At 42.1% G+C, this 72,089-nt stretch overlaps 1 protein-coding gene across 1 annotated transcript; it reads left to right on the top strand.

Moving 5' to 3' along the window:
- The first annotated feature begins 10,576 nt into the window (after nucleotides 1-10,576).
- zbtb37 (zinc finger and BTB domain containing 37) lies at nucleotides 10,577-54,427 on the top strand. Its single transcript, XM_062452502.1, has 4 exons — nucleotides 10,577-11,078; nucleotides 12,739-13,762; nucleotides 16,377-16,476; nucleotides 49,411-54,427. The coding sequence occupies exons 2-4, from the start codon at nucleotides 12,750-12,752 to the stop codon at nucleotides 49,927-49,929; spliced, it is 1,632 nt and encodes a 543-aa protein (XP_062308486.1). The 5' UTR covers nucleotides 10,577-11,078; nucleotides 12,739-12,749; the 3' UTR covers nucleotides 49,930-54,427.
- The last annotated feature ends 17,662 nt before the right edge of the window (nucleotides 54,428-72,089 follow it).

Raw genomic sequence — 72,089 nt, forward strand, 5'->3', positions numbered from 1 at the left:
ATACACTTCACTAAAGGAAGTGTGTAGGTTATGTACTACTACTGCTTGCTCTGCCCACACACTTTCCCCATCCATGCTGTTTCCCTCTATCCCAGCGCAGGTCATGCCATTAGAAGTAGCCCAAAAAACATACCATACACAGTCACACTGTTTTCAAAACTGAAACTGGTTAGAAGACCATGGCTATTAGAACTCTACCTGAATTGAGCTCTCTCTAGAGTCTCAGTCAAACAACTGTCAAGAGTCATGTAGAGAACTGGACCAAGGTATAGCTAATGTCCAGCTGTTAGCAAGTGTACCTTGTGATGGTACAGCAGCTTAACAATACTTTGTCATGGTCAGACTCTGATCCCATTAAACTACACAACATGCACAATCAGGGTGACCAACAGTATTATCTTAAGTAAAAAACTATAACATTACACACATTTAAGTGAACGAACACAACAACTGAAATCCCTTGCACAGCTGTTGTAACCAAACTATTTTCCACAGCTATTTGCGTTTTTGGTGTGCACTGCATGCTGGGTACCCAAGGGCGCTGACGCTACAATATTTATTATCTAGCTGTCTTCCGGCTGTGTAATATGACGAGATGCAAGCGATGCAAACATGAAAGCTTGTCTCGGGGGGTCATGCATGTGATCTCACTACAAGCTTTTGATTACAAGTGAGGACTGTTAGCAAAGTATTTCTATTCGTGTTTTGTTAGTGATTGAATGGTAATGTCAGCTAGCTAAAAACAATGTTAGTTAGCTTGGCTAAAATGGTTTTCATAGCAACAGATAAACAAATCAGATCAATCTAACTTTATTCAGAAGGGGGGGGGGGGGGTGGGAACATATAAACTAGAGGTGAAATGGTAGGCATTGTTCTGCCTTGAAGCTGCGTGCGCATCCTCATTGTTTGTAACCACCAACCCATCTATATGTAAAGATAACATCCAAGCTAGCAATTTCGCCAAATTTGACTGCAGATTTTTTACACCATATGTACTTCGTTATGGTTTTTGAGTCAAACAACTTGCTAAATGATTAAATGTCTGTTAAATGTCAAATCCAACTTTAAATGTATAAAAGAGAGAATTAAACCTAGAGGTTGAAAAGGCTACGTTTGTCTAAACTGACATGCACAAACTCAGAGCACTGAGTTTCAACATCCATGTACACATTTTGTCTCTATTTTTTACTCTACTCTTTAACGCATGACTATGTTTAACTTAATGTCAGCACCTCTCTGTCATCAATTGTCTCTGGAGTGGGGGATGGGGGCTTCTTATCCAACAAATTACATCCCTGAACTTTTAAAACATATCAATGGCCTACTACAATTGTAAACATCCTTTGGCCTTCCCATGCTGGGAAGAAAACTACAGTTTTTCTTTGATTAAACGTTGACCTTGAATAAACGCTGCACCAAAAATGAACATTGTGTAATAAATGGCACCTTCGATTAAACGCCTCCCCCAAAAAATCAGAAAACGGTTATTTAATTGGTTAAATTAAAACAGTATTTATTACACAAGTAATTTACAAGTGTAGCATACTATTATCCCATGAAACACTGGCAGGCACAAGTGTCTTTCTTGCTACAGATTTATTTGAAGCTTTTTCTCCAAATCCACCGTTAAAACTAAACTCACGCTGTAATGAGAAAATAAAGACCACATTAGCTTAATATGAACATGCAATGACATGCGCAGCATGTAAATAACATTCACCAAAGTCAAATACAGACACAAAACAACATACTTTGTTGGCTGCATGCTGTAGCCTACACAAGGGAATAGAGGTTTCCTTAGATTGCTAACAACCTCTATAACAACCTTAAACTTATCACTTAGAGTGAATGTGCATAAAGCTCCAGGACCTGACAACATCCCTGGCTGTGTTCTCAAGGCCTGTGCTCCTGAACTGGCAGAGGTGTTCATTGACATCTTTAACCTCTCCCTGTCGCAGTCTGTCGTCCCCAATAGGTTCAAGGGGGCCACCATCATCCCAGTCTCTAAGAAACCATCAGTGAGCTGTCTCAATGATTACCGCCCTGTTGTGATGAAATGCTTTGAGACGTTAGTCAAAGACCACATTACATCCTGCCTGTCACCTGCATTAGACCCACTCCAGTTTGCATATAGGCCGAACAGGTCTACAGATGATGTTGTAGCTTTGGCCTTGAACACTGCTCTCTTTCACTTGGATCAGAACAACATATACGTGCGGATGCTCTTCATCGACTTCAGCTCCGTTTTCAACACCATAGTACCATCAAGGCTCATCATAAAACTACAGGACCGGAACATCAGTCCTTCCATGTGCAGCTGGACAGGACACAGGCAGTACGGCTAGGTAACATCACCCCACCAGTCTAACACTCAGCACTTGTGCCCCACAGAGTTGTGTGTTAAGCCCACTGTTGTACTCTCTGTTCACCTATGGTGTGCAGCCACAAACAGCTCCAACACTATCATTATGTTTGCTGATGACACCACCATTATCGGCTGCATCAAGAATGGTGATGAGTCTGCCTACAGAGCAGAGGTGGCAACAATGACATCCTGGTGTCAGCATAACAGCCTGTTGCTTAATGTAGCAAAAACCAAGGAGTTGATAGTGGACTACAGGCGGCTGCAGGGAGAACATGCACCCATTCACATCGAGGGCACAGCTGTGGAGAGTCAAAAGTTTCAGATTTTTTGGTATCAACATCAGTGAGGATCTGAGCTGGACCACCATATTGGTGTGGTTACAAGGACAGCGAAACAGAGGCTCTTTTTTCAGCGGCGACTGTGGAAATTGGCATGGACTGCACTATACTGACCAATTTTTACCGGTGCACCATTGAGAGCATACTGACTGGTGGCATGACAACATGGTTTGGCAACAGCACTGCCCAGGACAGGAAGACACTACAAAGAGTGGTCAAATCTGCACAGCGTATTACAAGGACTGCATTACCATCCATTCAGGACCTTTACAGCCAGCGGTGCAGGAGAAAGGCCAAGTGGATCATTTCTGACCCTAGTCATCCCTGCCACAGTCTTTTCTCCCTCCTGCCTTCTGGAAGGCGATACAAGAGTATAAGGTCCTGTACCAGCAGATACAGGGATAGTTTTCTCACACATGCCATCAGGATGCTGAACTGTCCTTGAAATATCTTTTTGCACTACAATTCTTCTTATTTTTTCTACCCTTTTTCTCCATTCTTTAGTATTAAATTTTTTTATTCTGCAAGTTGAACGGACATTGAGCACAAAGAATTTCATTACTTATAAATGCTGTTTATGAGTATATGATAATAAACTTGAACTTGAAACTTTTATCAGAGCTTTAAATTGTCTGTGCTTCGCTTGCTGTTAGGTTGTCGACTCTCTCACTCATGAGCGTCCCAAAAGGCCTTCAAAATAAAGTCACGTAATAATTCTGAATACAATTATATAATTCTAAATTAAGACATTGCTTGAAAAAAAATTATACATTATTATAATGCAATTGCGACAATTGCATTCAGGCCTATAGATAGTTATACATATTGTATACAATATGGCGAGGTAGCTGACTTAACCATTCCTGAATGTGCTTTTCATCAACACCAAGTTTGCGTGCTATAGATCTGTTGCTGGTGGTGAGTGCTTTCTGCACAGGTTTCTGTTTGAAAGCTGTAAGAATGTTACGGCATGCTGCGTCAGATTTGTACACAAAGTAGAGACACGCGCGGCATACATTTTACACTGGGCTTTTGTTTGACTTCCTTGTCTATTCTGTGTTTGTCTATGGCTGCACTGCAGCTACAATTCACTGAATCTCTCTTACCAATTAAACGTTGCCCTTGAATGAACGCCACCCTTGAATAAACGCTGCACCACTAACTGCTCTATTAAAAGGGTTCACTATGAAGCAAACCATTCTAACAAAATAATAACAACATTTACAATGATTTCAACAAGAAGTCTCTCTGACTTGACAACTCTCTAAACAAGCAACTTTCCAAAGCAATCTCTGAAACAGCTGACCAGTGTGGTAATTTTATGTTGACAACTAAACCGCTGATTGGAAGTGCGCAGCTGATTGCCAATCACGAGATAGGGAGACTGATAGCCAACCGCCAACAAACGCTGACTAGACCATACCTGCATGCAGCGAATAGAAAGAAAGAAGGGAGAAAAGAAAAAACACACAACCACAACTATACAGACTGAATTAGGACATTTTAAACATGGGTCCGTAACAAAGACGTTGTTAAAAATGCTCATTCACATTCATTTTTCTCAATTAATCTTATCACTTAAACACACTGGTTTAGCATTTTTTTCCCACAAGGAAGTCTAACCTCAACAGTGGATCCTTGGTCCCTGGATCTCTTGCTGGAACATGGCATCTAAAAAACACATAGAAAAACCATCAAAAACTATGAAATGTAACATACCACACTACTGCTTAACAATTTCATAGTCTTACATTATCATAACTTCATACTCAACAGTTCTAGTATACAGACCTTTAAGAAAATATTGAAATGGTTAGGATTCTCAAAACACCAATCTCTGTACTTAAAAAAAATATTTAGACATCCATTATTTACCTTTATTCAATTTACACTGTCTACATTCAAATTTAAGTCTGTAAAATGTAAACATAGAGAAACGGACTCGACTATAAATACAAATTAAGACCAATTGAGAACAATTTATCTTGCAAATGGTTTTTACTTTAAATTCATGTTTCACCAAAAGAATCATCACAGTTTAACACAAATAACCAAACCTTACTGTTAAAATACTGCCAAGCCACTGACTCACATTAGAACATTAAAACAAATAAACATAGCCTAGAAGATGTACCTGTATGTCAATTACATAATCAAGAGCATGGAGTAGGAATGGATGGATGACAAAATACCCCGCCGAGCCCAATCCATTAAATATTTCCTACCCATAAGTTAATTTCCTGAAATGCAATAATTCACCAACATTTTGACAATTTCATGCTCCAAACTTTGTGGGAACAGTTTGGAGATGGCCCCTTCCTGTTCTAACATGACTGTGCAACAGTGCACAAAGCAAGGCCCATAAACACATGGATGAGCGAGATTGGTGTGGACGAACTTGAGTGGCCTGCACACAGTCCTGACCTCAACCCAATACAACACCTTTGGGATGAATTAGAGCAGGGACTGCGAGCCAAACCTTCTTGTTCCACATCAATGTTGGACCTCACAAATGCACTTCTGGAAGAATGGTAAAACATTTCCATAAACCTCTTAAACCTTGTGGAAAGCCTTCCTAGACGAGTTGAAACTATTATAGCTACAAAGGGTGGTCCGACATCATATCCTATGGTTTAAGAATGAGATGTCACTCACGTTCATGAGCGTGTAATGGCAACCGAGCGAATACTTTGGCAATTTAGTGTATAAAATTGATACAAATATAAAATGTTATCAAGAGATGGGAAATCGTGCAGCATAGTACAACATGCCGATTACAAACTTATTGTAGCTCTATAGGCTTTCAATGGAACTCCTAAACGATCAAACCATGAACCCAAACAAAGCTAGCAAGCAAAACAACCATGGTACCATTGCTACTTGTTTAATGCTAGGTAGCTCTATCTGTGCAGCAAACTAGGCTACCTAGCTACAGTTTGGAAAAGAATAACTTACGATGTGAAGACTGTCAGAAAAACTTGGAACGAACAAACAAAATTACATCAACAATGACATGTAGCTAAAGATAGAATAACCCAACCGTAGGTACGTACAGTACATAAATTTGAAACGCCGTCCACAAAAGCAAAAACTAGCCTTAAGGGTTATAGCTTGCTCGGCATTTGTTTGACCTCCTTGTCTATTTGTTTGTGTATGGCCGCACTGCAACTACAATTCACTGAATCTGTCTTACTAATTAAACGTTGCCTTCTAATAAACGCCGCACCACAAATGATCATTGTGTAATACACGCTGCAGTGTTTAATCGAAAGACACATTTGGAACTCACCGTACTAATTTAAATTACATCAACAATGACATGTAAAAATAGAACAACCCAACCGCATAGTTACGTACAGTATACAAATTTCAAATGCGTCTCACAGAAGCAAGTATAATGTTTAAGATTTTACGACTTGCTAGCCTGTAATACTGTCTGTACAAAGAGATATCCTTAGCTCAGCTAGCCTAGATAGATTAGCTGCTATCCTGTTTACAACAGTATAAAAGTCTTCAAGTTATCATACGAATACAAACACTAAAATACATGTTTTGTACTGCCATTGTAGGATCTTATTACTCACTGTCAAATGTAACAATGAAAATCTCTGAGGGCTGCAGGAGTTCTCCAACGATAAAATTAAATGGTCGTCTTCTTGTGCGTGTACCAAGCTCGCGCGTGTGTCAAGGGGCTCTGGCCCCTTGTGTGTGTGAGAATGTGGAGCACGCGCGCACAGGAGCAAAGGGAGAGTATTTGGGGAAACAGCCCTAGAAATTAGCCAAGCATGCATGTTTCAAATATTCACTAAAAATCGAGTTCATGTTACAGTCAACTTTTTCTCAGATTTGTGTACTCAACATTCTCAAGAGTCTTCATATGAACTAGTGATTGAATCAAAGTATCAGTTTTTGGCCGGCGGATGTGTAAAGCATTATTTTAGCATTAGCAATAAATTCAATTTGCTTTATATCAATAATTTTTAGAGGTATGAAGTTGCCTTTGCACATGGTAGCATGTTGTAGTGTCTTCCACGTGACATACCAAGTTTGGTGTTGATATCTCAAAGATTTGCTGACATTTGACCAAACGTCCCGTTTGGTTGCTTTGTTGCAGATTTTGATTGGCTCTACCGGACAAACGGTTTTGAAAATCAGAAATCCCTACGATAACTTTTGTGAGGCTCAGTCCGGAGATCATCTATGGCAATTTTGAAGAAAATTCGACCAAAAATGTAGGAGGAGTAGCGAAAAAACGCGTTTCCTTAATCTTTATTGTACAGAAAAATCCAATATGGCGGCCGTTATAGCTTCTAGAGGCTTTTTTGTTCCTCATGAGAAATAAGGCATATGTAATGAATTTCAGAATTTTGGGACTTATGGCCTGCAAATGGCATCAATTTGAAAATTGACATATTGGGGCGTGGCCTGTAGCGCCACCTATTGTCTCACATGGCCCATGTTTGGTATGGTAGTTACTAATGGTCTGCAGTTTCAACATGCCAAATTTCACAACTTTTTACGGTACTGGTCTAGGGGCTGCCATTGACTCCCATGGGTAAAAAATAATAATAATACCACCAATAACAATAGGGTTCTCCTACCGGAGGAACCCTAATTAAATTATGAAATGAAATCATACTCGACCGTAACCACATATCTTTAACAATGCATTGATTTGTCATGGCTCTGCTCCGAGTTTTGACTACTCTGACTGTGTGTGAGTTGGCTCGGCCCTCCCTCATGCAGGATTGACAGGAACAGAATGTGAGGATGATCGTGTGCGCCTTTAAGCCTACAAGTATTTTTTTGTTGTTCTTTGAATTAGTCAAGTATTTTAAATACAACTAGAGAGGGTACAATTTCTGGGGAAATTGTAGGGTGTGCTTGCTTGCGTCGGTTGCACAGGGGTCCGTTTTTGAATGACATTTTTACAACTGATATTTCTGTATATTTTATATAAAAATGCATACTTATTATTTATAAAGATTACATAGATTTAAAAGCTTTTTTTTTTGCTGCTCATTTACAACTGAAAATACGAGTTAAGTGTAGAATGAAATAGATGTCTTCTCATTTCCCCTGCAAGAGGCAACCTCATCGTTGAATCAAAACGAATACATTTGGCAGACCGGTGTAAAAATTGACCTAATCTCTATGACTTAAACGTCCTTTTAAGTTTTTCCCTTCTCGTGATATTTTAAGGAATTTAGTCTACTCATATTGCATTCATTCATGAATAAAGAACCCCCTTTGAAGATTATTCTACGACGTTACCGGCAGTAGAAGATGGAATCGCGATTCAAACAGTACCATCTGCTAACTGAAAATATGCCCCCAAAAACGTAAATAAGCTTGACATTTATTTAGTGGAAAATCGCTTTCATAAAAAGCTCAGTGGTAGCGATCATTGTCAGTAACAACGCCAAGTGCGATATAGCCCTGTGTGGAGAAGCTGCCCCGGTACTACGGTACAGTACTAGACTACTCCTGTGTTCGTTCGTCTTGGTAGCGATTGCGTTGGTTGAATTGGATTTAACGTTCCGTTGTACGGTTTAGGCTGAAATTAATTATTTTCATGAACAGATTGACAAAGTTTAGGCTGTGGCAATGAAGTTCAGGTTAGTAGTTAGATATACTTTTGATTTAAGTAAGGGGAGTGCCGAACATGTTCTGTCGCCGTTTGACTTCCTAAACAGCTGTGTAGTGTAGATGTTTTTGTAGTGTGTCTCGGGTAAGCTACAGCGTTGCAGTGAGCTACACTGGTTTGAAACCACAGGTAATGGTAATTTCACCAACAAATCGTTTACTAATGTCAGAATAAACCCTACAACAAAAATGTATATGTGAGGAATGTTTATTTTAACGATTGAAAACAGATAACGCTACATCATAGACCACTGTAGTATGTGTTGCCCGGGCAACACAGGCTAATGTCATGATGCTAATACTTCAGTGAAATAGTAGACTACTGTTTCCGAAAGTAGATGTACTTCCTTAATAATATCAGCTTATACTGTACATTACACATGACAATTGTGTGTCATATCACAGTAAAGTGAGTAAATAGTTATCACCCTGGCCTCTTTGCTTGTGGCGTTTCTGCAGCTGCCTTGCAGTAAAGCTATATTTAGCCTAGCTATCCCCCAAGTTAACAGATGCGAAACGAATGTTCTGCCAAAGGTAGTCACGCGTGTTTTCGTGACGTTAGTGACGTAGTGACGTTAGTAACGTCAGTGACTGTGGCTAGCAAATTAGCCACCGTTAGCTTCACTTTTCGCCACAAAAACTTAACTTCAGCCTAAACCATGCAACGGAACGTAAATTCCAATAGAAGCAACTCAATCGCTACCAAGACGAAACTTTTGACACCTACTTTGTCTATGTAGGCCAAATATTGACTGAGTTTTAGGGGGGCAAAAAGAATAATAATAATAATAATAATATATATGTGAGAGAACAAAGGTTGTGCCCTTGCCGAAGGCAAAGCACACCCAATAATATACATGTGAGAGGAACAAAGGTTGTGCCCTTGCCGAAGGCAAAGCACACCCAATGAATGAAAAAAAAGTATATTATCCGAAATATTTTTGACCAAGACTTTTTTTACGGATGCAAATCTTTTTCTGCAGATGCAAAACTTTTTCTGCGGATGCAAAATATTATTGACCCTAATTTGACTCCATATTGCCACTTCGCACATTGAATTTCCATTTGAAAAATGCATTCCCATTTGAATAAAGAGTCGAAAAAACCTTGGCCGGGTTTCCCAGGTTCGTTAAGAAGCGCTTAACGCTAAGAGCTTCTTAAGAGCGTTCTAAACGCTCTTAGAACGCTCCTGAGAAGCGCTTAGCGTTAAGCGCTTCTTAACGAATCTGGGAAACCCGGCCCTTGTCAATATTAAATGCTATGTAATAAGCGGTCATTCAAAATTGTATTCAAAATAATACAAACTGAATTTCGGATTGCATTGTCACTTTGCACATTGAATTGCCATTTGAAAAATGCATTTCCATTTGAATAGAGTTTAATAAACTTCCAAACATAACGTCCAGGTTTACCTTTTCCAACATAAACTCGAGTAGGCGTAAGTGAAACTGGCCACGAACACGTCCTTAAAATCATTTCCGGTTTTGTAAATTCACCTTCAGAATAAGAGCATAGCCTGAGACGTGCCAAGAAGTGTGAATTTTTGTGGCACAATTTAGTCCATGTTCTGATTTAACAAGCTATCAGGGTAAGTTAGTACAGTTAAGTACAACTTAGTTAAAATAAGTACAGTACTAATGATAAAAAAGTACTCATCAGTAAAAACAAAGGCTACTGTAAAACCCTATTTTGGATTCAAATGACCAGAACAAGCCGGGTGCCAAAAAGCGAATGCAATACCATCAAACTCCATTTGGGCCTTTCTGGCCTCAAACTGAAGAGCTAGGTGAGGCTTGTTTTACACATAGCCTCCATTAATGTGGAGTAAAAAGACATCCATCCACAACTGAAGAACTAAGTGTGACAAAAAGTCTTGAACCTCTTCTCAAAAGTTAAATCAAGGCTGCAATTTCATTTTAATCTTAATCTTAATATGTATATGTTGGCAGTATTGAACTGCAGTATTGACCTGACCATTTTACCTTCTTGGGAAGACTAGTTTGAACAACCTCACACACTCACAGTTGACCATGTTAGCTAGCCTATATTTAATTTAAATGGTCAGCTTTTTCTTTGGTTTCATATGATTCAATAAGGGCACTAACGAGTATTTGGGGGGACGTTCCATTTGATATTCAAACAATAAAAGTTGTTTGAATCGCTACCTTTATTTAGAAAAAATAAATTAAGCAATCAACCGGAAATGAGATTCCTTATTCAGGCTCGCTTCATCCAGCTCGCTTGACGTCTCATGAAAAAGGAAAATGAAAGCGGAGATGGAATTCACCGATTACAAACATTGGAAATAAGTTAACATACACACCGACACCACAAATGTAACACCATCGCAGCTATTTACTGACGACTCGCCATGAATTAGAAGCTGTAGACTACGCTATGATCTCATTCTCCATGCTTTCAATTGCATGCCATGTTGAACTAGCCACCTCCCTGTCGCAAGCAACGCCGGGGTCTATTCAACTAGGCTTCATCTCATCACCGTACTGCAGTACGTTGCAGTGACCGAGAGGAGAACCACGTTTCGGCTGCAGAATTTGAGTGCCATCGCGGAGCGGATAGCATCTGTTAACACAATAAATCGCTTTCTATTTACTATGGAATGTATACTATGATTGCCATGGTTATGGTTACTGACATTGATAGGCTAGCTAAACTAGCTGACTCAGTTTCAGTGCGTGTCTAGTGTATCGCAACTGCATTCCACTAAGGTAAGGAGAAAAGTTTTGAACTCTAAGTAAGCACAGTTGGTTAGATTTAGTTCAAAGTATATAATCAATTTTGTATATTGTGGTTATTGGTTTGTAGTCTATAATACGGTTCTGATCAGTTTGTTCAACCTTTAAGGAAAGGTTACAAATTCTGTTTTATCTAGCCTATGACTAGAGTTGTGGGGTGAACATTTTAATCATGGATGAGAAATTAAAGTTATGATAACTTAGAATAACCTCACAGTAATATCTAGTAGGCAACCCCCCCTTCTCTTAAGGGACAAGTGAACCCAAAACATGCCTGGAAATTTCCTTCCACAACCTAACAGGACCCCTCAGGGTCAAGCATCTAGGCCTAGGTGAGGAATGTCTCATCTGACCATATCATGTTTTTTCCCCATAGGCTATCCCTGTAACATTGCCTATGGGTTTTAGACCAATCTCTATATGAGAGTTGCTCTTCTGTTTTTCCTTACCATACTGCAAAAGCATTACGGTCATAAACCGGTTTCACTGATGTCACTATAGTCACTGTTCCTATTGAAACGCTAGCCAGTTGAGCAATGAGAAAGGTTTCTGCCCTCCATCTGTGCTCCTTTCCCCCCCTTTAATTTGAAACCAGTCTGTCACCCATCTGATAAACGACAGCATACCCTAGTCTTAAAAATGAAAAAAATAAAGAAAAAGATTTGTCACTTATGTTCCACGCTAAACTAAAAAGTTCTAAAGCTAAAAGTTCTGAAACGTTATTTCGGTCGATTATTCCTCCCCTTCACTAATACCAATTTGTATTGTATTTTATATAGTTGGAAAGCCTGATTAGTCACCTTTACAACAAGGTACAACTTTTAAGGATTGTGCATTTGTGGAATGAGCAACACAGCTAACCGTGTGGGTAGCGGCCCAAAGAAATGTGCCAAAATCCCCTGCAATATTCTTCTGTTGGTATTCACTCTCGTTTTGAGCTTCAAGTGGGATCAGCTTGGGCGTGCTGTACGTGCCAGAGTGACCAACGCAAACATGTTGGCTGACTTGCGACAAATCCTGGTTGAGGAATGGGATGCCATCCCACAGCAGTGTGTGACCAGGCTGGTGACCAGCATGAGGAGGTGCCAAGCTGTTGTGGCTGCGTATGGATCTTCCACACGCTACTGAGGTCCCTGACAGTGTAAAATGAATAAAGTGTAAAAATGGCCAATATGTGTTGTTTTTTTCTTATTACTGTGGGAGAGTGCAATCATCCAATCCACCAAGCAACTCAAAACGAGAGTGAATACCAACAGAAGAATATTGCTGGGGATTTTGGCACATTTTTTGGTCCGCTACCCACACGGTTAACTGTGTTGCTCATTCCACGAATGCACGATCCTTAAAAGTTGTACCTCGTTGTAAAGGTGACTAATCAGGCTTTCTAACTATATAAAATACAATACCAATTGGTATTAGTGAAGGGGAGGAATAATCGACCGAAATAACGTTTCAGAACTTTTTTTGAGGAGTTTATATTGCAAAACGGTCACAAGACCCAAGGTCAGTCCAAAACAACCAATTACATCTGCCTTTTTGTTCACTCACACAGTTTCCAGTTAGGCGCAAAATATTTTAAGTATAACGTTTGTAGTACAACATTTATTTTCCCCTTCTTTCTCCTATCTTTCAGGAACCAAGAGAATGGATCGAGCAGGCAGTATTCAACTGGACATCCCTGATTTCAGCAATTCGGTTTTATCCCATCTCAACCAGTTGCGTATGCAGGGACGCCTATGTGATATTGTGGTTAACGTGCAAGGCCAGAACTTCCGAGCTCACAAAGTTGTTCTGGCTGCGAGTTCACCTTACTTCAGAGACCACATGTCACTCAGTCAGATGAGCACTGTCTCCCTGTCAGTCATCCGCAACCCTACTGTGTTCGAACAGTTACTCTCCTTCTGCTACACTGGGAGGCTGTGCCTACAGCTTGCAGACATTATCAGCTACCTGACAGCTGCCAGCTTTCTCCAGATGCAGCACATCATTGACCACTGTACACAGATCCTGGAAGGCATACACCTGAAGATCAGCCTCTCAGATGTAGAAGAAGAGCTTGGTGTTGAAGCGGTGGCACAGTGCCACAAGGGTTCAAGTAAGACCCTGTTGTCTGTGAAAGGAGGAGGACTCGATGGGGGTATGTCAGGGGACTCCATCTCCCTGAGACCAAACCACACCAACCCTAGGGTCCTTGGCCAGCGCAGTGGTAGCTCTGAAGTCGGAATCGATATGTCTGAGGTTGGGAGCCCAGCAGGGGAGTCCATGAGCCCCCAGATGGTAGAGCATAGTGGGCTGGGTCCTGAGGGGCTGGCAGTTGAGGCAGTAACCAGCAGGCTGGGAAAGGAGCCTATACTACGCATTAACCGGGCAGGACAGTGGTACGTGGAAACAGGGATAGAGTCAGAGAGGGGGGGCAGTGGAGAGGAGGGGGAGGGAATGCATGTCCGGGTGGGAGTGGTGGATGGGCGGAGGATAAAGACAGAGAGGATGGAGGAGTGGATGGGGTCTGAACCACAGGAAGAAGGCAGTGGGGCAGAGGAGGCACCAGCTCTAATTGATACTTCAAGATGCAGCTCTATGGTACAAGAGGGGTTTGTCTCCAGAGCCATAGCTGCCAAGAGCTCTCTGCCTTCAAGTAGCTTCAGTGAGACGGAAAGGTTGGTGACAATATTAAAGCAGCAGGCACTACATGCACAATCCAGACTGAGGCTGAATCCCAATACACTGTCTTACCCCTACCCCTTAACCCTAGCCCTTAGTTTACCCCTAGCCCTTATGTCTCGAAACTGACGGGTAAGGGCTAAATAGACCTATGAAATGTCTCCAAAGCAAGTAGTGTTATGCACTGATATCAAACAAAATTAGTTTGAAATTCGCTGCTAATGGAGTTTAAAACTGTAGACATGCATAGAGTCCATTCAAGACTAATCAGAGAAATGCGGGACCGTTGTGCAAATCAGCAATGTAACGTTAGTGCAGCAAACTAGCGATTTAAAAAAAACGATTCAATCAAGAACATGGTTGCAAATACATATGTACAGGACTGTCATAATTTTTTAATCAATTATTTATGCCGAAAATATAACATTTATGGGACTCACTGGATGATCGGTCCGCCATTGTTGCAAGTAGTGCAGTATTCACATACCCCTAGGTTTCAAGTAAGCTCCCGAGCTTACTTGGTTTTAAGGGGTGTATACCTCTTCGTCTTAGCCCTACCCCTAGCTCAAAAAGAGTATTGGGACACCACTTACTCTCACGGGAACGCGCAAAACTAAGGGCTAGGGGTAAGGGGTAGGGGTAAGACAGAGTATTGGGATTCGGCCTGAGTCTGACTTCTTTGTTTGAAAAAGTTAAAGTAACCCAGGTTTGGCATAATAAATGTACTGTCTTGAATGATGATTGAACAGATATGCAGTATTTGTGTTTAAGATGGGTACAATTTAACTATGTAATCTGATCTACCCTTGTTGGACAAGAGGAATTTCTATGCTTTGCTCACTTCTGCCGTTTTTGTCAAACCAGCATATAATGTGTGGATAAAACAATGACTACGTAAACTTACATGCACAAAATATTCTGGTTTTTTTTGCCCTTATTCCAAAAACAGACAATATTCCTCCTCATTTGTTAACATGGCTAATAAAAAAGAATGTTCATGTTTACATGCAGCCTTGCATACTCCGATTAACTACTTGGTTTGTGTACAACGCACAGAGTTTGCAGTGTGTTGCAAACTACTGTAAACCCCACAGTTGAGGCGCATTGTCCGAACACACTGTATACCGTATTTTTCGGAATAAAACCGCGGCTTGTACCCCGATTTTACAGTTTTGTTGTGGTTGTACGGCTTATATTTCGAAACGGCTTATATTTCGAAGCGGCGTATAGCCCGGTTTTAGAACAAAAAGAGTGGCTTCCCCAGATCTCTAAAGACCGTGCAGCTAATTTAATGCTCTACACTGTAGTGATGGGCATTCTGGCTCTTTTTCGTGAGCCGGCTCGTATGGCTCAGCTCACTAAAAAGAGACGGCTCTTTTGGCTCCCGAACGGCTCTTTAAAAAATACATGTTTTAACAATGAATTTGACTATGATAGATGTGAAAACAATTTGAATTAAATTATGAAATGAAATCATACTCGACCGTAACCACATATCTTTAAAAATGCATTGATTTTTCATGGCTCTCCTCCAAGTTTTGACTACTCTCTGACTGTGTGTGAGTTGGCTCGGCCCTCCCTCATGCAGGATTGACAGGAACAGAATGTGAGGATGATCGTGTGCGCTTTTAAGCCTACAAGTATTTTTTTGTTGTTCTTTGAATTAGTCAATTATTTTAAATACAATTAAAATTCATTATTTCATAATCATTTAGTTTTTATAGGCTGTATTAATCTATTATAAATAGAGTCGGCTCTTCAGATATGCGAGCCAGCTCCCGACGTTCACCTTCAAGAGCCGGCTCTTAGAGCCGGATCGTTCGCGAACGACCCATCACTACTACACTGGAACAGGGGCTTATTCAGAGGAATTGAAAGAGGAATTATTTACTGTGTCGTCTCAGTTACAAAATCAGGGCTTGGAAATACAGTGACTTGCTAAAGTAGGCAAATGGCTAGTAGAACATAACATTTCATAATAATTTCAGTAAATCAAACAGCTGCAAGACCCAGTGAAATGTTATATACAGCTAGCAAACCAACGTTAGCTAGTATCGCTAACGACATTGGCTAATTCAACTTCGGTAGGCTATCCTCAGGATTTGCAAGAAACTTATACTAGGCTACATCTAAAATAATTTTGCAGACATAACAATGGATTTTGCCACGCATGGACATACTATCCACAACCGAAGTGTTACGGCATGCTGTAAAATCGCCTATAGCCTACTCGTGCATTGCTTGGTATCATTCTTCCCATATCAAGTGCGGCATATATTTCAGTGCGGGTTAAAATACGATTTACAAACACAAAGCTCCCATTCTGGTGGGGTGCGGGTTATAGAAAATGCGGCTTGTTTTCCGAAAAATACGGTACATGTCCAAAAAATGCTCATAAAACCCGAATAATATTGGCATATCCCACATGTCTTAGTCATAAAATGCTACATTCGGAAAATTACTTAGCTAATTCATAATATCCTAACTGAATATGCTGTTTACATGACCGTATCAAATTCAAAATATTGTCATATGCGGAATAATACTGGAATATTAGTGTGCATGTAAACATACTCAATGTAGTAGTTTAAGGATATCGTTCCCTACCAGGTTTAGCCCTACTGGTAGTGTGGTGGTCATGGCAGACAGACAGAGAGCCAAGAGTGAGTCTCCCAGCCGAGTGGACGACCAGCACCACTCCACCTTACAGGTAGCCACCATCTTCTTTTTGAAATACTTTCAGATGTTTGGAATTTACTTTAATGTGAAGGTAATGATTTGGTACACTATTGATCTATTTATCTACTGCCTGTGTGGCTGAGGCAGTAGGCCTATGTCACAGCCAGGGGCGGAGCTCAGTGGGGGCGGAGCTTCATCATGGGGCCCTCTGCTACCAAGTCATTTTAAAATTAAAACCGTAAAAAATAAAAAATAAATATCTGATGAATGCATATGTTATAATGTGTCACTCGTTCAGCCAAGTAAGCCTATATGTCAAATAAGACACAAAGACATTTGTTGACAAATTTGTATTGACGAACAAAGAAAACAGTTTGCCAGTCAAATAAAATATTTTCAACACCACGGACAGCAACAGCTGATTGACAGCGATGGTGCTGAACAGGCCAAGTGCGCTCAATCAGTGCCACAGTATTTCTTACAATTTTGTTGTCTGCTTAACGATCCTCCAGAACAAATAAATCTAACAAAACTATACACATATCCCTTATTAAATCTTCATCCTCCTCCTTCATGGTGGAAAATTTGCCAACCACTTTGTCCTTGTCAATAGGTATGTCCCGCTCCACACACAGGAAGGTGAGATTTGACAGTCTGGCATCATCCATGCACGAACGCAAGTAGGCTATGTCTTAATGAGACGTAGACGGCTGAAACTTCGTTCGGCACTGAATGTAGCGTTTTGTTGCCTGGCAATTGTTATTGTTGTGCTGGTTTACCATAGCCATGAGTTAAGTGACTGTTACGTAACTTACGTTTGATAAAAAGAGCTGGATTAACGGAATGTGGTAGCGCGAGATCAGAAGCCGTAGTTAGCTTCTTTCAGCTAATTATCTGCATTGTGTCACTAAGCGAGGGCCCCTTTCTCGTAACGTGACGCAAGATCGGCGGCGTTTGGGGGCCCCCTGACTGGCACGGGGCCCTGGGGCGGCCGCACCCACGCTATCTCCGCTACTGGTCACAGCGCTTACATAACCTTTTCATCATTTCATCACCTAAATTGCAAATGTCATGTAGCTATCATTTTCCAAAAGATTTTTGGCCACATTATGCGCTATGTTGTGCTGATGACTGATTTTAAATATAATTATATAATGGCAAACCAGAGACCTTATTAGAAAACCATTTATTTTCTTTCTTCACGGAATATCAGCAAGTAACTCTGGGACAATATGTAATACTTTGTTGGCTGAATGACAGTAAGTCATCAAGTGTCTGAAGTAGCGAATCTGCATCATACACCTATGATTGGTGTTTGCTGTAGGTATGGATCACGTAAGTGCTTGTTTCTGCTGACATTTCCGATTGAACTCTAAGGAAATCAGCAAGCAGGAAAGCGATCCCTACCTACCACAAATCTTGGTAGCAGTAATGATCTATAAAGTATTAGTATTCCATAGCTAAGTACTCCCCGTTTTAATAAAAGAGTTCACTGAATTCACATAGAGACAGTGTTTGTATCTTCTTGGAGGACAATGTTTGCTGTCTGCTTTGTTGGTCTAAAAATGGCAGTAATTGCAGTGTTTCCCACGGAATTAGATTCTATTTGTGGTGGTAAGCAGGGGCGGAGCCAGACGTTGTACACATTAGGGGCTTAGCCAAAACTAGGTGATTGAATGCAACTAAGTGATTGAATGCAAGAGACTGCAAGGGCTCAAAATGCTATAACTTGGAATGGGACTTTGCTGCATTATCGGCAAAATAGTGATGTTGTTAGATCAAATCTGATGAAAGCATATTTGGAATTGATTATCAAAGGACAACCTACAGACAGTCCAGTGAGCTTTGTGTTTAAACTTACATGTTAACTTTTATTTTTAACTGTTTACGTCAGGGTTGGTTTCTCCTTCCATGCATGCTTGTTTGTTTACCGTTCTTCTTGTTTAATGAGGCGGGTTTTTCCTGGATTTTTTTCTTGCTTCCGGGCTTCCCCTGGTAATAGTAAGTAAGTAAGACTTTATTTATATAGCACATTTCATACAAGAATTGTAGCTCAAGGTGCTTTACATAAAATCAATAAAAACAATAATACAAGTGATAAAAGTAATAATTAAAATAGCAAATTATAAAAACAATAATATAACTAATAAAAGTAGTAAAACCCTTCTGAGATAAAATTACTTAAATGCTTCGGTAAAAAGGTAGGTTTTAAGCTGTCTTTTAAAAATGTCTAGCGTATTTGCTTCCCTAATATTTATGGGTAATTTGTTCCATAGTTTTGGGGCGTAATTGACAAAGGCCGAATCACCAATCTTCTTATGACTGCTTCTGGTGACCTCTAATAGGCCTGCATTTGATGATCGCAGTGTTCTAGCTGGTGTGTAGTTTATAAGGGAGTTAGCAATGTAGCTAGCTCCTTGTCCGTATAGAGCTTTGTATGTGAGGAAAAGGACCTTAAAGTCAATTCTGAAGGTAACGGGGAGCCAGTGTAAAGTAGCTAGAACAGGACTAATGTGTTCTCTCCTTTTAGTTTTGGTTAATAATCTAGCTGCAGAATTTTGAATGAGCTGTAGTCTTTCAGTGTTTTTTTTGGGAAGACCAGTGAAAAGTGCGTTACAGTAGTCCAGCCGGCTGGATATAAAAGCATGAATTAACTTCTCTGCATCATTTTGGTTTATGAATGGTCGTACCTTTGCTATATTCCTCAGGTGAAAGAAAGCTGTTTTGGTCACTTTATTAATGTGAGAGTTGAAATTCAAATCTGAGTCCAGGATTACATCGAGACTCGTCACCTCTGGTTTAAGACAGGGGGTTAAGCCTCCTAGATTCTTAGTACTCTTTTGGATTTGGGGCCACATAGTAGGACTTCGGTTTTGTCTTCATTTAATTTAAGAAAGTTATCTTTCATCCATTTGTTTATTGCCAACAGGCAGTTGGTAATGGAATTGATGGCCGTTGCATCGTTGGGTTCAGTGGATATATATAGTTGTGTGTCATCCGCATAGCTATGGAAATCTATGTTATGTTCTCTGATTATGTCGCCGAGTGGTAACATATAAAGAGAAAAAAGTAATGGACCTAAGCAGCTTCCTTGAGCAACCCCGTAGCAGTTCTCATGTTTCTTGGACCTATGGTCACCTAAACTAACATAAAACTTCCTTCCTGTGATATATGATTTCATCCAGTTCAATACACTATCCGTGAACCCAATAAGCCTAATAATACTCGTGTTTCACGTCACAACACTGTAATTTGTGGATAATTCCCTTAGCTAAAGTCTGCAAAAATGCGGACTAACAAAACGGGTGCATAAACGGCTCCAAATGTCTGCAAAAGAGCCCTCGCGCACTTGACGATTTGACTGTGGGACAGCCCTAAGCCCTCACAGACTTAGTGAGAACGCGCCTCAAAGTCCGTGAGTCTGTGAGGGTGGATGCTGGGATTGGGCCTTACCGTTCATTAACTCCAGATTGATTCTCCGGCTGAGGGAAAAAGCTGTTCGTCCTGCGCATTGATTCAGAGCGTGCACGGAGAGAGGGGGCTATTCACAGAGGGGTCTGAGAGAGAGAGGGATAATGTGAGCAGGGCTGAGCAAGGGGCTGAGCAAATCAATGCGCTTTTTTGTATTTTTTTGCAGGGGTTCGGCCTACCAGCCGCTAAGTTTTTATTGAAGTCAATGCAGATTCAGAATCAGAAAGCGTTTTAATCGCCATGAAATTTTGCACAGACAAGGAATACTAACTAAAACTAAGGGGACAGGTATGTTGAATAAAATAAATATAAAGTATAAAATAGCTATAATGTACAATATAAAAAAATACAAATAGGGTGCTTAGTGCAAAATGACATGGGTGCAATAATGGCAATGGTTTAAAGTCTGTGGTTTAAGTCTGTGTGAACCCGTGTCCTTGTTGAAGAGGCCAGTGGCAGATGGAAAGAAACTGTTCTTGTGGCGTGAAGTTTTGGTCCTGATGGACCGCAGCCTTCTGCCGGAGGGGAGTGTCTGAAACAGAGTGTCCAGGGTGGGAGGAGTCGGCCACAATCTTCCTCGCTCATATAAGCTTCCCACCTGTAATCAGACTCGTCCCCACCAGAGATGAGCCCAATGAGGGTGGTGTGGAGTTTGACAGACGGATGACTGGAGGTGCAGCTGTTGGTGTACAGGGAGAAGAGCAGAGGAGAAAGGACGCAGCCCTGAGGAGATCCAGTGATGATGGACCAGGAGTCAGAGACTTGTGTTCCCAGCTTAACGCACTGCTTCCTGTCAGACAGGAAGTCTGTGATCCACCTGCAGGTGGAATCGGGCACATTCAGCTGGGAGAGCTTGTCCTGAAGCAGGGCGGGGATGATGGTGTTGAAGGCAGAGCTGAAGTCCACAAACAGGATCCTGGCGTAGGATGCTTGGGAGTCCAGGTGCTGTAGGGTGAAGTGGAGGGCCATGTTAACTGCGTCGTCCACAGACCTGTTGGCTCTGTAGGCAAACTGCAGGGGGTCCAGTAGAGGGTCTGTGATAGATTTGAGGTCGCTCGAAAGACTTCATAACTACAGAGGTCAGGGCGACGGGTCTGTAGTCATTATGTCCTGTTGGCCTTGGCTTTTTGGGCACAGGGATGATGGTGGAAGACTTGAGACAGGCTGGCACATGGCATGTCTCCAGGGAGGTGTTGAAGATGGTGGTGAACACCGGAGACAGCTGGTCAGTGCAGTGCTTGAGGGTGTCAGAGGAGACAGTGTCTGGCCCAGCTGCTTTGCATGGGTTCTGCCTCCTGAAAAGTCTGTTAACTTCACCCTCCTGAATGGAGAGTCTCACTGTGTTGATAGGGGGGGAGGGAAGGGATAGTTCAGGACAGTCAAATTGTCAAATCTACAGTAGAACTCATTCACGTCGTCGGCCAGGCGAGAGTGGTTAGTGGAGTGGGGGGCTCTGGGCTCTGTCTCTCTGAGTACAGTTGTTTAGCCTCTCTCACCGCCTTGCTAAACCTGTACTTTGACTCCTTGAATCTGTCTCTGTCCCCACTCCTAAACGCGGCCTCTTTGTCCAGTCTCAGTCTTCTGAGTTTAGCTGCAAACCAGGGTTTGTCGTTGTTGAAGCTCACCCTGGTGCGTGTTGGTATGCAGCAGTCCTTACAGAAGCTGATGTATGATGTCACAACCTCCGTGAGCTCATCCAGACCATTGGTAGCAGTCGGGAACATATCAGTCATGTCAGTACAGTCCAAGCACGCCCGCAGATCCTCCATAGCCTCGCTGGTCCACAGTTTCGATGTCCTCACAGCACTTACAGTGCTTTAGCTTCTGCCTGTATGCAGGAATCAGGTGGTCCATGGCGTGGTCCACCTGGTGGACCATGGAGTGTCCCAGTGCTGCTTGGGGACCGTATGGTAGGCTTTACTGATTGTAGAGTAGCAGTGATCAAAAAGTGTTCCCTTCTCTGGTTGGGCATTTAATGAATTGTCTATATTTGGGGAGTTCTTGGGTGAGATTGCCTTTGTTAAAGTCGCCTTGTACAATAACCAAGGAATCCGGATTAGCATGCTCCACACTCCTTTTCTTTTAATAACAGTCTGTATACATTGCATCCGGAAAGTATTCACAGCGCTTCACTTTTTCCAAAATGGATTAAATAAAACAAATTATGGATTAAACAAATGGATTAAATGGGAAAAAAGAAAATCCTCATAATTATACACACAATTACCCATAATGATAACATGAAAACCTTTTTTTTTTAATGAATAAATTAATTAATTAAAAAACGATCATGTACCAACGTAACGGCTGGGATGGGAATAAGCACCTCTAAATCTGAGGCCATGGTTATTGACCGGAAAAGGGTGGAGTGCAATCTCCGTGTCGGGGAGGAGATCTTGACCCAAGCGGAGGAGTTCAAGTATCTCGGGGTCTTGTTCACGAGTGAGGGAAGAATGGAGCGCGAGATCGACAGGCGGATCGGTGCGGCGTCCGCAGTGATGCGGGCTCTGCATCGGTCCGTCGTGGTGAAGAAGGAGCTGAGTCAAAAGGCGAAGCTCTCTATTTACCAGTCGATCTACGTTCTTACCCTCACCTATGGTCACGAACTGTGGGTAGTGACCGAAAGAACGAGATCGCGGATGCAAGCGGACAAAATGAGTTTTCTCCGCAGGGTGTCCGGGCTCTCCCTTAGAGATAGGGTGAGAAGCTCGGTCATCCGGGAGGGGCTCAGAGTAGAACCGCTGCTCCTCCGCGTTGAGAGGAGCCAGTTGAGGTGGCTCGGGCATCTGATCAAGATGCCTCCTGGACGCCTCCCTGGTGAGGTGTTCTGGGCGCCTCCGACTGGGAAGAGGCCCCGGGGAAGACCCAGGACACGCTGGAGGGACTGTCTCTCGGCTGGCCTGGGAACGCCTCGGGGTCCCCCAGGAAGAGCTGGTGGAAGTGGCCGGGGAGAGGGAAGTCTGGGCCTCCCTGCTTAGGTTGCTGCCCCCGCGACCCGACCCCCGGACAAGCGGCAGATGACGACGACGAGAACATTATTCTGAAATTGTTCCACAATTTGTAGATGCAGTTTTTTGGATATTGGTAAACCTCTGCCCATCTTTACACATCTGAGAGACTCACCCGATCTAAGATACTTTTTTTTAATCATGTTAATGACCTGTTTGCAATTAACCTAGTTAGTTGCAAAATGTTCCTCCAGCTTTTTTTTCCCATAACACTTACTTTTTCCAGACTATTATTGCCCCTGTCCCAAAATTGAGAGGTGTTTATGAGTTTTGAAAATCATTGCATTTTGTTTTTATTGTACACAGTGTCCAAACCTTTTTGGAATTGGGGTTTTAAATCTGGACCGTCCACATTTCATCCTGTCCTTGTTACAGCGAGCTGGCCTTTGTATTTGAAGACCTGTACACCTTTGTATGAAATCTTACGTTTTTTGACCATTTCAAGCATTGTAGAGCTTTCGTTCCTCAAAGCAATGATTGACAAGTTTCGAGAGACAGTTTATTTTTGTTAGCAATTTTTTACCTAAAATTGACCTTAAGACAAAACGTCTATTGCATACTGTGGTAACTCTGACACAGACAATGTTAAGTTTAATTTAACACTTGAAATGTCAAGACTGTTTTACCTACTAGAAGTGCGGTTATGGGTGAAATGACCCCTGAGTCTTCAGGGGTCATTTAGAGACAGGGATGTTGTTATTGACACATAATGGTCACTAGATGGTACTAGTAGGAAAGACATGGTCGGAAAATGAATGTGCCTTTGGCAAAACATGTAATGTTCTTCATTTATTCTCCGGTTGATGGTATTCTTATTCTTATTTATCTTCTCCTTGTGCCCCAACATCTCAAAAGGTCCCTGATCAGAAATGTTCTAATTTTGCACATTTATACTACAGGCCACTTGAGATCGAATCTCCATTCAGACAGTTGTTGCCAAGCATAAATTAATTTTGCTCTCTTGTTGTCCAACTCTTGACCTTCTACAATGTAAATTTTTATAATAGTTTGCCATTTTGAGGAGGAACACGCATCGCTGCTTGCAGCTATATTTCAGAAATGCTATTGTCAGCTATTTTATTGAGTTGGCATAATGTTAGGCAGGAATTAGAATAGGGGGACTTTGATTGTGAAGGAGGTAGTAATGTGTGAAGGAGGTAGTAATGACACAAAGTGTCCGGCCGACTCGAGGAGTCACGGAGCCCGGTAGTTTGTCTGTGTCTCTAATTATTTTAAATTACACTATTGTGAATCCAATGATCCTAACAGCCCCCGCCAATACTGTCATCTCCTTTTATTAGGCCTACCTTATCATATTCATAAATGGTTTAGACTACCATTTGCTAAATAGTTGCAAATTATCAAAGTCATATAATATGATTCCATTCGCTCATGTGTGAATATGCAAAATGCATTTATTTGTTATGTTTATCCGCTTTACAAAACATATTAGCGTTTTACAATTACAATTGTTGTTCCTGCTATGTCATGACAAGAATTGCCCTTACCAGTCAACACACAAACACCAATGTGAAGCTAAAGCACTTCATATAATTCACTTACATTTTTGTCATAATTTTGCACATAATTATAGACTAATTATAGACTATAAACTATAGCATATTTTGCAAGACATATCTTATTTAGGCTATAAAACCTTTGTCTGAATGACAGAGTTGTGCAAGGAAACCTTTGCAACATCTGCTGATATTGCAGGTGATTTACAGCCTTGAAAGGCAGGGGAAAGAATTGCTGAATGCGCAATTAAACCAAAACATCAATCAAATCAAAACTTGATTTGATTAAACAATACTTTTTTTCTAACTTAAAGCTGGGTTAGGCAAGTTTTGCGAAGCTAGCTGTTTTAGTGTCTGTTTGACATGATTCAAACCAAAATATCCCACCCCCCCCCTTCAAAGTGACTCCCACAAAACTACAGTAACGCACACTCTGTGCATTGGGCAGAGTGCGCGCAGGTAGGTAGGTAGACATATAGGTAGCCCGTCCTGCTCTAATGAATTTTATAGTACCAAATTAGCTATTTAGTATGATTATTCAAGGATAAGAGTGATGGCTTCTGGAAATGGGCCCGTCTCTCCTAGAAAGATCTGTATATGATTCATGATGACTGTAAAAATAATTGACAGAATAACAGCTCTGAAAAGTGAAGCCAAAACATCTCGATCGCTCCCTGGTGGCCGGCTGCAGTATAGGTCATAAATCTCGCCCCTTCCATGTTATCTGATGGGACATTTTTCAAAGATGGTTTCTGTCATTTTAGGTAGTTCTTATCACGCTGATCTCTGTTCAAGTGCACATTTTTCTGATCATTTTTCTTCATATATCTGATCTTAATTTGTTATTTGACTATGTAAAAAGGGGCTGGTAGGTGCTCTCGATTGGGTCGGGTGATGGGTGGGATCTCGATACTGCGGCTCCACCATCCGATCACTACTGCGCAGACTCTGGCTACAAAGGACATCACCAGCGCAAGATTTCAACACCCATATCCAGGATATTTTGGCTTAATTTTTGTACAGTGGGAAGAAGCGGAGATGCGTTGTTCATTCAGTCTATGTTCCAAACCTTTGCCCCGCAATGTACAGAAAACATTGCACAAATAGGTTGCACATTAAAACATTTTGGGACTATAAACTCTTACAATGAACTATTTTCTCACAATTATCTAATAGAAGTCTGGGTGGCATTTATATTATAAAATTGCCTGTGCCTGTGATGCAGTCAGTGATTCAAGATGTTGGTTCATGGATTTGGTAGCCTGACGTTGCCATACTCATAATTCTAGTCAGAATGTGAGTCTGATACTGCTCCATTGGGCTGTGATCAGGGCATGACATTGGCACCAGCCAAATGCGGGCAGAATTCGGCTGTGGCGGGTAAAGCAGTCAGTCTTACTAGCCACTTTGGTGGGTGGAATTCTATATATCTCTATATATTTTTTATTGTAGTCTTCTCAAAACACATCTAAAAATATAGCTGCAAGCAGCAATGTGGTGGCCAAGCAGGTCAGATAAACCAGAAGAAACTTCCGACAACTAGTGACTGCGGTGTACCTGGCTTCCTTTGCAGTGGCTTATCGTCTCGCTAAACAGAGAAATGACAAGCTTGTCAGCTTTGGCTGGATTTGAACCTCTGACGTTGACGTAGCCAGGACACCAATTTATCCTAGTGAGCTATTCTCAGTGCTGGAAATCAGATTTCAGTGACTGCGTAAAAATATAAGGAATTTTTCCTGTGGCAAGCGGTTGTCAGATTTGTCCCAAGTTTAAACAGCTGTAATTCAGTTATATTTTGACGTCAAGGTGATTGTGGTCTGAAGATAATCTGTCCCAAATTTGGTGAATATTTGAGATATTTTGTAGGAGGAGTATGACAAAAACGTTTTATTAAATCATTCAAAATGGCGGCATCAATTCGGCTGGTATCACAAGTTAACATGTGTCAGACATGGGATCGCCCCCCTAGAGGTTAGAGGACACATATCTACAAAGCACAATAAATAGTAGGGATCTGCGGGCGTGCTTGGACTGCACTGACTGGGACATGTTCACGACTGCTACCAATAGTCTGGATGAGCTCACAGAGGCTGTGACATCATACATCAGCTTCTGTGAGGACTGCTGTATACCAACACGCACCAGGGTAAGCTACAACAACGGCAAACCCTGGTTTACAGCTAAACTCAGAAGGTTGAGGTCAGAGAAAGAGGCCGCGTTTAGGAGTGGGGACAAAGACAGTTTCAAGGAGTCGAAGAACAGGTTTAGCAAGGCGGTGAGGGAGGCTTAACGACTGTACTCAGAGAGACTAAAACACCAATTCTCTGCAAACGACTCTGCTTCTGTCTGGAGAGGGCTCAGGCAGATTACCAACTACAAGCCCAGAGCCCCCCACTCCACTAACGACTCCCGCCTGGCCAACGACCTGAATGAGTTCTACTGCAGATTTGAAAGACAATTGGACAGTCCTGAACTACCCCTTCCCACCCAGGAGGCCTCCCACCCCCCCCCCCCTCTACAGTGACGACTCTCTCCATTCAGGAGGGTGAAGTTAACAGACTTTTCAAGAGGCAGAATCCCCGCAAAGCAGCTGGGCCGGACTCTGTCTCTCCAGCCACCCTCAAGCACTGCGCTGACCAGCTGTCTCCGGTGTTTACCTACATCTTTAACACCTCCCTTGAGACATGCCATGTGCCAGCCTGTCTCAAGTCCTCCACCATCATCCCTGTGCCCAAAAAGCCAAGGCCAACAGGACATAATGACTACAGACCCGTCGCCCTGACCTCTGTGGTAATGAAGTCTTTCGAGCGCCTGGTGCTGGCACACCTTAAATCCATCACTGACCCTCTACTGGACCCCCTGCAGTTTGCCTACAGAGCCAACAGGTCTGTGGACGATGCAGTTAACATGGCCCTCCACTTCACCCTACAGCACCTGGACTCCCCAGCATCCTATGCCAGGATCCTGTTTGTGGACTTCAGCTCTGCCTTCAATACTATCATCCCCGCCCTGCTTCAGGACAAGCTCTCCCAGCTGAACGTGCCTGATTCCACCTGCAGGTGGATCACAGACTTCCTGTCTGACAGGAAGCAGTGCGTTAAGCTGGGAACACAAGTCTCTGACTCCCGGTCCATCAGCACCGGATCACCTCAGGGCTGCGTCCGTTCTCCTCTGCTCTTCTCCCTGTACACCAACAGTTGCACCTCCAGTCATCCGTCCGTCAAACTCCTGAAGTTTGCGGACGACACCACCCTTATTGGGCTCATCTCTGGTGGAGACGAGTCTGATTATAGGTGGGAAGCGGCCAACCTGGTGACCTGGTGCAGCCAGAACAACTTAGAGCTCAATGCTCTTAAGACAGTGGAGATGGTTGTGGACTTCAGGAAGAACACAGCCCCACTCACCCCCATCACCCTGTGTGACTCCCCAGTCAACACTGTGGAGTCTTTCCGCTTCCTGGGCACTATCCTCTCCCAGGACCTCAAGTGGGAACTGAACATCAGCTCCCTCATCAAGAAAGCACAACAGAGGATGTACTTCCTTCGGCAGCTGAAGAAGTTCAACCTGCCAAAGACAATGATGGTGCACTTCTACTCAGCCATCATTGAGTCCATCCTCACCTCCTCCATCACTGTCTGGTATGCTGCTGCCACTGCCAAGGACAAGTGCAGGCTGCAGCGTATCATCCGCACTGCTGAGAAGGTGATTGGCTGCAATCTGCCTACCCTCGAGGACCTGCACACCTTGAGGACCCTGAGGCGAGCGAGGAAGATTGTGGCCGACTCCTCCCACCCTGGCCACTCCCTGTTTCAGTCACTCCCCTCCGGCAGAAGGCTGCGGTCCATCAGGACCAATACCTCACGCCACAAAAACAGTTTCTTCCCTTCCGCTGTTGGCCTCTTCAACAAGGCCAAGGGACCACACTGACTCTAATGACTTCCTACTTAAAACACATTGCTTTTTTGCACTGCATTACAAAATTGTATCTTGTACATTTGTATTTTTTAAAATATTTGTATTTTTGTATTTTTATATTGTAATTGACGGCAACTTATATTTTATTTTATTGTATATTTAATTCTATTCTAATCCCACTTAGTACTGCTAGTTTATGTACCCTTAGTATAGATAGTCCACATATTTAAATTTTAGGTCCCTATATGTTTATTGTATGCACCTTCCTGCCAAAGCAAATTCCTTGTCTGTGCAAACTTTCATGGCGAATAAATCCCATTCTGATTCTGAAATCTGACATTGAGTATAGATCCCCTGAGAATGAAACATTATCATTACCATTATACTGTTAGACAGCTACTGTGGCATACCTGGCTTCACTAAACAGATAAACCAGTATCATGACATGCTTGATGACTGTGTTCGAACCTATGACCTTGCACTTCAGAGGAACCCGTCTTATCCCAGTGAGCTATTCTCACTGCAGGGAAATTCTGTGTTCAGTTACTGTTTAAAAAAAAGTAAGCAGTTTCTCCTGTGGGAAGCGTCAGATTTGACCCAAGTATAAAAAGCTGTAATTCAGTCCTATTTTGACATGTCAAGGTGATTGTGGTCTGAAAATGATTTGATTACATGTCCATTAAAATAGGAGCAATGAAAATTCCAAATGGCCTACGCCCAAAATGGCGGACACGAGACAGTGTGATATATTTCGACTTAGTATGCCACGTAGAATCAGGAAACCAATCTTGTGATTTATGACAAATCTGTTCAGATGTTATGATGCAAGAAATCCGATGCACTGGCTAGATGTAGCATCACTATATCGACATAGCACAATATATCTGACTCTGAGTATAAATCCCCTGAGAATGAAACATTATCGTGACCATTATGATTATACTGCTCGACAGCTACTGTCGCATACCTGGCATCACTAAACAGATAAACCAGTATCATGACATGCTTAAGACTTTGGCTGGATTCAAACCTACGACCTTGCACTTCAAAGGAGCCCGTCTTATCCCAGTGAGACATTTTCAGCGCTGGGAATTGCTGTGTACAGTTACTGTATACAAAAAGTAAGCTGTTTCTCCTGTGGCACGCGTGGTCAGATTTGGCCCAAATTGTTGCCCCAACAGCTGTAATTCAGTCCTATTTTGACATGTCAAGGTGATTGTGGTCTGAAGATAATCTGTGCCAAATCTGGTGAATATTGGATACATTGTGTAGGAGTAGGGAAAAAAGTTTCATTCATTCATTCAAAATGGCGGCCTCATCAATTGGTCTGGTATCATGCGTTAACATGCGTCAGACACGGGATCTCCTAAGATATCACGAGACATAGGAATCACTTAAATATGACAAACAAATCAACAGTTATTGGTCAAAACACAATTTTGCTTATTGTAGCGCCCCCTAGAGCTTAAATGACCCTACCTTTTTCGGACCTCTTAACCCTTGTGTTATCTTCGGGTCATTCTGACCCATCAGTCATTGTGACCCACCGTCGTATTGCGACAAATTTACCTCATAAAAAAACAAAGTGAAGCATTTTCTTTTAACTGTCGGGCTGTCTCAGACCCCCCACATTGGAATGGTTAAAAGAAAATTATTTGTATTTGTTTTTGTATTGGGTAAAATTGGGTAAACACAACAATGGTTCGTTATGAACCTTTGGGTCATGTGACCCGAAGGCAGCACGAGGGTTAATAACAGGGTCATGAATCCATACACCAAGTTTGGAGTCAATGCATCAAAGATTCACTAAGATATGACCTCACTTCCCTTTTTCCGGATCAGTTGCTGAATTTGATTGGCTGTAACTAACAAACGGTTGCGAAAATCAAAGCTCCAGGGGATAACTTTTGTGAGGCTTGGTCTGAAGATCATCTGTGGCAATTTTGAAGAAGATTCGTCAAGAATTGTAGGAGGAGTAGCGAAAAAACGCTTTTCGTTAACATTCAAAATGGCGGAGAATCTATATGACTGGGTATGACGTCATAGAGTGCGTTGAACTTGTCTTGATCCAGGGAATCCAATGATACCTCATTTTGGAAAATGCGGCATATGGTTCAAAGGTAACGTGTGTAAACACACCTTCAACTTTGACCCATTGGTGGCGCTAGAGGGTTGAAATGGGAGACATGAAACTTAGTGAAAGTGATGAGGGGACAGGTCCCAAAGAGTGTGCCAAATTTCACAACTTCTGACCATGTGGTTCTAGGGGCTGCCATAGACTCCCATGGCAGATGTATAATAATAATAATAATAATTATAAGAAAAGGTAGAAACCCTTATGGTGGCTTCGCCGCTTCGCGGCTTGGCCACCAAATATAGCTGCAAGCAGCAATGGAGGGGCCAAGCAGTCCAGAGCAGGACATGGCCTCCATAGCACTTGTGCAACAATTAAGTCACAACAACCTGTTGCACTCATGCAACACACGAAGTTTGGTTGAAATATATGTTTGCGTTCAAGAGTACTGAGAGTTCAAAGGTATTTTTCTGGTATAACACCGCAGGCCTCCTCTGCTCCTCATGGGAACGATGGAACCCAAGTTTGGTGACAATCGCGCAAATGGTTGCTGAGATATGCTCTTGCGCCTCGTTTGGCGGCTTCGCCACCGCTTTTGATCGTCTCTACCGAACAAACGTTTTTGAAAATTGACAATTCATCTCGTTGCTTTTGTGAAACTGGGTCTAAAGATCATCTTTGCCAAATTTGGTAAACATTGGACAAAAATTGGGGCGTGCAAAAGGTTTTTACACTTTTCCATGAAATCCAAAATGGCGGCCACGTCCAGTCGAATTTTATCCATCCAGTCGAAAGTTATTAATAGTCAGGCTTGATATCTCACAAGACATCAAGAGACAAAGAAATTACTTTATTAAGGTACACACTTCAACAGTTATTAGCCAAAACACGTTTATGCTTCCGGCCACGCCCCCTTTTAGTCACATGACACAATCTTTGGAGGACATCCTCAGAATAAGGTTCCGAGGCGGCGTACCAAATTTAGTTTCACTGCCTCAAACAACTGCTGAGATATGACTTCACTTCCTGTTTGGTGGCTTTTCTGCTGATTTTGATTGGCTGTCACGGACAAACGGTTGTGGGTATCAAAATGCTCTACCATAACTTTTGTGCGGCTTGGTCTGAAGAGCATATCTGGTAATTTTGAAGAAGATTTGACAAAGATTGTAGGAGGAGTAGGCTTTCAAAGGTTTTTGATAAAACCGGAAATAGCGGAAAATCTATATAACCGGAAATTGACCCCATAGGGTGCGTTGAATTCGGCTTGATCCAGGGAATCCAATGGTACCTCATTTTTGAAAATGGGTCATACGGTTTAAAAGTTGCGTGTGTAAACACAACTCCAACTTTGACCCATTGGTGGCGCTAGAGTGCCCGAGTATGGGACATGAAACTTTGTGAATTGGACCAGGGGACTGTCCCCAATGAGTGTGCCAAATTTCACAACTTTTGACTAAGCGCTTCTAGGGCCTGCCATAGACACCCAGTCTTAAGAAGTATAATAATAATAATAATAATAATAATAATAATAAATATAGCTGCAAGCAGCAATGGAGGGGCCAAGCAGTCCAGAGCAGGACATGGCCTCCATAGCACTTGTGCAACAATTAAGTCACAACAACCTGTTGCACTCATGCAACACACCAAGTTTGGTTGAAATATATGTTTGTGTTCAAGAGTACTGAGAGTTCAAAGTTATTTTTCTGGTATAACACCGCAGGCCTCCTCTGCTCCTCATGGGAACGATGAAACCCAAGTTTGGTGACAATCGCGCAAATGGTTGCTGAGATATGCTCTTGCGCCTCGTTTGGCGGCTTCGCCACCGCTTTTGATCGTCTCTACCGAACAAACGTTTTTGAAAATTGAAAATTCATCTGATTGCTTTTGTGAAACTGGGTCTAAAGATCATCTTTGCCAACTTTGGTAAACATTGGACAAAAATTGTGGCGTGCAAAAGGTTTTTACACTTTTCCATGAAATCCAAAATGGCGGCCACGTCCGTTCGAATTTTATGAAAAGTTATTAATAGTCAGGCTTGATATCTAACAAGACATCAACAGACAAAGACATTACTTTATTAAGGTAAACACTTCAACAGTTATTAGCGTAAACACGTTTATGCTTCCGGCCACGCCCCCTTTTAGTCACATGACACAATCTTTGGAGGACATCCTCAGAATAAGGTTCCGAGGCGGCGTACCAAATTTAGTTTCACTGCCTCAAACAACTGCTGAGATATGACTTCACTTCCTGTTTGGTGGCTTTTCTGCTGATTTTGATTGGCTGTCACGGACAAACGTTTGTGGGTATCAAAATGCTCTACCATAACTTTTGTGCGGCTTGGTCTGAAGAGCATATCTGGTAATTTTGAAGAAGATTTGACAAAGATTGTAGGAGGAGTAGGCTTTCAAAGGTTTTTGATAAAACCGGAAATAGCGGAAAATCTGTATAACCGGAAATTGACCCCATAGGGTGCGTTGAACTCGTCTTGGTCCAGGGAATCCAATGGTACCTCATTTTTGAAAATGGGTCATACGGTTCAAAAGTTGCGTGTGTAAACACAAGTCCAACTTTGACCCATTGGTGGCGCTAGAGTGCCCAAGTATGGGACATGAAACTTTGTGAATTGGACCAGGGGACTGTCCCTAATGAGTGTGCCAAATTTCACAACTTTCGACCAAGCGCTTCTAGGGCCTGCCATAGACACCCAGTCTTAAGAAGTATAATAATAATAATAATAATAATAATACTAACAATAACAATAGGTGCCTCGCAGCTTCGCTGCTTGGCCCCTAATAATACTAACAATAACAATAGGTGCCTCGCAGCTTCGCTGCTTGGCCCCTAATAAGAAAAGGTAGAAACACTTAAGTGGCTTCTCCGCTTCGCTTGGCCCCTCCATTGCTGCTTGCAGCTATATTTGGTGGCCAAGCCGCGAAGCGGCGAAGCCACTTAAGTGTTTCTACCTTTTCTTATTATTATTACACTTCTTCTGCCATTGGAGTCTATGGCAGCCCCTAGAACCGTATGGTAAAAAGTTGTGAATTTTGGCACACTCATTAAGCACAGTCCCCTCTTTATATTCACCAAGTTTCATGTCTCCCATTGAAGCACTCTAGCGCCACCAACTGGTCAAAGTTGGACTTGTGTTTACACACGTAACTTTTGAACCGTATGACCGATTTTCAAAAATGAGGTACCATTGGATTCCCTGGGTCAAGACGAGTTCAACACACCCTATGTCGTCAATTTCCGGTTATATAGATTTTCCGCCATTTCCGGTTTTATCGAAAACCTTTGAAAGCCTACTCCTCCTACAATTTTTGTCATATCTTCTTCAAAATGACCAGAGATGATCTTCAGACCAAGCCTCACAAAAGGTATCCCATGGCGTTTTGATTTTCTAAACCGTTTGTCCGGCATAGCCAATCCAAATCAGCAAAAAAGCAACCAAACAGGAAGTTGGGTCAAATCTCAGCAAATCTTTGAGATATCAACACCAAACTTGGTATGTCACAAGGAATACACTACATGATGTTACCATGTGCAAAGGCAACTTCATATCTCAAAAAATGGTTGATATAAAGCAAATCGAATTTATCGCTAACGCTAAAATAATACTTTACAAATCCGCCAGTCAAAAACTGATACTCTGATTCAATCACAAGATTTTTCTATACAGTGACAATTTGTGAAGAATATATATTTTTCAATGGTTCACAATGTTAGGAGGAATCCGCCATTGCTGCTTGCAGCTATATTTATTGGTGGCCAAGCTGCGAAGCGGCGAAGCCACTTAAGTGTTTCTACCTTTTCTTATTATTATTACACTTCTTCTGCCATTGGAGTCTATGGCAGCCCCTAGAACCGTATGGTAAAAAGTTGTGAAATTTGGCACACTCATTAAGCACAGTCCCCTCTTTATATTCACCAAGTTTCATGTCTCCCATTGGAGCACTCTAGCGCCACCAACGGGTCAAAGTTGGACTTGTGTTTACACACGTAACTTTTGAACCGTATGACCGATTTTCAAAAATGAGGTACCATTGGATTCCCTGGGTCAAGACGAGTTCAACACACCCTATGACGTCAATTTCCGGTTATATAGATTTTCCGCCATTTCCGGTTTTATCGAAAACCTTTGAAAGCCTACTCCTCCTACAATTTTTCTTTAATCTTCCCCAGAATTGGCACACATCATCGTCAGAGCAACCCTCACAGAAGTTATCCAAAGATTTTTGATTTTCAAAACCGTTTGTCCGGTACAGCCAATCAAAATCGGCAGCAAAGACACCAAACAGGAAGTTGGGTCATATCTCAGCCAATCCTTGAGAAATCAACACCAAACTTGGTATGATGACTCGGAACCCTCATCTGAGGATGTCCAAACAATTTGGTGTCATGTGATCACTGGGCGTGGCCGCAGGATGCAAAAATGTGTTTTGGCCAATAACTGTTTATTCGTTTGCCTTTATTAAGTGATTCTTTTGTCTCATGATATCTTGGGACATCCCGTGTGTGACACATGATAACTTGTGATAACAGCCGAATTGATGCGGCCGCCATTTTGAATTAATTGAAAAACGTTTTTTCTCTACTCCTCCTACAATTTTTGTCAAATCTTCTTCAAAATGACCAGAGATGATCTTCAGACCAAGCCTCACAAAAGTTATCCCATGGCGTTTGTCCGGCACAGCCAATCAAAATCAGCAAAAAAGCAACCAAACAGGAAGTTGGGTCAAATCTCAGCAAATCTTTGAGATATCAACACGTAACTTGGTATGTCACAAGGAAGACACTACAACATGTTACCATGTGCAAAGGCTATTTCATATCTCCAAAAATGGTTGATATAAAGCAAATCGAATTTATCGCTAACGCTAAAATAATGCTTTACACATCCGCCGGTCAAAAATTGATACTTTGATTCAATCACAAGTTCATATGAAGACTCTTGAGAATTGTTAGTACACAAATCTGAGGAATAGTTGACTGTAACATGAAAGGTCGATTTGTGGTGAATATTTGAAACATGCATGCTTGGCTAATTGTTAACGAAATTTCCAATGAAATGTCTCCCCTGCTCTTCAGCGCGCGCGTGCTCCACACTCTCACACACTCAGCCTTTCCCTTGACACACGCGCGGGCTTGGCGAGACGCATACACAACATTTCAGGCAATTGTGGGCTGACCAAGCCCCCACTCATTCCTTGGCTTGAAGTGAAGGCCCTTGTGGATCTTGATGGTAATGCATTTTAGAAAAAGTTCTCAAAATCCTGAAACATTGATAGTATAGGCCAGGAGTAACTACCACACCACAAATGACGCACCATTATCCATAGGTGGCGCTACGGCCAAGCCCCAATTGTCCATTTACAAAGTGATGCCATTCGCATCCCATTTGTCCCAAAATTCTGAAATTCATTAGATATGCCTTATTTCTCATGAGGAACAAAAAAGCCTCAATAACCTATAACGGCCGCCATATTGGATTTTTTTGTAAAATAAAGATTTAGGAAACACGTTTGTAGGATGGCCAACTTTGCAGCGATGATCAAAAACTTGGAGGCAGTGATTCAAGGAGTTAGAGTCAATCCCCGCAGGTTTTATTTAATAAAATGAAACAAATGAAAACTCTGGAACCCTAATTTCCCCTACCTACACAACTTCCCAAATAACCAGACACTTTCAAAACATTTCCGCTAACTCAGGTCATTTCGGCATTTCACATACTTGCTCGCCAGAGGTGTGGTCGGCTGTTCCCCTTAGTCCCCACTGCCTCCACCTGCTCTGCGCTGCACTTTTATCTGCGCAGCCTCAACCATTCTGACCAATATCCCCCTCCTAAATCAATTAATCTTACTATACTACCTACTCCACCTAACTAAAAATAAATACATTCCCTAAAATACTACCGACAGGTAAATACCCATACCATCCTGCTACACAATGTCTAGCCCGCTAAATAGCTCCCCAGCGCTCACCTTATACAAACACCCCTGTCCTTCCACCAACAAAGTCTTACGTTCCGTGCGCTCACGTCTTAAAAAGACCCTTCCGACTTTCCGTCGGGTCTTTCCTCTGTCCGGACACAGGATATCCCCGTGCCACTGCCCAGCCCCGCACAACGTTCGCCATGCGGTGCATGAACGGCTTCCCCGCGACGGCACGTTGCTTGCTAGCGGTAACGGGCAGCCGCACCGTTACACATCCCCCCTCCTCTACAGACGATGGCTGTCGTCTCAGGGAAGAGCCACGCCCCTCCCCGTAGGGCACCATCCTCACACTCCCTCCCCCTCATCCTCCGGGATGCGGGAGAGGAAATCTGCAACCCTGTTTGAAGCACCCGGCCGGTACATCACTGTGAAGCTGTATGGCTGGAGAGACAGGTACCACCTGGTGATACGGGAGTTGGTGTCCCGCATCTTCTCCAACCACTGTAGCGCCCTGTGGTCGGTCTCCAGCTGGAACGATCTCCCCAGGAGGTAGTACCGCAGAGAGTCAAGCGCCCACTTGATCGCCAGGCACTTTAGCTCCACCACAGAGTACCTCCTTTCTCTCTGTAGCAGCTTCCGGCTGATGAATGCAACCGGCCTCCGGGACCCGTCCACCTCCTGGAGCAGGACTGCCCCGAGCCCCACCCCAGAGGCGTCCGTCTGGACGATAAAGGGCCTGTTGAAGTCCGGGCTCAACAGGACTGAGTCGCTGCAGACTGCCCCCTTCAAATCCTGGAAGGCCGATTCGCACTGCTCCGTCCACACCACTCTGGTTGGCAACGCAGCCCTGGTGAGACCCGAAAGGGGAGAGGACCTCTCGGAGAAGTTAGGGATAAACCTTCTATACCACCCCATTAACCCCAGGAACGATCTCACCTTCTTCTTTGTTGTTGGAGGTGTGCAGCTGCGAATCGCTTCCACCTTCCCCACCTGTGGCCGGATGACGCCATTGCCGATCACGTAGCCCAGGTAACTGACTTCTTTCTTTGCCAGCGAACACTTCTTTGGGTTGATGGTCAAGCCTGCTTCCCGGATACGTTTGAGGACCTGCGTGAGGTGATACATGTGATCCTGCCAATTATCGCTATAGATTACCACATCATCTAGGTACGCCGCGGCAAACTTGTGGACGCCCGCCAGAACACCATCCATTAGCCTCTGGAAAGTTGCTGGCGCCCCCTGCAGGCCAAACGGCATTACCCGGAAGTGGTACAGGCCGAAAGGGGTCTGGAAAGCCGTCACCTCTTTTGCGCGCTCCCTCAGGGGCACTTGCCAATAGCCCCGGGAAAGGTCGATTGTGGAGATGTACTTCGCTTCCCCCAACCGTTCCACCAGATCGTCAATCCGGGGCATCGGGTAAGGGTCCACCTTGCTGAGGGCATTGACATGCCGGAAGTCTATGCAGAATCTGATGGTGCCGTCACGCTTCGGCACCAGTACCACTGGGCTGCACCAGTCACTAGAGGAGGGCTCCACAACTCCCAGTGACAGCATGACATCCAGCTCTTCCCTCAGGCCAGCCACCAATCTCTCTGGCACCCGGTAGCTCTTCCGCTGGGGGGATGTGTCTGGCCGCAGGATGATGTCGTGCTCCACTGCCGTTGCCCGCCCAGGCTTTTCCTGGAACACATTGGGATCTAACAGCACCTTCACCTGGTGCTGCTTACCTTCCTCCAGGTGAGAAAGGTCCACGGTCTGTGAGGTGGTCCCAACAGGGAAGAACTGCTCCTCCGGCTCTTCTACTTCAATCACCGCTCGGACAAACAACTGCGTCTCCATTTGTTCTCTGGAATGGAATTCTTTCAACAAGTTAATGTGAAAAGTCTGTTTCTTCTTACCCCGCTGTGGCATAGAGACCTCATAGGTGACGTCTCCCACTTTCTTGGTGATCTCATAGGGGCCATGCCACTTGGCAAGGAGTTTGCGGTCATCAGTGGGCAGTAACAGCAGCACCCTTTGGCCTGGCACAAAAGTTCTTTCCCTGGCTTTTCTGTCATACCATGTTTTCTGCTTTTTCTGCGCCATCTCCATGTTCTGATGCGCCAGAGCGGACATTTCTTCCAGCCTGTTCCTCATCTGGATGACGTACAGTGCCACATTCTGCTTCTCGTCTTTGGGCCCCTCCCAGAGCTCCTTCAGTAGGTCCAATGGACCTCTCACTTTCCGACCATAAAGAAGCTCAAAGGGCGAGAAGCCAGTCGAGGCCTGTGGAACCTCCCTGTATGCAAACAGGAGGTACGGCAGCCACTCATCCCAATCCTTTCCCGTCTGTGAGACAAAGCGGCGGAGCATGGTTTTGAGGGTACGGTTAAACCGTTCCACTAGCCCGTCTGTTTGGGGGTGATATGGCGTGGTCTTAATGCCTTTAATGCCTAAGAGACTGTACACTTGTCTCAGAAGTAGGGACAGAAAATTAGTGCCCTGATCTGTCACTATCTCTCTCGGCACCCCCACCCGTGAGAATAGCTGTATCAAGCAATTGGCTACCTGCCTTGCCTTGATGTTCCTAAGGGGAAATGCTTCGGGGTATCTTGTGGCATAATCGCACACTACTAAGATGTATTGATACCCCCCCTTACTTCTTTCTAATGGGCCGACTATATCCATCCCAATACGTGCAAAGGGTGTATCGATGATCGGAAGAGGATGAAGATGTGCCCGTGGGGCTGCTCTGCCTGATGTTAACTGACACTCAGAACATGTACGGACAAACTCTGCTACATCCGTGTACATATTGGGCCAACTAAACCGGCTACCAACTCTGGCAAGGGTTTTGTGGCTCCCTAGATGTCCTGACCATGGGATAGAATGGGCTAGTGTCATAACTTTCTGCCTCATGGGGCCTGGCACCACCAAGGTCTCAATCCCTCCTTTCACTTGATACAGCATCTGATTCTTCAGTATGTATCCCTCTTTCTCCAAGAGACTACCCGTGCCCGGTGTCTCTTTGTCGCCCCCTGTCGCTTTCTGAAACCATAGCTCCAGGGTCTTGTCTTGTACCTGCAGTTCCCCAATGTTTGTGGGTATATCAATGTCCAATGTAATCTCCGGCCGTGGCCACTCTTGCTCCTTCTGACCAACTGTCCCTTTTAACTTCTGTCTGCGTTTCTCCTGCCTTGACAAATGCCTCCTTCCCGGCCTACTCTCCACATCTAGCACCAATTCAGCCTCAGCAAAAGGAAGTGCCCTCCTCTCACTAGCAGCTTGGGCCCTAGTGACTGCATTACAGTGCTTAACCTGGGGAACTAAGTCACATAAAATTGGGAGATCATGACCTAACACCACCTTATACGGCAGCTGCGGTGCTACCGCCACCGACATGAAAAAAGTTTGGCCACTAACAGTAAGAAAAATCTCAGCAGTTGGGTAGCTCTTCACATCACCATGGACACAACATACTTTTACTGAGGGCTGACCACTACCCAACTCCTCAGGAACTAGACTCTCGTGAACCAGTGTTTGTGAACTGCCGGTATCAACTAGAGCTTTTGCTGACTCTCCATTGACCAGCACCTGAACTGTGTGACCTGTGATGTTAGGTATATGTGGTGTATGTGGCCTAGGTGTATAGCAGACACTAGTGTCCTGCGTTTTCCTTGCCTGACAGTTTGGCTAAGTGTGACCCCATTTCCCACAGAAGTAACACTGAACGTCCTGTCTGGTGTTATCTGGCCATCTAGTACTTGTAGGTCTACCATAGCCTTGACCATGACTCTCCCAACCCCCACTAGATTTACTTCTAGCTGCGCCCCGCTGGCTGGGGTTTGGACCCATGGTGCCTAGTCGGGCAGACTGGAACACTCCAGCCCATCTAGCTGCCTCCTCTGCAGTTCTGGGATCGTGCTCCCGGATCCAGATAGCCATTTCTGTGCCCAGCATATCCATATATTGTTCCAGAATGATAATTTCTGTAATTTCCTGTACAGAGTGCTTCTCTGGCCTAACCCACTTTATAAAGAGGTCTTTCAAGCGCACATACAGTTCTTTGGGCGTCTCATCCGGCCAGATCTCTGTCGTGCGGAACCTCAGACGGTAGGTCTCCGGGCTTATGTTAAATTTCTTTAGGATGGCCTCCTTCACCAACGCATAGTCCCCTGTTTCCGCCATCTCCATAGAAACAAATGCACTGCGGGCCTTCCCAGTCAGCAGTGGTATCAGCCGTATGGCCCATGTTGACTCTGGCCATCTGCACGTCACTGCCACCCTCTCAAATGTGGCCAGAAAAGGTTCAATGTCGTCGTCCTTGGACAGTGGGTGAAGCTTAGGTTCCTTAACGAATTCTCTGGGTTCTTCCGTTGTTGCAGGCGACTGGAGTGTCCTGGGCCTTGGCCCCTCGTTGCCCTGACGGATGTCTCCCACCTGGCCCTGAAGTTGTTGAAATTGGTGATTAATTGTCTTCCATCGCTGGTCCTGGGACTGCACCACGTTCTCCCATCTTTGATCTCGTTGCTCTTGCACCTGTAGTAATGTCCTCATAAGCCCGGCCAGTTCTGCCACTGCCCCTTCTGCTGACTTTGTAGATGTTGAGGCCTCATCTCCATCTGCTGGCTTTGAGGTGGTGTCCCCCTCCTCCCCTGACTGGGGATAGGCCTCGGCCCCCTTGGCTGGTTTGGGTTTAGGCGGCATCTTGAACACTGCCCCCTGTTAAGGCGCTCCAGTTTCTTCTGACACCAATTGTAGGATGGCCAACTTTGCAGCGATGATCAAAAACTTGGAGGCAGTGATTCAAGGAGTTAGAGTCAATCCCCGCAGGTTTTATTTAATAAAATGAAACAAATGAAAACTCTGGAACCCTAATTTCCCCTACCTACACAACTTCCCAAATAACCAGACACTTTCAAAACATTTCCGCTAACTCAGGTCATTTCGGCATTTCACATACTTGCTCGCCAGAGGTGTGGTCGGCTGTTCCCCTTAGTCCCCACTGCCTCCACCTGCTCTGCGCTGCACTTTTATCTGCGCAGCCTCAACCATTCTGACCAATATCCCCCTCCTAAATCAATTAATCTTACTATACTACCTACTCCACCTAACTAAAAATAAATACATTCCCTAAAATACTACCGACAGGTAAATACCCATACCATCCTGCTACACAATGTCTAGCCCGCTAAATAGCTCCCCAGCGCTCACCTTATACAAACACCCCTGTCCTTCCACCAACAAAGTCTTACGTTCCGTGCGCTCACGTCTTAAAAAGACCCTTCCGACTTTCCGTCGGGTCTTTCCTCTGTCCGGACACAGGATATCCCCGTGCCACTGCCCAGCCCCGCACAACGTTTGCCATGCGGTGCATGAACGGCTTCCCCGCGACGGCACGTTGCTTGCTAGCGGTAACGGGCAGCCGCACCGTTACAACGTTTTTTCGCTACTTCTCCTACAATTTTTGTCCAATCTTCCCCAGAATTGGCAGGTATCATCGTCAGAGCAACCCTCACTGAACTCTTCAACAGATTTTCGAATTTCAAAACCGTTTGTGCGGTACAGCCAATCATAATCGTCAACAAAGCAACCAAACAGGAAGTTGGATCAAATCTCAGCAAATCTTTGAACTATCAACACCAAACTTGGTGTGTCACGTGAAAGACACTACATCATGTTCCCATGTGAGAAGGCAAATTAATATCTTAAAAAATGATTGAAATAAAGGAAATCTAATTTATTTCTAACGCTAAAATAATGCTTTACACATCCGCCAGTCAAAAAACTCTGATTAAATCACAATTTAATGAAGACTCTTGAGAATGTTTAGTACACAAATCTCAGAAAAAGTTGACTGTAAGATGAAAAGTTGAATTTTGGTGAATATTTGAAAAATGCATGCTTGGCTAATTGTTAAGGGAATTTCCAATGAAATGTCTCCCCTGCTCCTCAGCGCGCGCGCTCTACATTCTCACACACTCAGCCTTTCCCTTGACACACACGCAAGCTTGGCGAGACGCATACACAACATTTCAGGCAATTGTGGGCTGACCAAGCCCCCACTCATTCCTTGGTGTTTAACAAAGGCCCATGTGGATCTTGATGGTATTGCATTTCCGATTTTGTATGCAATGGTAAAAAGTTCTCAAAATCCTGAAACATTGATAGTATAGGCCAAGAGTAACTACCACACCACAAATGGCCCAATATCACCCATAAGTGACGCTACAGGCCACGCCCTGATACACAAAGATACAAGGCTTTCTGGAATGGGTAGGCTCACAGAGCCCCCTCCCTTCACTCCTTGGCTTGAAATAAAAGCCCTTGTGGATCTTGATGGTATTGCATTTCAGATTTGGTATCCCATTGGTAAGTCTACAGCATGGATGTTTCCATACAGTGACAATTTTTGAAGAATATACATTTTTCAATGGTTCACAATGTTAGGAGGAATCCGCCATTGCTGCTTGCAGCTATATTTAGGGTCCAAGCAGCGAAGCTGCGAGGCACCTATTGTTATTGTTAGTATTATTATTATTAGGGGCCAAGCAGCGAAGCTGCGAGGCACCTATTGTTATTGTTAGTATTATTATTATTATTATTATTATTATTATTATTATACTTCTTAAGACTGGGTGTCTATGGCAGGCCCTAGAAGCGCTTGGTCGAAAGTTGTGAAATTTGGCACACTCATTGGGGACAGTCCCCTGGTCCAATTCACAAAGTTTCATGTCCCATACTCGGGCACTCTAGCGCCACCAATGGGTCAAAGTTGGAGTTGTGTTTACACACGCAACTTTTAAACCGTATCACCCATTTTCAAAAATGAGGTACCATTGGATTCCCTGGATCAAGCCGAATTCAATGCACACCATGGCGTCAATTTCCGGTTTATAGATTTTCCGCTATTTCCGGTTTTATCAAAAACCTTTGAAAGCCTACTCCTCCTACAATCTTTGTCAAATCTTCTTCAAAATTACCAGATATGCTCTTCAGACCAAGCCGCACAAAAGTTATGGTAGAGCATTTTGATACCCACAACCGTTTGTCCGTGACAGCCAATCAAAATCAGCAGAAAAGCCACCAAACAGGAAGTGAAGTCATATCTCAGCAGTTGTTTGAGGCAGTGAAACTAAATTTGGTACGCCGCCTCGGAACCTTATTCTGAGGATGTCCTCCAAAAATTGTGTCATGTAACTAAAAGGGGGCGTGGCCGGAAGCATAAACGTGTTTTGGCTAATAACTGTTGAAGTGTTTACCTTAATAAAGTAATTTCTTTGTCTGTTGATGTCTTGTGAGATATCAAGCCTGACTATTAATAACTTTTCATAAAATTCGAACGGACGTGGCCGCCATTTTGGATTTCATGGAAAAGTATAAAAACCTTTTGCACGCCCCAATTTTTGTCCAATGTTTACCAAATTTGGCAAAGATGATCTTTAGACCCAGTTTCACAAAAGCAATCAGAAGAATTTTCAATTTTCAAAAACGTTTGTTCGGTAGAGACGATCAAAAGCGGTGGCGAAGCCGCCAAACGAGGCGCAAGAGCATATCTCAGCAACCATTTGCGCGATTGTCACCAAACTTGGGTTCCATCGTTCCCATGAGGAGCAGAGGAGGCCTGCAGTGTTATACCAGAAAAATAACTTTGAACTATCAGTACTCTTGAACGCAAACATATATTTCAACCAAACTTGGTGTGTTGCATGAGTGCAACAGGTTGTTGTGACTTAATTGTTGCACAAGTGCTATGGAGGCCATGTCCTGCTCTGGACTGCTTGGCCCCTCCATTGCTGCTTGCAGCTATATTTGGTGGCCAAGCCGCGAAGCGGCGAAGCCACTTAAGTGTTTCTACCTTTTCTTATTATTATTACACTTCTTCTGCCATTGGAGTCTATGGCAGCCCCTAGAACCGTATGATAAAAAGTTGTGAAATTTGGCACACTCATTAAGCACAGTCCCCTCTTTATATTCACCAAGTTTCATGTCTCCCATTGGAGCACTCTAGCGCCACCAACGGGTCAAAGTTGGACTTGTGTTTACACACGTAACTTTTGAACCGTATGACCGATTTTCAAAAATGAGGTACCATTGGATTCCCTGGGTCAAGACGAGTTCAACACACCCTATGACGTCAATTTCCGGTTATATAGATTTTCCGCCATTTCCGGTTTTATCGAAAACCTTTGAAAGCCTACTCCTCCTACAATTTTTCTTTAATCTTCCCCAGAATTGGCACACATCATCGTCAAAGCAACCCTCACAGAAGGTATCCAAAGATTTTTGATTTTCAAAACCGTTTGTCCGGTACAGCCAATCAAAATCGGCAGCAAAGACACCAAACAGGAAGTTGGGTCATATCTCAGCCAATCCTTGAGAAATCAACACCAAACTTGGTATGATGACTCGGAACCCTCATCTGAGGATGTCCAAACAATTTGGTGTCATGTGATCACTGGGCGTGGCCGCAGGATGCAAAAATGTGTTTTGGCCAATAACTGTTGATTCGTTTGCCTTTATTAAGTGATTCCTTTGTCTCATGATATCTCGGGACAACCCGTGTGTGACACATGATAACTTGTGATAACAGCCGAATTGATGCGGCCGCCATTTTGAATTAATGAAAAAACGTTTTTTCTGTACTCCTCCTACAAATGTTTTCCAATCTTCACCAAATTTGGCAGAGATCATCTTCAGACCAAGCCTCACAAAAGCCATCATATGTTTTTTGGATTTTCAAAACCGTTTGCCCGGTACGGCCAATCAAAATGTGCCGTTAAGCCAGCAAACAGGAAGTTGGGTCGTATCTCAGCAAATCTTTGATGGATTCGCACCAAACTTGTTGCGTGTACTCGTAACCCTCTTCTGAGGATGTACAACATGTTTTATGGGTCATTCGATTGATTGGCCACCTCATTGCTGCTTGCAGCTATATTTGGTGGCCAAGCCGCGAAGCGGCGAAGCCACTTAAGTGTTTCTACCTTTTCTTATTATTATTACACTTCTTCTGCCATTGGAGTCTATGGCAGCCCCTAGAACCGTATGGTAAAAAGTTGTGAAATTTGGCACACTCATTAAGCACAGTCCCCTCTTTATATTCACCAAGTTTCATGTGTCCCATTGGAGCACTCTAGCGCCACCAACGGGTCAAAGTTGGACTTGTGTTTACACACGTAACTTTTGAACCGTATGACCGATTTTCAAAAATGAGGTACCATTGGATTCCCTGGGTCAAGACGAGTTCAACACACCCTATGACGTCAATTTCCGGTTATATAGATTTTCCGCCATTTCCGGTTTTATTGAAAACCTTTGAAAGCCTACTCCTCCTACAATTTTTCTTTAATCTTCCCCAGAATTGGCACACATCATCGTCAGAGCAACCCTCACAGAAGTTATCCAAATATTTTTGATTTTCAAAACCGTTTGTCCGGTACAGCCAATCAAAATCGGCAGCAAAGACACCAAACAGGAAGTTGGGTCATATCTCAGCCAATCCTTGAGAAATCAACACCAAACTTGGTATGATGACTCGGAACCCTCATCTGAGGATGTCCAAACAATTTGGTGTCATGTGATTACTGGGCGTGGCCGCAGGATGCAAAAATGTGTTTTGGCCAATAACTGTTGATTCGTTTGCCATTATTAAGTGATTCCTTTGTCTCATGATATCTTGGGACATCCCGTGTGTGACACATGATAACTTGTGATAACAGCCGAATTGATGCGGCCGCCATTTTGAATTACTGAAAAAAACGTTTTTTCTGTACTCCTCCTACAAATGTTTTCCAATCTTCACCAAATTTGGCAGAGATCATCTTCAGACCAAGCCTCACAAAAGCCATCATATGTTTTTTGGATTTTCAAAACCGTTTGCCCGGTACGGCCAATCAAAATGTGCCGTTAAGCCAGCAAACAGGAAGTTGGGTCGTATCTCAGCAAATCTTTGATGGATTCGCACCAAACTTGTTGCGTGTACTCGTAACCCTCTTCTGAGGATGTACAACATGTTTTATGGGTCATTCGACTGCTTGGCCACCTCATTGCTGCTTGCAGCTATATTTACACTTCTTCTGCCATTGGAGTCTATGGCAGCCCCTAGAACCGTATGGTAAAAAGTTGTGAATTTTGGCACACTCATTAAGCACAGTCCCCTCTTTATATTCACCAAGTTTCATGTGTCCCATTGGAGCACTCTAGCGCCACCAACGGGTCAAAGTTGGACTTGTGTTTACACACGTAACTTTTGAACCGTATGACCGATTTTCAAAAATGAGGTACCATTGGATTCCCTGGGTCAAGACGAGTTCAACACACCCTATGACGTCAATTTCCGGTTATATAGATTTTCCGCCATTTCCGGTTTTATTGAAAACCTTTGAAAGCCTACTCCTCCTACAATTTTTCTTTAATCTTCCCCAGAATTGGCACACATCATCGTCAGAGCAACCCTCACAGAAGTTATCCAAATATTTTTGATTTTCAAAACCGTTTGTCCGGTACAGCCAATCAAAATCGGCAGCAAAGACACCAAACAGGAAGTTGGGTCATATCTCAGCCAATCCTTGAGAAATCAACACCAAACTTGGTATGATGACTCGGAACCCTCATCTGAGGATGTCCAAACAATTTGGTGTCATGTGATTACTGGGCGTGGCCGCAGGATGCAAAAATGTGTTTTGGCCAATAACTGTTGATTCGTTTGCCATTATTAAGTGATTCCTTTGTCTCATGATATCTTGGGACATCCCGTGTGTGACACATGATAACTTGTGATAACAGCCGAATTGATGCGGCCGCCATTTTGAATTACTGAAAAAAACGTTTTTTCTGTACTCCTCCTACAAATGTTTTCCAATCTTCACCAAATTTGGCAGAGATCATCTTCAGACCAAGCCTCACAAAAGCCATCATATGTTTTTTGGATTTTCAAAACCGTTTGCCCGGTACGGCCAATCAAAATGTGCCGTTAAGCCAGCAAACAGGAAGTTGGGTCGTATCTCAGCAAATCTTTGATGGATTCGCACCAAACTTGTTGCGTGTACTCGTAACCCTCTTCTGAGGATGTACAACATGTTTTATGGGTCATTCGACTGCTTGGCCACCTCATTGCTGCTTGCAGCTATATTTACACTTCTTCTGCCATTGGAGTCTATGGCAGCCCCTAGAACCGTATGGTAAAAAGTTGTGAATTTTGGCACACTCATTAAGCACAGTCCCCTCTTTATATTCACCAAGTTTCATGTCTCCCATTGGAGCACTCTAGCGCCACCAACGGGTCAAAGTTGGACTTGTGTTTACACACGTAACTTTTGAACCGTATGACCGATTTTCAAAAATGAGGTACCATTGGATTCCCTGGGTCAAGACGAGTTCAACACACCCTATGACGTCAATTTCCGGTTATATAGATTTTCCGCCATTTCCGGTTTTATCGAAAACCTTTGAAAGCCTACTCCTCCTACAATTTTTCTTTAATCTTCCCCAGAATTGGCACACATCATCGTCAGAGCAACCCTCACAGAAGTTATCCAAAGATTTTTGATTTTCAAAACCGTTTGTCCGGTACAGCCAATCAAAATCGGCAGCAAAGACACCAAACAGGAAGTTGGGTCATATCTCAGCCAATCCTTGAGAAATCAACACCAAACTTGGTATGATGACTCGGAACCCTCATCTGAGGATGTCCAAACAATTTGGTGTCATGTGATCACTGGGCGTGGCCGCAGGATGCAAAAATGTGTTTTGGCCAATAACTGTTGATTCGTTTGCCTTTATTAAGTGATTCCTTTGTCTCATGATATCTTGGGACATCCCATGTGTGACACATGATAACTTGTGATAACAGCCGAATTGATGCGGCCGCCATTTTGAATGACTGAAAAAACTTTTTTTCTGTACTCCTCCTACAAATGTTTTCCAATCTTCACCAAATTTGGCAGAGATCATCTTCAGACCAAGCCTCACAAAAGCCATCATATGTTTTTTGGATTTTCAAAACCGTTTGCCCGGTACGGCCAATCAAAATGTGCCGTTAAGCCAGCAAACAGGAAGTTGGGTCGTATCTCAGCAAATCTTTGATGGATTCACACCAAACTTGTTGTGTGTACTCGTAACCCTCTTCTGAGGATGTACAATATGTTTTATGGGTCATTCGACTGCTTGGCCACCTCATTGCTGCTTGCAGCTATATTAGTTATTGTTTTACTTTGTCAAACACAAAAACTAACTTTTGTGTTGCAAAATAGAACTAGTGCGAATGCAGATGTCTGAAAGAGATATTGATATAGCTTCTAGCTTAATGTCCATCTGCAATTAATCAATGAAAACAAAATTCCAGTAAAAAAATGTTTTTATTCAGTTAAGACAAACTTTATATGACTAGTAGGGGTGCAACAATTCAACAAACCCACGGTTTGTATTGCGGTTTATGGGTCACGGTTTCAGTTTCGATTCGGTTTGGTTAGCACATTAGGGGGAAGAAAAAAACATTACCATTTCAGTGTTCTCTCTGTATTTTCTCTGCATGAATAACATTATCTTACATCCAGAGATTTGATAACATATGAAAACAACATTATTTCTAACGCAAATGATACTCAGGCTATTTAAAGCAATCATAACAATTATTCAATCTTTGTTTTTCCTTTTGCTAACCTTTAGCCTTCAAATGCCATCTCCATTCTCCACACATTCTTATCTTGCCTAGCTTCGTATGATTTGCCTCTCTCCAGTTCCTTCCAGTACGTGACTCGTCATTGATATACTGACAGTTTATTGGACAGGTACTCTCCGGGAAAGGGGAAGGACAAAGGGTGTTAGGTTGTGTTTTCTCATAGATTGATCGGTTTTGCACCCCTAATAACTAGGGCTATATAAAACATTGTCAAAAGTTTAAGCTGAAGCCTAGCAGCATTTGTGGGTTCACTGTATTTTTGTTTGTTTAGATGCTTAGTTTTCTGCTTCCCCTAATGTAGTTGACATGTAATTGCTTCCTTAGAGATGACAGTGCAAAAGTCTTCACCTTAACATATATCTGTTGTTTCTTTGCCTCTTTGCCAGGGGGAGGACCAGGCCGTATTTGACATGGGTGGATATGAGGAATACTTGCGCGAGCAGGTCGGGGACCGCTGGTTCCGCTACAACCCACGGCTCACCTGCATTTACTGTTGTAAGTCGTTCAACCAAAAGGGCAGTCTGGACCGCCACATGCGCCTACACATGGGCATTACTCCATTTGTCTGTCGCATTTGCGGGAAGAAGTACACACGCAAGGATCAACTTGAGTACCATATCCGCAAGCACACAGGCAACAAGCCTTTTCATTGCCACGTCTGCGGCAAGAGCTTCCCCTTTCAGGCTATCCTCAACCAGCACTTCCGCAAGAACCATCCTGGCTGTGCCCCTCAGGAGGTAGCCCACAGTGCCTCCCCAGAGACCACCACAGTCTCTGTCACCTCCAGAGGGGTTCACAATGAGGAGGGTTCACCCAGCCAAGGGCAGCCTGAGGAAGGCAGCAGTGAAGGTACCTCCTTTGGAGAAGGGATCCAAGCATCGGTTTCCACTACAGGGCCTGATTGACAGAGAGAAAAAATAGACAACAGGGTTAGAGGGATACAGAGGGTAAGATTTTGAATTATTCAAACCGAAGACAACTGTAAAGGTTTGTATTAAAGCAGCTTGGACAGAAAAAGTTGAAAATGTAAGTGATAGGTTACAAATCTGTATGGAATTACATTTTTAGAATCCTTTCAATTATACAACATACAGAAGTTTTGAGCAATGCAACAGTAGTTTGCATTGTAATAATATAGAAAACTTTGCATTACATAGTGCATAAATTATATTTACGCTTTAAACCGCATCTACCTTCACAAAACAGATAAAGCTAACATAAGAAATGCCACATACTCCAACAACCTCATATACCACTGAACACAGTGATATTTATTGTCTATTTTGCCTTGTCTATTTTTCTGTGTTACAGTTTTATACTTTTTACTATCGATATTCATAAGATAATGTGGTTTACTTGTCGGAATTTTGACAAATTCAATTAACTTTGCCAAAATACTTGAGTATGAATAACTGAGTTTCTAAAAATAAATTGTTTTTGCCTTGAGACAATCTTGAGCAATTTAGGAATGTGATCGATTATCTGGCTTTCTTTCACATACTTGCCAATATTTATTGTGCCACAAAGGCTTAAATGCAACAGAAAAAAGCATTCACTTTGAAAAAAGACAACAAAAAACTTATAATTCTTCTTAACCTCTTTCACCCTGACATATTTAAAATAAAATAAACATATCTCCACAGCAATTTATCTGTTAAAGATTGTGACTTTAGGATCACAATGTGGGTATTTCTAAGCTTGAGCAACAGATGGCATGGTTTATAATCCTTTGTTTTTTGTTTGTTAGTTTTTTACCCCAAAGAAGGTATATTCTAAATGTGCTAGATGATAAAAGTCGGAGAAAGTTCTGAATTTCTTTAAATGTTGTCCATCAAGACATTTCTTGGGAGATACAAATGGTTGTTTATTCAGGCTTTGAAAAATATTTTTACATAACTTTCAGGTAAAAGAGGTTAAGTAAAGACTATAGCAGTGAAAAGTTAATATATTGGAAAGAAATGTAATGACTTGTCCCTGTGTAAAATTCAAATGAAGCCATATGCCTTTCAATGCATATTGAAATTCCAGAACGCATGAAAACTTGATTATCTTCAACCTCAGATAAGCTACAATACATCTGTTACCTCGTCACTACGCAATACAGCTCTCCTCCAAACAGATTGGATGATGCACTCAAATTGTTTCTCCAATTTGTATGTGCTGGTTAACTGTTAACTAGTTTTATAAGTGACATTTTTGCTAGTTGGGTCTTCAAAATATTTCTAACTTGTGTATATATAAGGGGGGGGGGGGAACTAGACAAACCTGAGGAGAAGGGACAAATAAGGCCTTCTGGAAATTAATCCACAAACCAAGGAGGCTTCCTTGAAACCAAAGGAATTGAGTGGACAAGATTAACTAACTATGTCTATCACTTGCAAAGGGGAGAACTAAAACATATTTTTAAGAAGTATGTAAAGCGATACAGACATAGTTAAATAGAACCTAATTTACTTTTTTGGATATTGTTTTTTTTTCTCCAAGGGCAGTAGCACATTAGATTGGCTGTTGCTATTCTTATTTTTAAAAAGAGCTGTGAATCATTTGTGGGTGACTGAGTGAAACAGGTATTTTGTAACCAAATGGTGAAAAACAGCTACTGATATGTTCACTGTATGATTTTGTTTATTTATTATCATTTTTATACTGTTACTAGACAGATCGTTACAGTATCCCTCAGTCTGTTCTCTTCAGGCAAAACAGGTGCACATGACACCTGTTTATATCAGGTATATTTTGTTTACTCTTAAGTTAACACTCCTTTGTATTAAGACAAAAGTACTGAGTTTTACCCAGAATATTGTACTCAAATGTCACACATCATCAAGCTTGATTAATCATCAACATCTTGTAAACATGCCTGTATTAACATTTCTTTATGATGTACCGTATTTTTCGGAAAACAACCCGCACCCCACCAGAATGGGAGCTTTGTGTTTGTAAATCTGATTATAACCCACACTGGAATATATGCCGCACTTGATACGGGAACAATGATACCAAGCAATGCACAAGTAGGCTATAGGCGATTTTACAGCATGCCGTAACACACTTCGGTTGTGGATAGTATGTCAAAATTATTTTAGATATAGTATAAGTTTAGCTATCTTGCAAATCCTGAGGATAACCTACCGAAGTTGAATTAGCCAATGTCGTTAGCGATGCTAGCTAACGTTGGTTTGCTAGCTGTATATAACATTTCACTGGGTCTTGCAGCTGTTTGATTTACTGAAATTATTATGAAATGTTATGTTCTACTAGCCATTTGCCTACTTTAGCAAGTCACTGTATTTCCAAGCCCTGATACTGTAACTGAGACGACACAGTAAATAATTCATCTTTCAATAAGCCCCCGTTCCAGTGTAGAGCATTCAATTAGCTGCATGGTCTGTAGAGATTTTGGGACAAAGGCACTTTTTTGTTCTAAAACCGGTATATACGCCGCTTCGAAATATAAGCCGTACAACCACAAAACTGTAAAATCGGGGGACAAGCCTTGGTTTTATTTCCGAAAAATACAGTAAATAGAAATGCCATAGCTTTTCTCATCTTAAACTAATTTGTGGCAAGCTTGATAAACATATCAGCATGGTGACATTCTTTACAATCTTAGTCTTAGAATTTAAGGCGATATTGACACATTCATTCCACATGCATTCCTCCTTGCTTTTTAGCTAGGTTCAGCCATGTGCATCGAATAAATAATAAATATTTTGGTCAACATTAGTGCATTTGTTTTTAAGGGCCTTTTTTTATTTTCTCAGAACACTGCAATTACTTACAGGTATGGATTTACTGAGCCCCCCAAATGGCAATGCATTTTTATTTGGCGTTTACAATGCCAAATATGACTGAGCTTATACTAGAATGTACATGCAAATCATGCCAAAAATGACTTTGATGATGATTTAAATTGAGGAACATCTCACTTTTCTTGGGCTTTTATATATGTCTGTTCTGAGAATCGTGTCTCATCAGATATTCATAACTTATTTTCCATGTCACGTCTGAAATAATTGTTAATATGCAATGACACTAATGCATATTTAATAATATTGTTGTAAGCCACAAAATACCTACTCAAACAACCTAGATACAGCACTTTGAAAAAGTATTGAGCCCTCACTGTTTTACACAAATAATTCCCACTACCTTGGACTTTATGAATGCCACACTTTAGTATACTCGCAATTATTTTTTTACTTAAACAATTCCTCTTGATCAGTGGAACCATATCTCTCAGCTATCGCAGGTAATACGTCTGTTTCACAATGTGAATGCATATTTTTCACAATGTGATGGATCAAGATTTGTCCATTCCTGCCAGGTTCCCGTGCCAGATTAGGGAATGGTCGTGGAGTCCGTTTTAATGTTTTGCAACAGATGTTCAAAGGGGTTAAGGTATGGACTGTGACTGGGCTGCTCATGGACATATATTTTCTTCATTTAAGCAACTCCAGTGTTGCTCTGGCTGTGTGAGACAAACTTTGTTACCATTAATCCAAGATTGCCAAATCCAGATTTCAGATTGCTTTTGAAAAGAATCCAGAGAGCATGATTCCATGAATACCATACTTTAGTATGAATGGTATTACCTGGCTGATGGGCAGTGTTAGATTAATGCTACACGTACATTTCAAGCCAAAGTTATACTTTAGTCTCATCAGACCACAATACTTTTTACCACATCTTTGAAATATCTTCCAGAAGACATTTTATGGACAATCTTTTTCAGCCAAGCCTTTCTTGCCATAAAGGCACTTTTTGTGCAGAGCCTTGTAGATTGTTGAACGTCATTTTGAATCACAGCAAGGCTGTAGTTTTGTTTTGTTTTTCCACATACTGAATGATAGACTACACTGAGCTCTAATATATGTTCGGTGTCTTTAAGATTGTGTTGTTGATCTATGTTTCTCTATAATTTATCACTCTTTTGTAGACGTTTTGTTTAGTGGAAAATGTCTGTCGTACCTCACAAAAAGTATGTATCCTCTTTATTAATGAAACAATACGTGGTCAAATATTGCACTTAATGAGCGAAGCCTAGTTCAGGCATGGCACTTGGGCAGTGCGCCTCATTACGCTCATTAACTACACCTGTGTTAGCTTGCTTCAAGCCCATTGGCCCACGTCCAATAAGGCGGTATTATAATGCAGCACGGATATTCCTACACTCACTCCCAGTTGTTGTATTATTATGCTGCTGCCACCCTCCAGCATCTCTCCCATGTTGTCTGTGTGTTACTATCAAGGAGGACTATTTCTCTATTTACTTCCTGCCTCATATTCTATGTATGTTGCTCGCTAATGCTAGAGGCAGGAAGTGCTTCCCCTAGATACATCCAATCCACTAATGTCAAACCTATTTCCATGTCTATGTTTAACAATAAATGGTCAAATGAATGTCTTGACTTAAGACCGTTCCGAGACTAATGATTGGCCAGGCTACCTATATGTCTACCTATCTGCGCGCACTCTCTGCCCCTGCACTCAATGCATGTTACTGTAGTTTTGTGGGAATGGCTTTGAAGGGGGGGGGGGTGGGATATTTTGGTTTGAATCATGTCAAACAGAAGCTAAAATAGCTAGCTTTGCAAAACTTGCCTAACCCAGCTTTAAGTCATCACAAAGTATTGTCAGAACATAACTGATGCACAGTAACGTGAACAGTATCATCACTGTGAGAAAAAAGTAATTCTTAATCAAATCCAGACAGGCCCTTATCCAGCAGCCATCACTCCAACATCTCATCCTTGAGTAACCATGCTAAATTGCTAATTTGGTACTAGAAAATCACTTACCATTATATCAAACCACATTGAAAGCTATTTGGTTTCAGAGATAAAAAATTTTCGCACTCGATGGAATTCCAGGATCTTGCTTTCTTGACTTTTTCTTTATGAGTTTAATCACCCTGTATTTTACCATTTTCTAAATCACACCAGGGAAAGCTAATTTAAGGCTATTTTGCTTGTATTTTGGTTTAATTGCGTATTCAGCAATTATTTTCCCTTCCTTTAAAGGCTGCAAATCGCCTGCAATATCAGCAGATGTCACAAGGGTTCCCTTGCACAAGTCTGTCATTCAGACAAAGGTTAGCCTATATAGCCCAAATAAGATATGTCTATCAAACTATGTATAGTTTATATACAGTGCTGTGAAAAAGTATTTGCCCCCTTCCAGATTTTTTGTTGTTGCATATTTGTCACACACAATGTTTCAGATCATCAAACACAAATAACCAGAGTAAATACAAAATGCAGCTTTTAAATTATGATTTCATTTATTAAGGGAAAAAAGCTATCCAAACCAACCGGGCCCTATGTAAAACAGTACTTACCCCTCCTTGTTAAATGTATTTTTCTCCTACCTTTATTTAACCAGGTAGGCTAGTTGAGAACAAGTTCTCATTTGCAACTGCGACCTGGCTAAGATAAAGCAAAGCAATTCGACACATACAACAACACACAGTTACACATGGAATAAACAAACATACAATCAATAATACAGTATAAAAATCAATATACAGCATGTGCAGATGAGAGGTAAGGCAATAAATAGGCCATGGTGGCAAAAGTAATTACAATATAGCAATTAAACACTGGAATGGTAGAATGTGCAGAAGATGAATGTGCAAGTAGAGGTACTGGGGTGCAAAGGTTCAAGATACATTTATAAATACAGTATGGGGATGAGGCAGATTGGGTGGGCTATTTGCAAGTGAGCTATGTACAGGTGCAGTGATCTGTGAGCTGCTCTATCATGGAAGAACTGTGATTAACCACATTTTTGGGAAAGATTGGTTCAATTCCACAAGCCACACCCAGGCCTGATTACTCTCAGACCTGTTGATTCAAGGAATCATTTAAATAGAACCTGTCTGACATAGTGAAGTAGGCTAAAATATCTCTAAATGCAACACATCAACAGACAAGTAATTGACATGTATCAGTCTGGAAAGGGTTACAAAACCATTTCTAAGGCTTTGGGACTCCACGGTGAGAGCCATTAACCACAAATGCAGAAGACTTGGAACAGTGGTGAACCTTCCCAGAAGTGGCAAAAGCCACTGCTGACCAAAAAGAACACAAAGGCTTGTGTCACATTTACCCCAAAACATTAAGACTTTTGGGCAAGTATTCTGTGGACTGACGGGACAAAAGTTGAACTTTTTGGAAGGTGTGCGTCCTGTTACATCTGGCGTAAAACTACCACAGTATTTCATTAAAACAACATACAACTACCAACAGTCAAACATGGTGGTGGTAGTGTGATGGTCTTGGGCTGCTTTGCAGCTTCAGGACTTGGACAACTTGCCATAATTGATGGGACCATGAATACTGCTCTCTACCAGAAAATCATGAAGGAGAATGTCCGGCCATCTGTTCTTGACCTCAAGCTAAAGCGCACTTGGGTTATGCAGCAGGGCAATGATGCGAAACATACCAACAAGTTCACCTCTGAATGGCTCAAAAAGAATAATAATAATATGGTTTTGGAGTGGCCTGGTCAAAGTCCGGACATAAATCCGATTGAGATGCTGTGGCATGAACAGGCCGTTTATGCTCAAAAACCCTTCAATGTGGCTGAATTAAAGAAATTCTGCAAAGAAAAGTGGGCCAAAATTCCTCCACAGAAAAAATCTAAGTTGTAATGCATCAGCTTCACATGGGTGTTTGTGTGTTGACTGGTAAGCGCAGTTCTTATGTCATGACATAGAGGGAACAATTATTGTAATCGTAAAATCCAAATATGTTTTTTAAACATAATTGATAAATGCATTTTGCAGATTCACACATGAGCGAATCATATTATATGACTGATCGTTTTAAACTATTTTGCAAATGGTATGCTAAACCATTCATGAATATAATAAGGTAGGCCTAATAAAAGGAGATGACGGCATGGGCGGCAAGTGATAGTGTAACCGATCGTTATTGAAGGCTTATAATTTATAATAATTAGAGACACAGACAGACCACAGGGCTCCATGACTCCTCTATTCGGCCGGCCACACTTTATTGTCTCCACTCTCTTTACACCTGACTTCCTCCTTCACAATCATAGTCCCCCTTTTCTCCTTCCTGCCTAACATAATAACAGCCCACTCAATATAATATCTTACAAAAGCATTTCTGAAATATCGAGAGGTATAAATGAGTAAATGAGCATTTTACAACCTCTTACATCTGGCTGCAATGAATGGCCATATTTTGTACAAAGAGTGTTTGAACGTAACAATAAGGTAGGCTACATGAAATATATTCAAGTAGGCCTATCAGAATGGAATGCTTGGAATGTTGGGTAACTGGATTTGAGTAAGCAAGATAACGTTGAAAGGTACTGTTGAGACCAATCCATTGATTCACTAGACAATCGATCATTAGAAAGGGGGATGGGACATCGCTTTCAAATAGCCTGAAAGATGCCTTCCTGGTTTACCAGCTCAAAAAAAAAGAAGAAATCCTGTACTCAATGCAATACCCGAGATTAGCCTTATGCTATTTGGTTCCTAGATATTATAGGCTATTCTAAACTATCTGTCAGGCTAGTCGTAATAGATAGGCCGCCTAAAAACATGTTTGACATCCTTTAGCCAATAAATTACATTTTGCTGAATGATTGAAGGGTTAAACAACAAACTCGCTAATGAAATAATCACTGACTAATAACATGGAAATAAACTACGGATTGACAAAGGCATGTTCATTTTAGACTGTGCCTTTGCTCCGTGCAACAAGCGCTATCTAGCGATCATTAGATGTCAGTAACAATGCCCCTGTTTGTAGACTCAAGGCCGAATGATACTACTCCGACTCCGTTACGGACAGACAGACAGACGGAGTCGGACGGATTCGTTGAATTTATAGTACTCCAAAGGCTGTGGGTGCTGAAAACAATTCACCGCCAGAACAGTAGGTGGCGCTGTACTGCGATGCTAGCTAGGTTATCGAAAAGTCTGAGTAAATTTATAAATTAGCCGTTTCATCAATAAAATAAGCACATTTTCAGCAACTACACTGCCCATTTCTCGTCACATTTGAATTCAGATGCTGATTTACATGTACTGTTTAGCTGAAATATGAATTGTAAAAACTTACAGCAATGGCGGTCAAAGGATTCTGTTCGTCTTGTTGATCACGGCAACCCCGCCCTTGACGCAAGCAGTTCTTAATACGGACCAATCACAGCCAAGGGGTATCCGTAAAATGACGGACGGACAGATAGTCAGGAAAATCAGGAGGTGCACGTAGAGCATTCCGAGGGGCTCGGAGAGGGCGTTCCACGTCGGAGAGGGCGTTCCCTGTGTCCGTGAAAACGGAGTAGTATAAATCGGCCTTCAGGGGTCATTCAACCCTTCAGCCTAACGGCGCTATAAGTAGGGAAAAATGGCTTGGCGCTTCTAGTGTTAAGGAGTTCCCCTCTTTGGTTGCCCAGACCCAACTTTCCTCTAAATGACATCCCCAGCAGCAATCCCAGTTACTTAAACATGATTTTATGGATCTATTAAAGTTTTTAAAGATCAGTGGGAAAGATAATTTGATGTCTGGTCCCATCCCCATACTAGGTTGGATGTTTGGATAGGACTCTGTATGCCATGCCAAAGATTGTAATTTAGACAATCAAATTGCTGTAGAAAATCTAATTTTAAATGTTGGACCCTGGCAAAGCACTTTTTAAATATATTGCACACATTTTATTCAGCACATTACTGGACCAACCCACAACAAAAGGCCATACCTTAGATTTGGTCATCTCAAAAGGTTTAAATCTCATTTATGTCATCGATTCTAGATCTAACTGTGTCAGATCACTGTTGTATCTCTGTCAATGTATTAAATGTAAAGGCTTTCTGTAGAACTTAATAAATAATAAATAACTGATTGTCACTTAAACTGATTCTGATGCCTAAATCTTGTCAGTAGTATGTGGAAAGGATGAAATACAGTTGATTTGTGACCTGTTTTAGGCTGAAATCTGACCACTGTCATGTATTGTGAACTACTATAATGCACATTATATTGATAGTGTAACACAGAGTAAAACCTCCAACACAATGTCATTCTGATCACTTCATTAAACCACGGCATACTGCTGAACACTCACCAAAAGAACCCCTAACGGAGGAGTCACGTGGGCCAGGACCAAGATGGCAGCTTAGTGGAAAGGCTCCGAACAACCGTGCACTATTTAAAAAAAGCCCTAATATATACTGCTAACTCTCAATTGGAATTTCACCGTTGACATGTCAAAACCTTCTGCAACCAAACAGTGTAATATTTTTACGCGAGGACGCAAGACCGGTACTAAAACAACTTCAACTCCACCAAGTGACGCAGAATCTAACCACATGGCTAGCATAGCTGAAGTCCTGAGCGAGCTAAAATCACTGTGCGGATATCGGAACAAAGCTGGATAATATTGACAACCGTCTAACTGACATGGTGAATTTGATGGCGGCACTGGAATGCAAGGTGACAGACGTAAGACAAGATGTCTCCTCCAATGCAACGCGTATTGAGGAAGCCGAATGCCACATACAAGATACAGAAAAAACACTTGAGAAAACAGAATCGGCCTCCAAACTAATCGCTTACCTTGAATCCAAAACCGAAAACCTTGAAAACCGGGGCAGGAAAAAGAAACCTTCGGCTCTTTGGTGTATGAGAGGACGCGGAAGGCCAGTAGACACTCCTCGACTTCATCAATGCCATGTTGATGCGATAGCTGGGGTGGAACCCTGATAGATCGTTCACCTTGGAGCGGGTACATTGCACCATGGCGTCGGGGAAGCCCAACCAAAGCAGAGCGGTCCTCATTCTATTCTTAAAGTTTCAGGAGGAGTTTGTCTATCATGAATCAAGACGACGAGACATCACACACGATGGGGCCAAGTTATCATATGCGCAGGATCTTCCGGCAGAGACTGTTCAGATCCGACAGGGATTTAATCCGGTTACAAAGCTATTTGTTGACATCAACGCCTTCCGAGGATTCCAACATAATCCTTGCAAGCTCAGAATTTTACACAACGGCAAGATCCATCTTTTCTCAACGCTGCAGGAAGCTGAAAAGTTCTACAAAAGCATCCAACAATCAACGTAGTTCAGACGGCTGACTACCGAGGTGTGTGGTATGCAGTGCTTGAAGTGGAGAAAAAAAGTTGCCGGTACTCTCTTGCATTGGCAAATCATTATGAAATTTGAGATTTCTACAGTGAAAAACAACTTGGAGATATTGCTGGTACAACAACAATTTATTGTTAGCCTATTTATTAACAACATAAATGCATAGCCTCGGGAACATATTTTATCAGGGGGGTGGCTTAATGTTGCGGGGCGGCAGGGACGGACTGGGAGTAAAAATAGGCCCTGGACTTTTATCCAGACCGGCCCACCAGAACCGGCCCCCGTATACGCCACCACAGCTGCCTGCTAATGCATGCATAGTCTGTGTTTGATGTGATGCTAGTTCGGGAGTTCGATACTTAATGCGAGCGCACATAGCGCGCGAGCCAACTTTTTTGGACTTTATTTGAGCGCAAAATAGTTTTTTGAGCTTTGTGTAAAATAAAAATTGCCGTTTTTTAATTGGTAAAACCTTGTCTAGTGAAGGTGATGTCTATTTTTCTCTTTATTTTTCAGCCCCACCCTTACGTTTCTTATCCTGGTTTTCCATCGATATTCTTCTCCCGGTGCTCCCGATGGCCAGTCCGCTACTGCGGGGCTGTTCCGCAGTGGTGGATTTTAAAGTCATATAATTTTTAATTCTCGTGCAGTCAGGGGGTGCTGCAGCATCCTCAGCACCCCTAGTTCCCACAGCCATGCATAAATGTATGAATTTATTTAAACAAGTTTGAAGCTCATGATTCGTAGCCTATACCCGATGTTTCTGGTTGGACTTGGACCTCTGTTGACATGTCTGGCTCTGGCACACGCGTTCTTTTAGTGCCTTTCTGAAGCCAGGCTAACATAATGACTTACAAACGAAAGTCGTTTAGTTTCTAGGTTTGAAAGCAGCAGTGAAAAAGTGAAAAGTTTTACTCAGGCATCAGCTGATGCTGTCTAGATAACTTAACGCAAGAAAAGGTGCCGGTACGCAAGAAAAGGTGCCGGTACGCTTAAGAGTAAAATGTAGAGGTGTTTTGGTTTTGTTGTTTTGAGTTAAGTGATATACAGAAGCTTTGTATAGATATATTGCTCTTTTTTTCTTTTTTTTTTTCGTCTTTTATTCTCTTCTCTTTAAATTCGCATATTGAAATACCATTTTGTTCAGTGCGTAGACTTTTTTTTGCATGTTTCGCAGTTGATGTTTATTAGACCAGCGGATATTGTTTTACCATGGTCGATCATAATGTCTTAAATTTAAAAAAGGGGAAATTATTATACCAGGTTGAAAGTGTGTCGTTGTCGGGGGCTGATTGTTTAGTTGAGGCCTTGAGTTGTGCCACGCTGACTAGTTGCTCCTCAAAAATATTGTGGATCAGCGTCCCTCAATTTCTACTTAAAAAGGAGGGGTAGGCATTTCGGGGGATTGGGGATATGCCTGGGGGCGGGGATGGGACTGTTCGAAACACTGTGTTTTGTGTATGGGTGTGTGGACTTGCATCACTTTTTTGTAACCATATATTTAGTTTTCAATTTCATAACTCTACACTATGTTGAGATAAACATTTTTGGAAAAAACAAGACAGGAAAGTACTTTGGATATTAGAATTACAAGTTGGAATGTCAGAGGAAGCCAAGCTGAAACAAGTATTAAATAGGATAACTTATCTAAAATCTAACATAGGCTTTTTACAGGAATCACATCTGGTTGCATCGGACATAAATTATTTGAGTAAAAGATGGCCAGGTCAAGTATTTCATAATACTCATGCCAGGGGTGTAGTTATCCTTATACACAAATCAATACCATTTCAAATCACGAATACTACTCAGGATACATCAGGAAGATTTATCATTGTACAAGGTAACATTTTGGGTCAAACACTAAATCTTATAAATATTTATGGCCCTAATGAGGATAACCCAACATTTTTTTGACCATGTCTACCTTGGAGGGACTTTATATTATCGGACAAGATTTTAACTGCGTCCCCGACCCAGTCTTGGATAAATCAACCCAAATCGATACAACTCACGTACAAACCAAAAAAACACTGATTACCTTTCTGAAGGACCTAAAATTAATTGACGTTTCGAGAACGCTGAACCCAGACAAAAGGGAATACTCTTGTTACTCAACCTCATATAAAACTCATTCACGTATTGATACATTTTTTATTTATATGGAACTACTGTCAAGTGTTAAGTGTTAAAATGCTGGTACAATAGTATAGTAATTAGTACAGAGCCCATAAAGGGACATGGGAAGAAAAGAAAAACTTTCTGGTGAGCACAAGAAAGTTTCTGGTGCACACCAGAAAGTATCTTCTAAGACACTGTTACTTGTAGGCGAGGTGGAGGCTCGAAAACCATATTATTTGGAGGCTGGTGGATCACGAATAAAAACTGTGCGAGTTGCAGCATATTGCTGCTGCCATCAACTGTGCCAGTGATACCCCGAGTCAAGATACAATTTGAAAACAAAAGCGTTTTGTTATGAACAGTATTAAAGTTTGGACTGATAACGAGGACGTAGAGTGTAGCGATTGCGCCGGAGCTTATAACTGTATTTCCAGTTTTTGACATATGATATATACACATTATTAAAGAAATATATTTAGTTATACACTGTGTTCTTCAGTTATCTAAAGGTAGGATATATGATGTTATCCTGTATTCCATGCAGTCAGGGCATCTCCTCCTCCTGCACCTATAGTGGACAATGTCATGTTGAGACAGCCACGTTTATAAATGAGACCCCTGGTCAAGACGGGTGTATCCCTTGCGCCAAAACAGACAACACAACTTCAAAATTCGTTTTTAATGTCCTTGTAAGTCATTTCCACGCATGAAAATCGAATGCAGATCTAATGCACGCTTCTGTGCATGCGTTATCCACCAGATACTTAAGCGTGGTAACGAGAACGTTTCTCGTGCGCACCAGAAAGTATCTCGTGCGCACGAGATACTTTCTCGTTACCACGCTTAAGTATCTGGTGGATACCGCATGCACAGAAGCGTGCAAGTTTCTCGTGCGCACCAGATTTTTTTTTTTTCATGTCCCTTTAGGGGCTCCGTAAATTTGTGATCATGCGGCAGTATCTATGGAGATTCACTGAGGTAAGTTTGAGCATCATTCAAGATGGAGGCTACAGGTTTACTTATTACAAGATCCAGCATTTGTTGAGTTTGTGGGAAGTTGCATTGATAAATATTTTGACCTAAACACAGACGAAACTACGGCTAGCATTAGATGGGAAGAATTTAAAGAATAGAATATCTTTATTTGTCATTGCACAAGTACAACAAAATTGAGGTAGCAGCTCTCAGACTCAGTGCAGTTGAAACGTATAAAAACAAAACAAAAAAAATATATAGACTGAACTATACAGATTTACACTATAAATACTCAGCTTAAGTAAAAACAAGTGAAAACACAAGACATATCACACAACAGAGAGACAAATACAGGTCAGTTTTGTGCATTGTTAAGTGCGCGTGGCAGCCTCCACCTCGCCTACTTATTTTGTCGAAGGTAACCTGACCGTTAGCAGAATCGTTAAAGAATTTGGCTGCCGATTCCAAGGAACATTTAGTCATTTAGCAGACGCTCTTATCCAGAGCGACTTACAGTAAGTACAGGGACATTCCCCCCGAAGCAAGTAGGGTGAAGTGCCTTGCCCAAGGACACGTCATTTTGCACAGCTGGGAATCGAACTGGCAACCTTCAGATTACTAGCCCGACTCCCTCACCGCTCAGCCATCTGTCTCCTGGTTAATCCGTTAACTGGGAACCTGTTCTAAACAAGAACCGGTTCTCGATACCCATCCCTAAACAATACAGTTACTGGCCACCATCCAACCCGACCAAAAGGGCAAAACAACACGAGATCCCAGATGAGGAGCTGTGGATCAGCAGAAGAGTAGCTGTAGCACCCCCCCCCCCCCCCCCCGGCATCCCCGTTGAAATCGACATTAGCTTTGTACAAAAATATATTCATTGTTTACTGTTTAACTGTAGCTATTTGGTTTTACTTAACTGTTACTATTTGATACTTAAGATGATTTTGAGAGAGCACTCAGATGGAGCAAGACAGCTGAGGACAAGTCTGCCGTGGAAACAGAGGAGGACCAACCTAAAAAAAGAAATATCAATAGACCAAACAAATTTGGAGACAGCAGTGAAGGTAAGAACTTACCAAAAACATATTTGGTGTGGTACTCATTTGTCTGCTGCTGAAACAAAACAGAAAAAAAGGATTTCGAGTGAGATCATGGAAAACAAAGACTGTGTGTTATGTGACCTATTTAGATGAGGGTTCATCATGGGAAGTTGAGCCAACCAAAAAGACAAAACGTCGAGGTAGGACTCTTTAAAAAAGACAGATATAGGTAAAGTCCTCAATTTTTCATTCGCCTGTCTTTGTTTATTATTTGTTGTCTATAAAAAAGTTATTATTTACTAGCCATTATGATAGTCCATCAGTTTAATGGAAAACTGCATATCTTTAAACTTTGCATTGTGACAAACTTTTAAATATACACTACCGTTCAAAAGTTTGGGGTCACTTAAAAATGTCCTTATTTTTCAAAGAAAAGCACTTCATTTTTTCAATGAAGATAACGTTAAATTAATCAGAAATACACTATACATTGTTAATGTGGTAAATGACTATTCTAGGTGGAAACGTCTGATTTTTAATTAAATATCTACATAGGTGTATAGAGGGCCATTTCCAGCAACTATTACTGTATGTGTTCGAATGGTACATTGTGTTTGCTAATTGCCTTAGAAGACTAATGGATGATTAGAAGGATTAGAATTAGAATGCCAAAGGTCTGCAATGTTGTAATTGCTGCAAATGGAGCATTATTTGACGAAAGCAAAGTTTGGAGAACAAAATTTATATTTCAAATAAAAATAATTATTTCTAATAATAATAATTAACCTTGTAAATGTCTTGACTATATTTTCTATTCATTTTGAAAGTTATTTCATAAATAAAAGTGTGAGTTTTCATGGAAAACACGAAATTGTCTGGGTGACCCCAAACTTTTGAACGGTAGTGTATATCTAATTCCAGATAAACTTCCAACCCCTCCCCGGCCAAAGAAAGCAAAAAGTACGGCAAAAAACAACCAAGTCTCTCAAGATACACAGTACTTGACAGAAATATTTCACAGTAATCAATTACAAATCTACAACATAGAAAATACTGTTGATTCGATAATTCTACACATTCTCAAATGTCTTTCCCATCTATGCCCACATTCTCAGATCCATTCCCAAACCCTTCACCTCCCACCCTGGCAACAGATGGAACTGATGGTAAAATAATCTAAACTAGAGAGGGTACAATTTCTGGGGAAATTGTAGGGTGTGCTTGCTTGCGTCGGTTGCACAGGGGTCCGTTTTTGAATGACATTTTTACAACTGATATTTCTGTATATGTTATATAAAAATGCATACTTATTATTTATAAAGATTACATAGATTTAAAAGCATATTTTTTTTGCTGCTCATTTACAACTGAAAATACGAGTGAAGTGTAGAATGAAATAGATGTCTTCTCATTTACCCTGCAAGAGGCAGCCTCATCGTTGAATCAAAACGAATAAATTTGGCAGACCGGTGTAAAAATTGACCTAATCTCTATGACGTAAACGTCCTTTTAAGTTTTTCCTTTCTCGTGATATTTTCAGGCATTTAGCCTACTCATTGCATTCATTCATTAATAAAGAACCCCCTTTGAAGATTATTCTACGACGTTACCGGCACTAGAAGATTGAATCGCGATTCAAACAGTACCATCTTCTAACTGAAAATATGCCCCCAAAAACATAAATAAGCTTGACATTTATTTAGTGGAAAATCGCTTTCATAAAAAGCTCACTGGTAGCGATCATTGTCAGTAACAACGCAAAGTGCGATATAGCCCTGTGTGGAGAAGCTGCCCCGGTAAATTGTACTACTACAGTACAGTAGACTACTGCTGTGTTCGTCTTGGTAGCGATTGCGTTGGTTGAATTGGATTTAACGTTCCGTTGTACGGTTTAGGCTGAAATTAATTATTTTCATGAACAGATTGACAAAGTTTAGGCTGTGGCAATGAAGTTAAGGTTAGCAGTTAGATAGACTTTTGATTTAAGTAAGGGGAGTGCCGAACATGTTCTGTCGCCGTTTGACTTCCTACAGCTGTGTAGATGTTTTTGTAGTGTCTCGCGTAGGCTACAGCGTTGCAGTGAGCAACACTGGTTTGAAACCACAGGTAATGATAATTTCACCCACAAATCGTTTACTTGTAATGTAATGTCATAATAAATCCTACAAAGAAAATGTATTTGTGAGGAATGTTTATTTTAACGATTGAAAACAGATGCATCATAGACCACTGTGGTATGTGTTGCCCGGGCAACAGAGGCTAATGTCATGCTAATGCTTCAGTGAAATAGTAGACTACCGTTTCCGAAAGTACATTACATTTAGTCATTTAGCAGACGCTCTTAACCAGAGCGATGTACAAGTAGATGTGGGCCTACTTCCTTAATAATATCAGCTAATATTGTACATTACATTTCATAATTGTGTTTCACATCACAAAGTAAAATGAGTAAATAGTTATCACCCTGGCCTCTTTGCTTGTGGCGTTTCTGCAGCTGCCTTGCAGTAAAGCTATAGTTAGCCTAGCTGTCCCCCAAGTTAACAGATGCGAAACGAATGTTCTGCTACAGGTAGTCACGCGTGTTTTCGTGACGTTAGTAACGTCAGTGACTGTGGCTAGCAAATTAGCCACCGTTAGCTTCACTTTTCACCACAAAAACACAATTTCTACTTAAACCATGCAACGGAACGTAAATAAAAATACAACCAACGCAATCGCTAACAAGACGAACCTTTTGACACCGCCGTTGTGTATGTAGTCCAAATATTGACTGATCCTTAGGGGGGCGAAAATAACGTTCGCAGCTGGCTACACGATGGACGCGTGGGAGAATTGGTGTGTCATGTGTCTAGCGGCGCTTTCTGTGGAGGACGTTGAAGACATCTTCATATTCGGAACCATGATTACAGGCTTTCTGCTGTTCGGAATAGGCGCTGGCTTTGTATATCGGAAAATCAAGGAAACGGCTGCAGCCGTTAGGCTGCCCGACATGATTGATGCGGTGGGCAGAGTTGTTGGAGCTCAGACTGTGAACTTACAACGCAGCATTGATTACAACAGGGATAAGTTTGCAGCTCTGCAAAGGAAGATGGAGGACATGGAGACCTTCCTGAAGGGTGGACGTGAAAATTGAGGTGCGGCTACTCGTCAAAACAACTACCCCAATCTTATCCACTTTCGGCCCCGTAACTCTCCCCCGTAACTTTCCAGCGACGGCCTTGGCCAAGGCCGTCGCTGGAAAACAACTCCCCTGGAGAGCGCTGAAGCGAGACTTAAGGCCGAAATATGCTTCTGCGTCTCCGTTAACGGATGGGCGGGGGGCGCACGGATACGGACGGATAGACTTCGTTTATGGTTCTCCGTAGGCTGTGGGTGCTGAAAACAATTCACCGCCAGAAGAGTAGGTGGCGCAACATTTTTTTGTAAGTCGTCGTGGAGTGTTTATTTACCTAGGTTATCGAGAAGTCGGAGCGAATTTATAAATTAGCCGTTTCATCAGTAAAATACGCACATTTTCAGCAACTACACTGCCCATTTATCGTCACATTTTAATTCAGATGCTGATTTACATGTACTGTTTAGCTGAAATATGAATTGTGAAAACTTACAGCAATGGTGGTCAAAGGATTCTGTTCGTCCTGTTTATCACGGCAACCCCGCCCCTGATGCAAACGGTTCTTAATACTGACCAATCACAGCCATGGGGGTCTCCGTAGCTCTCCGTCGCTCTCCGAAATTACGACGGATAGTTAGAAAATTCAGGAGGTGCACGTCGAGCTCTCCGGGGCTCTCCGAGGGCTGACGGAGAGCTCGTAGAGGGCGTTCCACGGAAACGAGAGCGTTCCCATGTGTCCGTTTTTCGAAAAACGCAGACGCATATATCGGCCTTATCTTGCTCTTGCTCTTGCTGTTTGGAGTTGCTACAGCTTCAAGGGGAAAAGGGAGAAGTTGCCTTTCATTGGCACAACTGTGTGCACAACAATTAAACGTTGAGTCTGAGCACTTCTTTCTGTGAAAGAATCACATAAAATGTTGATGATCTCACTTAACACTGAATTTATGTTTGTGTTGTCTGTCCAATTGCAGAAGCAGTTATGAAATGGAAAGCAGGGCTGGGAGAGAAGCAGGTTGAGATGGTGATAGGGGAGACTCTGAAACATGCTCCAGCACAGACCATTAAGGTAACAAATAGCAATGGGCAGTTATATTGTATCCTATGTTCTTTAAAATGTCAGATTCAAAGCGAGACAGGTAAAATGGGGTGGACTTGACACTCACCTTTTCTGTTTGTGAATTGTTTCGTTGATAGGCGCAACTGGTCTCTTCAGTTGGAGGAGTATAGCTGCTGGAACCACAGCCTTCTTTTAGACTTGTTTTCTTTTTAAATAAAGTTCTTGCATATAACGTGGTACGGTAAGTCCCTGTCTCATTTACAATTACAACATAGGATAATGTTGTGTGTTGGTATGGCTATGGGAGCTCAAAATAATTAATGACTCTCTCTGTAATACCACAGTTAGTTGTAACTAACTTCTAGGACGACTGCTACAGCAATTCATAATTTATGTCTATCTGTGCACCATGCAAAAAATCGGCTTTGCTTAAAAACGGCTAGGGGCTATCTGCTGGAATAGTTTTGGGCAAATGAGGACTGCTAGCAGCTAATGCAAGTCCGCCCTAGAATAGGCTGCGGTTCTCAATTACCTGTAGGGTGACCAGACGTCCTCTTTTACCCGGACATGTCCTCTTTTTGAGACCTAAAAAATGCGTCCGGCAGGGATTCCAAAATTGTCCGGGATTTTGCCTCGTCGGATATTTGTGTTTCTCTGGGTCTTTCACAAACAATTAGGCCCTTACAAGTTTTGGAAAGGGTATCTCCCTTACGTTCCACCTTCTTGTGACTGTAGAGAGAACTGTCAATTTGATCAGATAGTGCGGCATGCAATACAATACGCGATGAAGTGTCCTCTTTTTCACAAACTCAAATCTGGTCACCCTAATTACCTGATGATGACCAACTGACAACTATGAAGACATTACGTTGTCACGACGTTGCAACGACCATCTGACAACGTAACCAAATTACGTTGTCGTTATGAATCCACTACTTTAATTTTTCTGGTTGCCACGACAAAAGTTTGGTCATCATATTACGTCCTAGTTACGTAAGGGCAACGTAACTGTGTTAGCTGGGGTTGCGGCACCGTGGGAAGTGAAAGACGCCAGTTGGTAACGGCAACTTCACAAAACCACATTGCCAGTCCATAACCGCGACGTCCAGGCAACGTGATTGTGTGACGTTGCCAGTCCGTAACCGCGACCTCCTAGCAACATAATCTTGTGACGTTGCCAGTCCGTAACTGCGACATTAATTAAGTAACCTATATTTCAAGCTAATCATAAACGAGGCAGCATTTCCATGTAACATTCAGTCATTTTATTTCAAACCAAGTGCCAAACAGTGAATTAAAATCTTCCGCAAGTCCACGCTACAGGTCCTGTCTGATGGCCCTGACAATGAAGCACAAAATAAGTTAGTGTCCTATCAACATAATTGCACGTGTGAAAGGGGCTATACAAGTCATAAAAAAATCACATCTAATAATAAAAAAATAATATAGCTGCAAGCAGCAATGGCGGATTCCTCCTTCATTAGAACCTACCACCCTTTGCACATCAGCACTGCGTCTCATCCTACTAAGCCATTCGCAGATTTAGACATGTGGTTGTTCAGTTTTTGTATCAGGAAATAAGACATTTCTCCAATGGCAAGCATTGTCAAATTTGGTTGAAGTTCAAACAGCTGTAATTTAGTCCTATTTGAATATGGGACATAAAAATGGGACAACGGGATGACTGGGTTGCTGCTGTAAAGAATAGCTTACTCGTAGTGCTTTAAAAAGGTTGTTTGGGGTGCCATAACTTGTCATGGAAGGGAAATTCAAATCATGCCTAGCATCAGTGGCGATTTGTCCTGGTTTAGGTTACTGAAATGAATTTGTGCAACAGGCAAGGGATCCACCTGAACAATCAATATACTTCATTAAAGCTAACTCGGTTGTGAATCTGACACTACCATGCATAGACTCCAAGTAGCTAGCTACTGTGGTAAACCTGTCTTGTTTTGCAGTGGTTTACACAGTCTCGCTAAACTGATGATCGGAGTGTTGTTATGGGCTCAAATAAACACTCATTGCTATGTTTTACAACCAGAGGATTGACCGGAAGACTAGAAACCGTTCTGTCCCAAAAAAATTATAATTGCCTTTGACTGGTTTGAACCTACAACCCTACGTTTACCAGCATAACATCTCATCCAATTGAGCCATTCCCAGATCTGGACTTTTCCATGTTCAGTAACTGGATAATAAAATAAGGCAAGCATTGTTAGATTTGGTCCAAGCTCAAAAAGCTGTAATTCAGTCATATTTTCACATATCAAGGTGAAACTTTGCAGGGTACTTCAGGGGGGTGTCACCTTAAAGCCTATCAAAATGGCATTTGATTTAGTGACACAAACATATTGAGGCAATGTTTACATTTACATAAATACACCCCTTTCAGCCATTTTGTATTTGATTCAACTGTCTTAAGTAACGTTTTTAAATACATCAATGATACATATCTGTACAAAAATCCAAGTCAATTTTAGCTTTGGTTCAAGAGAAGAGGAATTTTGAAGGTTTTCCCAAATTATCCCTGTACAGGAAAATCCATCATGGTGGACCTTATGGGTCCTTGAGGCTTTTTTGTTCCTCATGAAAAATGAGGCATGCACACCAAGTTTCAGAAGAATTGGAGCAATGGGGTGGAAATACCATCACTCTGAAAAGTGGACATTTGGGCGTGGCCTGTGGCGCCCCCTATGGTCTGATGTGGGTCAGTCTGTGTTTGGGCGGTATTTGTGGCATGTTGTATCAATATGCCAAATTTCAAAACTTTTTACCAATGTGTTCATGGGATAAATTACAATAATAATAATAAATATAGCTGCAAGCAGCGATGCGGGTTCCTCCGCAAAATGGCAAAATATTATGTACACTGCAGAAGATCGAGAGTTGGACAACAAGGGAGCAAAACTATTTCATGTTTGGCAACAACAGGCTGAATGGGGATTTGAACTCATGAGCATAAGGTTACAAGTCAGTCTCTCTATCCTCTCTGCTACACACCAACTGTTGAGATTGTATGAATAGAAAGTGCAGAGTATTAGCTTTGGTCAGCTTTTGGACAAAGGTTAAGAAACGGTTGACATTTCAAGGTGAAATTGTGCATCGTATTTCAGAATGATGTCATCCTGTTTAACTAAACAGATAATCAAAATTATGACAGGCCAAAAGATAATGGCTGGATTCCAACCAACTACCTTATACTTTACAGGTCACCATGCCAGCCCATTGAGCTATTCTCAGTGTTGAATATTGTCATGTTCAGTTACTGTATAAAAAAGTAAGCTGTTTCTCCGGTGGTAAGCGTTGTTAGATTCAGCCAACGTTGAAACAGCTAACGATTTTTCAGCCTAACGATGGCTTGCTTCACTGATGGTGACAGCTCTTTGGACTTCATATTGAGAGTTGACAGCAACAGATTCCAAACACAAATACCATACTTGAAATGAACTCTAGACCTTTTATCTGCTCCTTGTCAATGAAATAACGAACTCCCTTTATGAGGGAATAACATACACCTGGCCATGGAACAGTCGAGCAGCCAATTGTCCAATTACTTTTGGTCCCTTAAAAAGGGGGGGGGCACATATAAAATGTATTGTAATTCCTACACCGTTCACCTGAT

Source organism: Osmerus eperlanus, chromosome 26, assembly GCF_963692335.1.
Source record: "Osmerus eperlanus chromosome 26, fOsmEpe2.1, whole genome shotgun sequence".
Classification (NCBI taxonomy): domain Eukaryota; kingdom Metazoa; phylum Chordata; class Actinopteri; order Osmeriformes; family Osmeridae; genus Osmerus; species Osmerus eperlanus.

Excerpts from the sequence above, each read along its gene's own strand:
- zbtb37 (XM_062452502.1), top strand. The coding sequence starts at position 12,750 with ATGGATCGAGCAGGCAGTATTCAACTGGACATCCCTGATTTCAGCAAT. Across the intron at positions 13,763-16,376 it reads AGCTTCAGTGAGACGGAAAG|GTTTAGCCCTACTGGTAGTG; the intron begins GTTGGTGACAAT and ends GTTCCCTACCAG. Across the intron at positions 16,477-49,410 it reads AGCACCACTCCACCTTACAG|GGGGAGGACCAGGCCGTATT; the intron begins GTAGCCACCATC and ends CCTCTTTGCCAG.